The sequence below is a fragment of the Cnephaeus nilssonii genome (genome assembly GCF_951640355.1).
Source record: "Cnephaeus nilssonii genome assembly, chromosome: 10".
NCBI classification, from domain to species: Eukaryota; Metazoa; Chordata; class Mammalia; order Chiroptera; family Vespertilionidae; genus Cnephaeus; species Cnephaeus nilssonii.
The window spans coordinates 47,611,422-47,683,254 of NC_137081.1; the positions used below are offsets into that span (position 1 = coordinate 47,611,422).

At 42.9% G+C, this 71,833-nt stretch overlaps 2 protein-coding genes across 2 annotated transcripts in view; one reads left to right on the forward strand and one right to left on the reverse strand.

Annotated features, from left to right (window-relative positions):
• The window catches only part of LRP2 (LDL receptor related protein 2), a 201,182-nt gene extending 188,516 nt beyond the window's left edge, over positions 1 to 12,666 (forward strand). The window contains exons 71-79 of the mRNA XM_079781761.1: positions 250 to 369; positions 2,363 to 2,453; positions 3,299 to 3,366; positions 3,551 to 3,668; positions 4,149 to 4,278; positions 5,581 to 5,682; positions 7,958 to 8,065; positions 10,848 to 10,919; positions 11,103 to 12,666. Coding sequence (XP_079637887.1) covers positions 250 to 369; positions 2,363 to 2,453; positions 3,299 to 3,366; positions 3,551 to 3,668; positions 4,149 to 4,278; positions 5,581 to 5,682; positions 7,958 to 8,065; positions 10,848 to 10,919; positions 11,103 to 11,264 — 971 coding nt within the window. The 3' untranslated portion in view covers positions 11,265 to 12,666. The remainder of the gene's footprint in view (positions 1 to 249; positions 370 to 2,362; positions 2,454 to 3,298; positions 3,367 to 3,550; positions 3,669 to 4,148; positions 4,279 to 5,580; positions 5,683 to 7,957; positions 8,066 to 10,847; positions 10,920 to 11,102) is intronic.
• A 16,920-nt stretch (positions 12,667 to 29,586) lies between these two features.
• On the reverse strand, positions 29,587 to 51,986 carry DHRS9 (dehydrogenase/reductase 9). Its single transcript, XM_079783147.1, has 5 exons — positions 51,872 to 51,986; positions 40,339 to 40,714; positions 38,930 to 39,188; positions 35,195 to 35,358; positions 29,587 to 31,702 (listed from the first exon to the last, which is right to left on the reverse strand). Exons 2-5 carry the CDS (start codon positions 40,655 to 40,657, stop codon positions 31,479 to 31,481), a joined length of 966 nt encoding a protein of 321 aa, XP_079639273.1. The 5' UTR covers positions 40,658 to 40,714; positions 51,872 to 51,986; the 3' UTR covers positions 29,587 to 31,478.
• Between the last annotated feature and the right edge of the window lie 19,847 nt (positions 51,987 to 71,833).

Here is a 71,833-nt window from a genome sequence, read left to right on the forward strand (position 1 = left end):
AAGAGATCGTGATGCCCATAGAAAATGTGAGTGGTGCAGAAGTAGGGTGGAGGGCACAGGGAGGGACTGTGCCATTTTGGTGGGTGGCATGGGATGGCAGTGTAAATGAGGGTGATAACCAGGTGGCACATGGCCTAGAGGTGCTGGGATGTCAACTGTCAGGGACACAACTCAGTCGATGGGTATATCCTTGGTTGGGTTAATCATTTCCGCCTCAGAACCTAACCGTGGTTCTCATCTGCTTTTCAGTGCCCAACCGCTGTAAGAATGTCTGCAGCCATCTCTGCCTCCTGAGACCCGCGGGATATAGCTGTGCCTGTCCCCAAGGCTCCACCTTTTTGGAGGGGAGCATGACTGAGTGTGATGCAGGTAGGGGCATTGCCTGGACAGCCTCAGGGGCCTGGGAGAGCCGTTCTGCCTTCTTTAGGAGATTCCCTATTCATGCTTCACCTCCTTCAGGAGCCTGAAGAATCCTGTGTACGAGGTCCATTGCAGAATGGAGAGGTGATGGCTAGGAAGAGGGACGAGAGATGGAGGAACTGTGTTCTGATGATTTCTGAGAATTATTTGCTAAGAACTTCAGAGATAGATTCAGTGCCCATAAATCTATAGTTGTGTTGCTTTGCAAAGACATTTTGAAAATGGAATTTTCCATACGGCCTTCTTTCCCTTCGCACCCTATCCTGGATGACTACACCCCTGAATCCATTCAGCCTTACCTGAGTAGAAGTGTGGGGGCTGAGGGCTTATAGAAGGGAAGGCTGTTTTCCTCACTTGCTCATTTCAAAGTTTTGACAATTGCAAAGGACGACATTATAAAATATATCTGTGCTGTTGGGAGATAGAGGCCAGAGCAAGAAATGCTATGGATAATCTATGCATGGCAAGATGTTTTTTCAATGATTCCTAAGTTAAGGAGCTAATAACCGATGGGGAATAACTAGTGTCCAAACTTGAAAAGTTCTTTTTTAAAAAAAAAATCATACTGCTTTTGTTCACTAGTGGCCCATTTGATGGCTCACATCCCCCAGTTTTAGACAACGGGGGGTGAAGAGGATTAAGGCACTGCCTTGTGACTCTTCCCAACCAGGCTGAAACGTTGGCAGGTTTATAGAATGAACTCGGGGTAAAGAAATTGCTTCCCTCTGCCTCCCTTCCCCTGTCCCAGTGCTAGTGGGGAAATATTGGCAAGACTATACTATTTTGCAAGATTTTGAACAAAATGACAATTTAAAGCTTTTGAGACTTGTTCTTTGCTGTAGATGGGTGTGCTGACATTTATTACAACCTCACATTGAAGGAGCGATGTCTAGGTTGTCACTTCATCTACTACTTTGCTCATTTACATGTATTGCCAAGTGGATTATATTAAGATTCTCATTTAAAAGAACTTGAACCAAAGGTAGCACATTAATGATGGTAGTCATTTGTATGTGGTCTTGGTTTGGTATATTAATCAATTTATTTGATAAATATTTACTGAGTGCCTACTATGTGCTAAGCACTGTTCTAAGGGTTGGGGATAGTGAACAAAACAGACACATTCCCTGCTCTTGTTAAGTTTATATTCTAACAGGACAATAAACATATGATGTCAGGTGGTGAAAGGAGAAAACTAAAGCAGGGTAAGAGGGGTAAGGTTGGGGTGAGAGTGGGATAGAGTTTTCCAGAAGGCCTCTCTGATAAAGGGTCCTTTGAGTAGAGACTCAAATTGAGGAACTGTGCCAGAAGGGTATTTGAGTAAACACACAGTACTTCTAAGTATTACACATGGACACACCAATGACCCATCAGGCACATCCAGGGAGTACTTAGGACCTGAGCTGGAGCAGGGACCCAGAGCAAGGGCAGTTTTGGAAGACTTAAAAAATGAGGTCTCTAACCAGCTGTCTGTCAAGCATCTCCATGTCTGCATCTATGTGTCTGTTTATTGGTTGATGGCTCGCTGATACTTTGGAGCCTTTAGTTGAAGTTTGGAGGTGTAATTGAACTCTTGATCTTAATGGATTTCACAGAGGAAAATTATGAATACTTCAAATGAAAAGGGAATTCCTAAGATATTTTTTTTTTTTACCATAGTTCCTTTGAACTATTAATGTATGTTCTGGGGTCTAATTGTTTTTGAGGGAAATTATATAAATGGCCTCCTTTTCCCACCAAATGTATGTTACTCTCCAAGACCTTATTACTGATAAGGACATTCATCTGACTGAAAGAGAAGGGAAGGTTTTGATAGGGAGAGTAATTAGATGCCCTGACCCAACCACCCCAGCCCCACCCTGGGCTGGAAGCAGGGTTGCCTGCTGTGGGTGCTTTGCTGAGTATGGCTGACTAACACATGCATGGCTTTCCCTTTCTGCAGCCGTGGACAATCCTATCACCATGCCCCCCCCATGCAGGTGTATGCACGGAGGAAATTGCTATTTTGATGAGAATGACCTCCCCAAATGCAAGTAAGTCTGAATGTTGAGGTCTGAGCTGTAGGATTTGCTTTTGGGGTAATTCAAGACCTTAAAGTAACCAGAAAAACAAGGATAGGAACCTTGCCAGTTCACTAATTATCCCATCTTAACCAGCTTGCCCTCCCTTGGGGAATCCACAGAGAACTAAAGCAGTGCTTCTCAAACTGTATGGCACCTAAGGACCACCTGGGATCTGGATCAAATGCCCCATCTACCTTATTCAAGAGATTCCACATTTCTAACAAGCTCCCAGGAGGTGCCACAGAATTGTGGGCCGCCACCCTTGCAGGGAGAGAGGAGTTAGAGAAATGACAACTACCACATTCTCCTACTCATCTGCTCTTGTTAATTACAACTGGATAATGGGAGAGGGGCTGTTCAGCAGAGCTGCTTCAAGACCAGGCATACATGAGGAGCAGAGACTGAGCTCAAGACTTGGGAAGGAGAGAATTGTTGAGAAAGCTCTAACACAGAACAAGATAAATAGAGGTCTTTAAGAGTAATGAAATCACATCAAAGGGAAGAACACAATAATGGTTTCCATTTTTACTCCTTAAGGAAAAGTCGGATGGGTTAGAGAAGACACCAATAGGTTTATTTGATGAGGTTGACCTTGTAGATGCCACAGCTATTGCATTGAAAGTAAATTTCCAAAGTTAGATTACTGTTCATCCTGCTCTTCATCTCTTGGCAGAATAAATGGAAGTCATGTGGGATATATTGTTCAACATAAATTTACTCAGTCAAACTTCTCTCTACCTCAAAATGTGCTTATAAAATTGCAATAGACGCCTAAGAAGGCAACATCTTGTGAACAATTCTTCTTTTCCTTTCAGGTGTCCCAGTGGCTACATGGGAAATTACTGTGAAATAGGGCTTTCGAAAGGCATTTCTCCAGGAACAAGTAAGTTTGAAGAATATGAGCTCTCTGGAAATACTTCACAGTGCCTAAATTGAATGCTATTTCTATTCTGTGTGACCCAGTCTTTGAAGAATAGATGGTGCTAGTCCTCAGCTTCTACAGCTAAGACTGGCTCTTCTCCTTCCCATGTTAATGTGTTCGCTTCTTCTCCCCTCCTCGATGGCAGCAATGGCCGTGCTATTGACAGTCATCCTGATCATCATCATTGGAGCTCTGGCAGCATTAGGATTTTTCCACTACAGGAAAACTGGCTCCCTTCTGCCCTCCCTGCCCAAGCTGCCAAGGTCAGTTTCATTATGTGGAACATTGATTTTTAGAAGCCTGTGTGATGGGACCACGTGAACACAACGAACTTAGTTGTGTGTTGTTTTTTTTAAAGTTAAAAAAGCACAATGCATAGCTCACCTGTTCTGCAGAAACAAAAAGGAGGGAACTTAAAGCAGTCACTTCAAATCACAACTTCTTAATCAAGTGCTTCAAAGAAACCTGAATGCAAATCACATTTTCTAGTCCAAGGGGTTGTGCCTGCTGGTGGGCATTCGGGTTAGGCTGAGAGAAGTCGGCTGTGTGACTGGGGGAGGCTGGCCCTCTATTAGATCTCAAGCTTTGACACTTCCAGGGCGCTAAGGGGATGCACTAGAGTGGGAACTCTGAACCGTCTTCCTTTTAGTAAGACTGAGCAATATGGAGGAAAGGGTACTATTGCAAAAGGTTTGTTAGAAAAACAACAACAATAACACTGTTTCGATGACTTCTTTTCTCAGCTTAAGCAGTCTTGTCAAATCCTCTGAAACTGGGAATGGGGTGACCTTCAGATCAGGGGCCGATGTTAATATGGATATTGGAGTGTCTGGTTTTGGGCCTGAGTCTGCTATTGACAGAGCAATGGTGATGGTGAGTGTGGTTTCAAAATGACTGTGTCAAGGTTCTCATTTTTACTGTTTTACAAAAGAAGCACTTTTTTTTATATAAAGAATAAAATTAAGCTAGAAAACAAAACAAAATTGTATGTCTCTCAGAAGAAACTCTTCACTATACATACAAGCTAGGAAACATTAGGTTTGTTGCAGAAATGTGCCGAAAAATGGTAATAAAGTTGAAACTTTTTTTGCTCTGTGCCACACTGTTGAATTGGAATCCTAAGTAGTCTTAATTAAGTTTAATTAGAATCTCAAACAGATTTTTGGGAGAGGAGGGGAAATAGAGCATTATATTCTCTTCTTATTTGATGACCTTTGTATTTTTAAAGGAAGGAGTAAGGAACTATATGTTCCCTGGTGTTGTTTATTTTCCCACCAATGTATAGTGATGGAATAAACAGTGATTTTAGAGTCAGCGGTTGGTTGCAATAATAACTCTGCTGCCTTCTAAATATGTATTAATAGGCATGGAGCTTGACCTCTCTGTACAATGGGTACAATAATACCTGCCTCCATCTGTATAAAATGCCTCCTCTGAGGCCCAAATGGATATTTCATGAGTGGGCTAGTACAGGTTAATCAGTATAGGGAAAGCAATTTCAGCATTCTGCCTTTTCTCCAAGCTTTCATTTTTGCCCCTGCCTAAAAGCACAAAATTATCTCTTCTTTCTTCTTTCCCCTTCCCTCTTCTCTACTTTGCTCTTTTTCCACCACCCACCCTTTTCTCTGTTGTTCAAACCCAATCCCCAAGTGTTAAGGTGCCTAGACATAGGAAGAGTGTTTCCATTTTCTTGAGCTGACTGGTTAGTGCATTATGTTACTTTACATCAGCAATTTTCATCCCGTGTGCCGCAAGAATTTTTAAAACATGCCATACTTGACAGTTTAGTCAGGGGCATTGACCTTGTTGCCCTTAGTTGGTCAAATAAAAAAAAATGACAACAGCCAACCCAACAATAGCCATTTGATGTGAATGAATCAAAATTATTTCTATTTTTTTTGTCAGTTCAGCAAAAATATCTATTTTTCGGTGTGCTGCAGAATTTTAGTAATTCGTTCATGCGTGCCATGAGATGAAAAAAGTTGAAAATCGCTGCTTTACATAGTGGTTTGCTGGGAGCAGGCCTTGTATCTCTGCTGGGGTTTATTTATTTACGTATTTTCGCCATTTGGGGTAAATTTGACATAGCACCTAGCATGCCTCTAGGCATGAGGAGAACACCTTCCTGTATGTGTGAATCAGGTCAGTATGGCATAACCTTTTTTCCTTTACCAGAGTGATCACTTCACCATGGAGATGGGGAAGCAGCCCATAGTCTTTGAAAACCCAATGTATGCAACCCGGGACAGTGCTGCCAAAGAGGCTCCGCAGGCCCAGGTGAGCCCTCACACGGACCTTCCTTTCAGGTGCTACGACTACTGGGCCTTGTTCTTTTGAGTAATGAATGCCCCGTAGGGGTCTCACCTTCCCTCAGATGGAAGGAAGCATGTGGTCCAACCCTCAGCTTCTCTATCTGAGGTAACAAGACTGACCCAAGGACACGAGACCTGAATACAACCAGAATCCTGTTTTGTTGTACAGTTGTTGATATTTGGCAACCATTCTGGGGGTGCTGACCAAGAACCTTTCCATTTTGAAAAAAAAAAATGTTTTTATTGATTTTTAGAGAGAGGCAGGGAGAGGGAGAGAGAGAGAGAAACATGGACGAGAGAGAAACATCCATTGGCTGCCTCCTACACACTGGGGATTGAGCTCAAAACCCAGGCATGTGCCTGACCCAGAATCGAACCGGCAACCTCTTGGTGCATGGGACAACGCCCAACCAACTGAGCCACACCGGCCTTCCAAGAACCTTTTTATTCTTTTTTTTTTTTAACCTTTTTATTCTGAGCGGTCAAAGCAAGAGGATTCACTCTGAATCCGTTCAGAGGCTTGGTAAACACAGTGCCTGAGTCACGAGGCTCCCTATAAATATTAGAGAAATGAAAGAGTGAATGACTGACAGGTCATCATGCAGAGATTTGGGCTGTACTCGCTGGGTTCTTACTGGTTTCACAAAGGTGTGATTTGAGGCGACCTCCCTATGCTTGCCTTTCTCCTACTTTTCTGAAAAGTAAAAACATCTCCAAAGCTGAGAGGCGGATACTGACATTTCTTTGGTGAAGCCCCACGGCTCACTGACCTCGCAGAGGAGCAGGGCGATGAGAGACAGGGGATGCATGAAGGGAAAACCTTTTCATTAGGTCAATAGCCCCAACACTACTGCCAGTGCCTGTCCACGGCTGGCCTGTGCTGCTTCTTTCAAAACCACCGTGGCCTCAGGGAAATACGGTTTTAGTATTAACACCTAAACTTCTTCTGTAATCATAATGGTACATTTTAACACAAGATAGAAATGTTTATTTTATGAATAGCTTTCTTAAGATCAGAAATATTTGAATCTTGAAACATTTCACCTATTCCTCTGGTAGCCAGCTAGCAAAACTTTGGTTCCATGATAATATCAATATAATATTTAATTTAGCTGAAACCGGTTTGGCTCAGTGGATAGAGCGTCGGCCTGCGGACTCAAGGGTCCCAGGTTCGATTCTGGTTAAGGGCATGTACCTTGGTTGCGGGCACATGCCCAGTAGGGGGTGTGCAGGAGGCAGCTGATGGATGTTTCTCTCTCATCAATGTTTCTAACTCTCTATCCCTCTCTCTTCCTCTCTGTAAAAACTCAATAAAATATATTTTTAAAAATATATATATATATAATATTTAATTTGGCATTTTCACTTGAAATAAAATGAGGTCATGTTTACAAACACATACCCAAGTTCGAGAAGAAATGAAGGGGTGAATGTAAAAATATAGGAAAAGGAGGGAATTTCTATCCTGTAATTTATTGATTATATATATCCATGGTAATTTGGGCTTAAGAGGGAATGTCTAGAGGAGTATTAATTCCATTTTACCTAATTTAAAAAATGCAACCCCTGGTAGTTACAGAATAGTCACAGAGATGTAAATTACAGCACATGGAATATAGTCAATAGTATCATAATAACTATGTGTGGGGCCAGGTGGGTACTTGAAACATCAGGAGGACCACTCTATAAAGGACATGATTTTTTAAACCACTATGCCATACATCTGAAACTAATACAGAATAATATTGAATGTAAACTGTAATCAAAAAATTAAAAAAAATTTAACCCCTGTTAAGCAGTTTGCTGAAATTATTAATTTTATCCTAAATATCCAAAGATTCTTAGTTTACTAGTGAGTTTGGTAATAATTCATGCTGTTCTCCCAGGATTTTGGCTGCCAGTGTATAACCAGAGTATCTTTTACCCAAAAATATGGTCCACAGTGGGAAGAAGGGGGCATGGAGAAAATAATAGAAATTGCTGATACTAAGTGAGAGTGTGACCAGTGGTGGATGTATTTGCCTCCCAGGATTAAGGCATGAGATAGATGACTTCATGGCTGGTGCTCCTGACTTTGGGGAGATGGGAGGGGTATTTATTCCTGGGCTCCAAGGTCAGCCTCATGTAATAAAATTGGTGCCTGACCATGTCTGTGGGCAAAACAGAACCAACGACTTAGTAAGAAACTTTACAGCAAAATTTCTTTCAAAACTCGATAATGGCCTCTAATGTTTACACAGGAGACTGCATCTGAAAATGTGGAGAACAAGAACTATGGAAGTCCCATAAATCCTTCTGAGATGGCTCCAGACACAAAGCCACCTTCCCCAAGTGCTGAAGGAACTCAGGTAATGGCTAACCTCTGAAAAGACGTGGGGTTTGGAGAGGACTTTGGAATTGCTGGCTTTATTTATCCTGGGTGAACTAGGGAGACCCCGATAGGCTCATAGAGCCCAAAATGTGTAGGCAGTTAATAAAGATAATTTTTGAGAAATTATAAGTTGAACATTTTCCCACCAAATAAATCTGCATTCTAACATTGAGATGGGAATGATGTTCTTTGTGACATGGGAGATCACGCAGGAGAGAAGGGCAACAGACTTCTGGGTCCAGCATCTTCACACCAGAGGCGTTTATTTGAGAGAATGATTGAATATGAATAAAGAGCTCCCTGGGTCAAGGATACGTACATAGAGAAGACCCTTTCCTTTCCTGTGTAATACAGTTTTTCTAAGTGTATTCCCCTAATAATGTATGTTGTTCTTAGTTCTATTACTGTCACCTATGTTCGCCACTAGATGGCACTAACTTATACCCTCTTCATCTATCTGTCCACTGTCCAACCATTATTGCCCTCATTGTGCCAGACATAGTATTTAATACCAGAGATTAAAAGAAAACAAACAAACCTCTACATAGAGCTTCCTTAACCATTCCTATAGTCCCTTGAAATTTTTAGATTATTTGGTCTACAGAGAGAAATTCAATAAATTAATTTATGCAAAACTTTTTTAAAATATATTTTTTTATTGATTTCAGAGAGGAAGGGAGAGAAATAGATAGAAACATCCATGATGAGAGAGAATCATTGATCGGTGGCCTCCTGCACACCCCCTACTGGGGATCGAGCCCACAACCCTGGCATGTGCTCTTGAATAGAATCAAACCTGGGACCTTCAGTCCACAGGCTGACACTGTATCCACTGAACCAAACTAGCCAGGGCTTTATGTAAAATTCGGTGTCACTAGTTTTTGTGGACACATAAGAAGGTATCTGAGCTCTAGAGTCCTTAATGTTTCCCCTCGAGGGCACTGTTGGCATATTGGTTGGGATGATTCTTTGTGGTATGAAACTATTTTATGCATTTCGGGGCATTTTAGAATTCTTAGCTCCTGTCCACTAAGTATCATCGTGTGTCCCACAATGCACTGTGATCCCAGGCTGAAAACAATAGGACCCGGATGTCTCAGTTCTAAGGTTCTATGTCCTCTTCTGTGAAGTAATACAAAGAAACACAAGTCTCAGGGTAGTTAGAAATCTTATCACTTTATATAATCCTTATTTCTCAGTACGTCAAACATTTGTTCTGCTTGCTCAGGTCAAAATAAAAATAGTAGAGGCACTTGGTTAGTACCATCCTAGGCTGACATTAATGTACCAAAGAGGCTCACAAATTTATCTTTCATCAATAAATCTGCTCAAGGGACTCAAAGAACATGAACTCCAATAACTAAGTTCTGTCATTTTCTAAAAGTCGAGTTGACCTGCATTGGATTTCCCAAGGAGATAAAAATGAAAATCACCACCATTTCTTTGGTTAGTAATTACTTAATTCTAGCTAGTCATTCTATACTGAAGCAATGACTTTTAAGAGTTTGGGCCTTTCCCATTTAAGTGTAAGTTTCCAGGGGGCGGACTCTGACACGAATGCTTTTACCCTTCGTGGTGGCCACGTCTAAAAGAGACCCACACTTAAATATGGGTTAAAGGGAATGGTCTCTTCTACTTCTCTTATAGTCATGCGCTCCCCCCTCTGCAAATCGGTCCCCTATTTTCACAGCAAGAGGCACCCCATAAAACATGAGATACCTTAGCTACCTGAGAGACTGTCCCCTGTCTACCCTTCCCTGTCTGCTTTCATCTGGCAGCCAGACCTATGCCAGCACTGCCACCACCAGTAACTTTTCAGCAAGGCAGGGACCATCCATCATAGCCTAGGACAGTGGTCGGCAAACTCATCAGTCAACAGAGCCAAATATCAACAGGACAACGATTGAAATTTCTTTCGAGAGCCAATTTTTTAAAACTTAAACTTCTTCTAATGCTACTTCTTCAAAATAGATTCACCCAGGCCGTAGTATTGTGTGGAAGAGCCACACTCAAGGGGCCAAAGAGCCGCATGTGGCTCGCGAGCCGCAGTTTGCTGACCACGGGCCTAGGATGATTTCTCTTTGGATTCTTTTGTTTATGGGCTCTGAGTCCTATAGTCATTGCCTACTCTTCTACCTACAATTTAGTTATATAATCTTGCTGTGACTCCATTTTCTCATCTGTAAAATAAAGATAATAAAGAGCACTTGGCTCACAGAATTATTGGGAAGATAAAACAGAAACTTGCAAAACTCTTGCAAGTCCCTGACACATAGCAAGTAAATGTTAGTTGTGTTTGTTATCCCTGTAATTACTATGATTACAGGTGGAAATGATGAGGGAAGAAGGGATATGCTTGAGTTGACCAGGGATCAAGATATTTTATGAAATGAGAGTTACAATCTGGCCTTTTCTTTAAAATATCAGCAGCCCCAGAAGAAACCTCTTCCCTATCTCTATCAAAGCTTCTAGATATTATAGGCACACATCCTATGAACTATAAAGTTCAAGCCAAGGAAGTGTTTTTTAAAATTATTCAATGAAAAGAGCCCAGAGAGTTTCAGTTTCTGTTCAGGGACCATTGGAAGAAGAATTGAACAATTCACCACATGGGCCAGGTCACATGGTCCTAGCTCCCAAATTGCTTATTGCTTCAGTGAGAAGAAACGTTAAAACCTACATGGGGGTGGGGTAGGAGGGTGGAGGGAACCCATAAAAAAAAATCACTGAAGGTTTTCTGATTCCTCTTTTCCATTTAGGCAACAAAGTGGAATATCTTCAAACGAAAACTGAAACAAACTACCAACTTTGAAAATCCAATCTACGCAGAGGTAATTTTTAACAATTTTTCTTAGCACAGACATTCCTTAGCAATAATCACTTGCTTGGCTAAATTGGACATACAATCGGAATATTCTGAGCAAACTGGCAAAGGTCCGTCTTCTTTACACAAAACTGTTTCCGGTCAGGTTGGGGGGCGTAAATGGCTAATTTGTGTTTCCTTGTGGTCTCAGATGGAGAATGACAAAAAGGAAAGTGCTGCTGGGACCCCACCTCCGTCCCCTTCTCCCCCTGCGAAAGTGCATGCGAAAGGAACCCCAGCTCCTGCCTACACTGCTACAGAAGACACTTTTAAAGACACAGCAACCCTTGTTAAAGAAGACTCCGATATGTAGCTGTGCTACAGTTATTTAGGGAATAATTAGAAACACACTTTTGCACATATATTTTTTACAAACAGATAAAAAAATGTTAACATTCAGTACTTTATGAAAAAATATATTTTCCCCTGTTCACCTGTAGTTGGAAATGTCTGTGGAAACTATGCCTTGTGTGTCTTATTTTTTTTACTTTAATGCCATCTCATATTTTTACAAATAATTATCACAATGTACTATATGTATATCTTTGCACTGAAGCTCTATCTAAAGGTAATGCTATAAATATATTGTACATTTGTAAATTTGGGAGAGATGATCACAACATGAAATTTGCTAAGGAAACTACCTGCTGAATTGGTGGGCGGTCATCACAGAAAATGATCCAATGAGGAGAGGATTGGACTTGCGGTCCATAGCCATGTCTAAGAGGCTCCCCTTGTACTCCCTGTAGAATTGCCCAGGAAGGGAATCCAGGCCCCACCATTAGGTCTATCTTTACACATCAGCACCTAATGTTCCATATCACAGGTAACCTGGTTAATAGGTGCATTGGCAGAGGGAACTGTGTGTTGCACAGACCTCTGGATTTGACTGTAGACACCTCAGATAATGCAAGAGGTGGAAAACGATTCCATTTCACCCTTCTGTGCATTTGCATTGTCTAACCAGAACACTCTGTTTCACATTATCTCACTAGTCACCCAGGCAACATTTTTATTTGTCACGTCTGTGAAAAAAGTCCCATTCATTAAGCACAAGTTAGTTTGCAGAGAGTATAGACTAATTGAATGACCTGTTTCACTTGATGGACCACAGGGTGACTCATGTCCTGGCCTAGCTTCTCAGGTGGTCACCTGCCTTAGACACTGGAGCTCAGTAGCTGAATTATTAAAACCAAATCTGTGACTTCATAAAGTAAGGTGCGAAACAACTACTGGCTAAGCAAAGCCTCAGCTGGGTTTTTGTTTCTGTGTGTGAAAATGTCATTATAATGACTATTTATTTCCTAAGTTGAACATGAATAGAAAGGGAAACTGTTCTTATTGAGCCTTTTTTTAAGGTTCTTTGGCTAAACCATACATTTCTATCAGAATGCACTGTAGAGTCCAGCCCTGCCCTTGAGTAATGGGTCTAGACTCTACAACCAGAACAATGGCAGGAATATTCCATTGTCATAAGTAGCATCCCTGATTCTCTGTGCTAATATTGCACATTTTAAAAACAATGAATGAATGAATGGACGGATGGATGAATGAATGAAACATGTACTACTGATTATTTTATTCCTGAGCTCTCAGAATATTTGTTGCCCGAATTTTGAGTGCTCATTGTAATTACTTTGAAATGTATGTTGATTAGAAAAGCAAATGGAAATGATGCTGCTGAAAATTTTCTAATAAATGTGTATTTTATCAGACTTCTTCTGTGTAATTCTTCAGCCTGGGCCATGAATCTTGTGTTTTGCTGTGCAGAGAGCTTGGGAACCTGGAAAGGGTCTAGGCAGAAGCAGAGGAGAGGGACTGTGAGCATTCAGCCACAATGGGCCTGGCGGGGGAGGCCTCAGAAAGAAGAGTAAGCTAACCTGCCTCCCTCCCGGGAGCAAGCCCAAGCCCTTCCCGGCCCTTCCTGCTTCTCTCCCTCCTGGCCCCAGTCACGTTACCATTAGCTTCCTCACGCCCAAGCTCCAAGCGCCCTTCCGTTACCTCTAGAACTAGTTTCCTAAGCCTGTTTCTTCTAGGAATTACTTTTTCTACCTCTGTGATTTACCTAATAGTTCTCTTACCAAAAAAAAAAAAAAAAAAAAAAAATAAGCCAACCTAAAGGAGACTTCCTCTAGGTTCCCACCTGGACTCTCTGAGTGGGCAGCCCCTTTAATTGCCTTTCAAAGCAATTAAAGTTCCACCGCTCCTTTTCCTTCCTTATACTCTAGGCCGGGAAACCAGGTTCCCCATTGTGTATCTAACTGTTCCAGAGTACCCACTGCTGAGGGTCAGATGGTCACAGCTGGAGAGGGTTTGGTTCAGAACTGGGATTCCGCTTCAGTGGTGCATTTTGATGTCCTAACTCGGGGGTGAGGGCTGTATCAGGAACTGCATACCAAGAGTGAAAGGGAGCCAAGAGAACCCGTTCTTGAAAATGCTGGCAATCCCCAGCTTTCATATTTGTCTTGGACTTTAAGTTCAATAAGAAATTTATTCTGGAGAATTTATTTTCTGAGAGCGAGTTTCCTGCTTAAGTTCATTTCTGGGTTACTGCCCAGCAGCTTCCTAGTCCTAAAACCTTTCTTAACTCTTACCAAAACTTCCTGTTCAAAGGGAGCCTTCAGTGACTTGGAGGCTATTGAGGGCAGAGAAATGGATTCTGGCCCACGTGCATTACTATCTTGCCTTCAGTTAGCACGAATGCAAATTAATAAAAGCCCTTGGAGGAGAGGGCTTCGCTCACATGAGGGACCTCCTTGTGCTAGACTGGCTTTGGGGAACTCCATCCCAGGTTGGGTGCTGGCTTCTCCAGCTCTGAAGGGCCAAGCCAGCCCTGACTAGCTGTGCCACCAGCGTTAGCTTTTTCTTCGCATGAGTCGTTAGCATTTATATACATAACAAACCAATGCCTTGGCTTATTCTGTAGAGAAATAGATCTGCCAGGACAGGCTATTAGTGGTCTGCCTCCTGCTGTGTCTGATTATGCAAGACGCTGGTTCCTGGGAAACAAAAGAGGCAGACAAATGTGAGTTTTTTTGAGCTCTGCTTCAAAACGGAGGGTGGAAACAAACAGCTCAGTTAGCTAACCTATCCTGATTTTTATTTGTCATTTCCTGGGTCGTCTCTCCTTAATCAAGTGGATGCATGTGCTCTTTCTGCACTCTCACGGACCTTCCAAGCTCACCTCCATTCTAGTCTTGTCACACATTATTATCATCCTTCCAGAATCTCTCTCCTACCCGGTGTAAATATATTGGGGACAATGGCTAGCTTCCACTCCTGTATCCATAGCCCCTAATAGTGCACCTGCCACTTAATAAATGCCGAATAAACATTAGCTCGGCAAATAAATACAGTCACGCACCGATTAACAATGGGGATATGTTCTGAGAAACTCATTGTCAGGTGATTTCCTCATTGTATGAACGTCATATAATGCACTTACACAAACCTAGATGGTATAGCCTGTGGCTCCTATTCTACAAGTCTATTACTATACAAACATGAAGTTAAACACAAGAGAAAATGATGCAACAAGGAGGCACAGTGAAGATGGATGAGGTGGCTACTGTTTTATGGCAAACTTTTTAAATAAGTAGAGTATATTTAAAATGGTAAAAGGTAGTATAATAAATATATAAACCACTAACATAGTCATTTATTATTACCAACTATTAGGCACTGTCTATAATTGTATGTGTTATACTTTTATATGACTGGCAGCGCAGATTTGTTTACACCAGCATCAACACAAACACGTAGTAATGCATTGTGCTGTGATGGCTACGATGTCACCAAGCCATAGGAATTTTTCAGCTTTATTATAATCTTGTGGGACCGCGTCATTATGTGGCTCATGACTCTAAAAGAAGTACTTTACAACTAAGGCAAGAAAGAAATCCTCTCGATGAATCTGGAGCCTGCAGGGAAAGAGGGATGATGTCATGGGCACACATTTGTCCTGCCCACCTCACAGGGTGGCTCAGAGGAGTTAATGCGTGTGGTGCTGTGCTGGTCACCATAGGTACCACTGACACTTATAGCTTGACTTTTTTCTTCTAAGCTCCTGGGACTTATAAAGGCTTTTGATTGACTAAGATGGTCAAATGTTGTTTAAAAGACATCTGAAGAGTTAATGTCACACCATTCCAGAAAGATTCCTGAGAAGAAAGGAGACATTACTAAAAGTCCACCTGGATGTAGGTAGCGAAGCTCCATCTTCCGTGTCACTTAATCCCTAAAATTTACCAGTGATCCTGCCCAGACAGGGCTGCTGAGAGCCACTCACAAAGCCACTCTGGGTTCTGGCCTTTAGAGCCCAGGCTCTGGTAGCTGGTGTCCACCCAATAGTCAGCGCGTGCTGCTCTGGACACAGTACACAGTATAGGGAGCCCTCACTTAACGTCGTGGGAAAATTCCTGCAAACTGTGACTTTAAGCAAAACAGCTTATAATGAAACCAATTTTACCATAGGCTAACTGACAGATACAAGAGTTAAATTCCTATGGTATATTTCTGCTCACAAAAAACATGGCCAAGCACTAAATAAAGACCCAAACACTTCTAATATTAGACATTAAAATGTGTGCTATATATCTATACACTTAAGAAAGTCAAGGTCACAAGACATGGCAGTAGCAAGTGTCTAGGTAACTGTGAAACTGAATGAGATCATGCACAAGAATGTAAGCTCCATGAGGACAGTGACTTTTTTCATTTGTGCTATAGCCCTAGTGCTCATTGTTCTTGGTTCCCAAATCCTGCTGAATAAATTATATAGTACTAGAGGCCCAGTGCACGAAATTTGTGCACAGGGGGGCAGGGAGGGGTGTCTCTCAGCCTAGCCTGCACCCTCTGCAATCTGGGACCCCTCGAGGGATGTCCGACTGCCCGTTTAGGCCCGATCCTAATAGGATCGGGCCTAAACGGGCAGTCGGACATCCCTCTCACAATCCAGGACTGCTGGCTCCCAACTGCTCACCTGCCTGCCTTCCTGGTTGCCCCTAACCGCTTCTGCCTGCCAGCCTGATCACGTCCTAACCACTCCCCTTCCAGCCTGATTGATGTCTAACTGCTCCCCTGCCAGCCTGATTGCCCCTAACTGCCATCCCCTGCAGGCCTGGTCCCCACCAACTGCTCTCCCCTGCAGGCCTGGGTCCCTACCAACTGCCCTTCCCTGCAGGCCCGGTCGCCCCCAATTTCCCTCCTCTGATGGCCTGGTCACCCCTAATTGCCCTCCCCTGTAGACTTGATCATCCACAACTGCCTCCCTTGCAGGCCTGGTCCCTCCCAACTGCCCTCCCCTGCTGACCATCTTGTGGCGGCCATCTTGTGTCCACATGGGGGCAGGATCTTTGACCATATAGGGGCAGCCATCTTGTGTGTTGGAGTGATGGTCAATTTGCATATTACTTTTTTATTAGATAGGATAGAGGCCTGGTGCATGGGTGGGGGCCAGCTGATTTTCCCTGAAGGGTGTCCTGGATCAGGGTGGGGGTTCCCTTGGGGTGTGGGGCGACCTGGGCAAGGGTCCTGTGGTGGTTTTCAGACCAGTCATACCCCCTGGCGACCCAAGCGGAGGCCCTGGTATCTGGGATTTATTTATCTTCTACAATTGAAACTTTGTAGCCTTCAGCGGAGGCCAGGGAAGGCCAGGAAGTGTGGCTTCCTCCATTGCCGGGGAAACCCAAGCCTCCTGCTCACTCCATGGCTGCAGCCATTTTTGTTGGGATTTATTTATCTTCTATAATTGAAACTTTGTGGCCTTGAGCAGAGACCAGGGCTGGCCAGGGTGGGCAGAAAACTTGGCTTCCTCCATTGCTGGGAAAACCCAAGCCTCCTGCTCGCTCCATGGCCATTTTGGTTGGGTTAATTTGCATATTCACTCCTGATTGGTTGGTGGGCGTGGCTTGTGGGTATAGCGGAGTGATGGTTAATTTGCATGTTTCTCTTTTATAAGTGTAGATACCACTTAGCCCAGGGCCTGGAGCTCCGCCATTGTTGCTTCCCCACCTGGGAGGGCCAAAGCACAGTCAGCCTCATACTTGATCAAGAGTTGATTTTGCTGCCTTCCTTCTACAATTCAGAGAGCAGGCTCAGATTTATCTTGCTGGTGGGTGGGTCCTCTCTGTAGAGGGTTTGTGGGGTGGAGCAGCAGGTCTAATGTTGGTGCCTGCAGATTGCTCTGGAGTAGGCCAGGCTGGGTGGGGTGACTAACTGAGGGATTTCAAATAGCAGGAGTCCCAGAATGCTTGGGGGGAGGCCATTAGGTCCTAGGGGAGGGGTGCATAGAAGAGATGGCAGGAAGCCAAAGATACAACGTGCTTGGTTTGCTTTATGAACTTTCCCAGGACCAGCTCTGTACGCAAGAAAGGAGAAAGATGTTTTCCTTTTTTTTCTTCTTCTATATTCCTCTCCCTCTTGATTGTGTGACTTCTGTAGCCAAATCACAGAACAGAACTGACTACATTAGCTGTACAGCTGAGCCACACTTGGTTCAATGGGCTCCGCTAGCTGGACAGGGACCCAAACCTCCAGATGACACATTGTTTCCATGAGAAATTTACTTTCAGTTCCAAACATATGATTAATGGGATAGGTCTCAGAATGAAGCCCTTTCTGTACCCTGTCCTGGATTAGTCCAGACAAATCAGGACTTGTTTTGGGTGGTGGGCATTGGGAGTTTGTTTGCATAATAAAGACTTGGCAGGCCCCCAGGGAGAGTGGAGGCAGATCTGACAGTCAGCCCCATGGCAGGAAATTTGATAAATTGGAGGGTGTAAACATTCTAGAAAGTGTTCTTGTAGGAGAAGATCTCAACTTGAAGAGAGAATGAGGCTACACCAGCTTGTCCATAGGCTAGGTGGGTTCAGCAGCAAGGAACATCTTGAGAGTGGCCATGTAAGTGTTCATATTCTCTCCCAGCCAGGCTCCTAAGGGGCCCAGGGCACATGCCTGGGGAGAGACATTAAATGGCAGGCAAGGCCAAGGAAAGACGTGTAACACAACAGGTGTTCAAGAAACCCAGAGAAGGAAGTCCTTTTTTAGGGATCTCATCAAGGATTGATCATGCTAGTGGGTGGGGTCCTCTCACCTGGGAGAGCAGACACTGGGGCCATATCAGGGTTGGGGAGGGTGCGGGGGATGTTGGACAATGACCAGATCACTCTTCAGCAGTGGAGGACTAACCTGGTCACCACAGGGATGAGGGCTGCTGAGAGAGGAGATGTAGGTCCCTACAGTCTCCAGGTTGCCTGAAGGACCTAGAGCCTCACCCACCCCACTTGAGTGTAACCTTCTTGGCTCCTTTCAGAACTGGAGCTATTCTTATAGAGAGATTTCTGGGACACACAACTTGTAAAATGTGGGGATTTACCCATCTGAAATGTGGGGATTTCAGTGTAGGGTCTCCTCCCACTTTCCCTCTAATGAGGAAGAAACAGGACAACTATGAGGAGCAGGTCAGATGGGCAAACATGTTCATGGCCCAAACAGGTTACATAAAGCAGGACTGTGTCCTGCTGGTCCCCTGCCTCCCCTCCTTAGCTGCAGCAAACTGATTTGACCGAGTTTCACCCAAAGGGCAGCCAGATCGCTTCCCACCGCCTCCTTCCCCTCTTCCTGCCCTCAGTAAGAATGCTGGGAACTGTTGCCAAAGGAAAAAAGACATGGGGCACCGGGGGCTGACCCAGTGAGCAGAGTTCCCAATGTGCTGTGTGGACCTTGTGTTTCTCTAGAGCGTCGAAGTTCCTTTGACAGATTATAAAACATTAAATTATCTTTAAAAAGCATGCCAGCACATCCTAATTAATCCCAATGATGAAGGCTAGGGGTGGGGGGGGGGAGTGGGGGAGGGGAGAGGGATTGCATGGGGGAAGTTAATAGGTAAGTTTTAAGCCTAAAATTAGCAAGTGGTTTCGACCCCACCCACACCCTTGCACCCACCCCACCAAGGAGACTTGCCAGAAAAAAAGCCACTTGTGTCCAGAGCCCAGTGGAAGCTCTAAGGCCCTGAGGTGACTCAATTGATCGTCAGGGAGAGACAAAAGGACACGGGCCAAGGGCGCGTCCCCTCAATGGGGAGTTCACTGTGGCCTGGAGATCCTCTTACGCCCGTGCTGATCCTCTGTGCCCCGAGAAGGTCATGCGTGGTCCCTGGGCTCACTTTTCCCGTCGAAAACATGTGACTCCTAATACCTGTCCCGATCTCAATAAGGAGATAAAATCCAAGAAACATTAAAAGGTGTTGAAGGCTCAGGGAAGGCTTCTGGGAAGGGTGGTGCCTAAGAAGCAGCAGGTGCATATTGTTTGTGCTTCATACCGAAGTCAAGGTCAGATAGCAAAACTGGGGCTGGGAGCTGGAGAATGTTGTGGGAAGGGTGTGTGTGGGGTGGGGACAGGCCGCTAAGCTCCTGCCAACCAGCCTGGGGCCTGGGAGGGTTTCCATTTCATTCCTGTTGGTACGATGGTCACGTCCCATCTGACAGCAAGGCCACCTCGTCCCGGGTCTGCTCTAGCAGATAAAGTACCTACCGTCTTGGCCCCAATTCCCGCCCTACCTCTCATGACTATCCTTACGGCAAAAGTTTAAATCCCCCACTTACCAATATCAAGGCAAAGAAATGTTCCAAATGCCAATTCCTCTCAAAGGGTGCCAGGAATTTTGAATATGGGTGTAATTCGTCTTCTAAACAAGCCCTTTTGTTTCTTTGGCATTCAGCTGTTTGTATTGGGCTTGCTTTGACAGCTGATTCAGGCCTCATTTAAACGTGTCCCTTTCCCCACGGGCAGGGTGGGTCAGCCCTCGGTACCTGCTGTGTGCCCGCGCCTGTCCTCAGTGTGGTGGGGACAGGGGAGCCTTACCACTCGTTCTTGCCTTGGACAAGCAGTGGGTAACGATGCAAACTTCTTTTTCATCATTATGGTCAGCCAGCACATTCCCCAAACTCACTGTCGCATCTTGTTAGAGAGACGCGCCTGCCTCCGAGGCGCCTCCGTCCAAGCCCATCTCAGGGGAGGGGACAAACAAAGAGGGAGTATGGAAGCCAAAGTGATTATTGGGACCAGAGTGACAGGATGGAGCGGCTGTAAGGAAATGATACGCACAATTAGCGGCCTGGCAAGTTTACAGACATGACTCATTAAGCCTCCCCATGATTTCCCTGGATACGTTGATGGGGGCTTTGTAGCAAACTTTAGCTTTTATACATCTTAGTAGCAGTGAAAATGGAGCAAGGACGGCTGATTGACAGAACTGAGTGGCGTCCATTTATCCGCCCCGCAGCTTTTGTTAGAGGGGAGGTGGAAACGTCTTTAGCACTTAGTGGCCCCATCTCCTCAGTGAGACCCCAGCCGTCTTTCTCTCTCTTCTGAAAAGTGCTTTGGCTCCAGCACAAGAAGGTCAGTGGGAGAAACGAAGTGAAGGTCAGACCACTTTTTCTTTCTCCTCTATTTTTTGTTAGTCATGGTTAGTGGCTGAATTTTTAAAAAGATCCAAAGGCATGAAGTGGGAGACTTGAGTATTCTTATTTGCATATTCATGTCAAACCTGTGTTGCCAGCACTCGGGGGATTTCAAAGGGTGTTGCCAAGAGCCCAGCTTGGAAAGGCCTCAGCATGTGGGGGGCCCCTGGGGCCCCTGCAGGGGGCTTTGCTGGATGAGGACACCCTGCCACTCCCATTCTCTCTGCGGCTCTCGGGGCTCCTCTGGGTGGAATGCACAACAGCTTCTCCAAGTGGCTGGCTTCACCCATCCACGCTCCTTCCTCAGACGTGTAAGCACAGCGAGCGATGGCCACAGGAGATGGGCAAGACTTTGGAGATGGGGGTACTTTTCCTTTTGTGCCTCGGAGTATTTTTTATCTCCTTTTTAAAAAGTTACATTTATCATTGGCTGCTTGTGATCCGTATTATACTGGCTTATCCTTTTTAAAAAATATATTCTTTTATTGATTTCAGAGAGGAAGGGAGAGGGAGACAGAAACATCAATGATGAGAGAGAATCATGGACCGGCTGCCTCCTCCTGCACGCCCCACTGGGGATGGAGCCCGCAACCTGGGCATGTGCCCTTGGCCTGAACCAAACCCGGGACCCTTCAGTCTGCCCATGCTCTATTCCCTGAGCCAAACCGGCCAGGGCCTACTGGCTTACCCTTGAGACTAGCAGTAGCGGGGCTGGGAGGAGGATGGTTTTCTATGAGACAGAGGGATCTGTTCTTACATGGTGTTCTCATAGCACTGAACTAGGGGCATGTTGGATTCAGACGGTCTAATAGGAAGAATTCTCCACTAGGAAAAGCTATTGATCCAAGACACGAGTGTGTTGCAAAACATGGTAGATTTTGATCCATTAGAAGTGGTACTTCTTAGACGTAGAGGGATAGATTATGTTCCTTCCCAATAAGATAAACAGGAACTGCAGGACCCTTCTTGGGAATACCAGGAATTTTGTGAGCACCAGGCGCCCCCTGGTGTCCAAATGGCAGACTGGGTTTACATGCTTTAATTCTGACCAAATCAGCGCAGGGGAGGAGGGCTCATCTCAATTTCATCTGTGCCTGGGACCTGGGAGTAACAGAGGAAAGAGGGAGCCGGCTTCAGAATGTGGCTTATCCAGTCCCCTGGATACTTTCCTGCACCCAGACGCCTAGGAGGAAAAGCCAACAGTGCCCATGGTTCCTCATTCACTATCGCCACACGCAGACGGGGCCCATACTGTGGAGAGCGGTTGGATTTGGGAATTAAAGATACTAGCGCTCAACCTCTAGTTTAGCCACTAACAGTGTGACCTTGCACCAAGCACTTACTCTTTAGGATAGCGGCGGGAATAAGGTGGTTCCTGGTCTCTGTGTGGATGAGACGACGTGGGAAGTGCCTCTCAGTAAATCCTAGTCCTCTTTGTCTCTTCCCTGCCCCTTATCCCACATTTGAGACAGCTTCCTAGATCCAATTCCCTCCACACACAACGACATCGGCTGGCTTCGTGAATGTGCTATTTTTGTCTATAAAAATATTATAAAGATTTGTGAGGTTTTGTGGATTTTTTTTTTCCTGGTTTCATTGATTTTAAATAGTAAATCCCCCTCAAACTTGACCCTGAAATAGCTCACGTAACCATTTCCAGCCGAGATGTGGCCATTTGCTCTTTGACAATTATGAGGAACTGCTGAGCTTTCAAGCCTGCGCTATCTTCGGTCAAATGAGGTGATGCACTTGCTAATGGGCTGCCCTGGAGTTGCCAGCCGACTCTCCTATAGCGACAGCTCTCCCCTTGCTGCTATAGTGCCTCTGGCTTCACTAAAAGTCATGAGTAGATTTTCCTAGTAACTCACTCTGATGTAACATCAAAATATTTTCCTAACAGGTTTCAATTCAGGTTAGTTTTTACTTTTCTCTTATTTTTATTTGGGGCAGCTTTCTATCATAGAAGAGTTCAGATGGATTAGAAGGCTTTTCTACACTGGGCAGTGTTCTCAGAGGTTAGAGCACCAGGCACCAAAGGGTTGTGGGTTCGATTTCTGGTCAAGGGCACATACCTGGGTTGCAGGTTTGATCCCCGGCCCCAATCAGGGTGTGTGACTGTGTCTCTCTCACGTGTATATTTCTCTCTCTTTCTTTCCCTCCCTTCCATTCTTTTTAAAAATCAATGGGAAAAAAATATCCTTGGGTGAGAATTAACCAAAAAAAGAAGAAGAAGAAGAAGAAGAAGAAGAAGAAGAAGAAGAAGAAGAAGAAGAAAGAAAAGAGAAAGGACTCCTCTGCCCTTCAGTCTTACTAAGGAGGGTGGAAAGAGGAATCGGTGGTAAGCCTAGATGGTAGTTAAATGCGGAAATATTTTACTGATTCACTTCTTTTACTGTAGCCTTAACTACTTAAAAGAAAGGGGAGTGAATTAGAACACATGAATAGATCACTGGTGTGTGGGGGAAGGGGCAGCAGGGCACCCACTAGTGTCTGATGCACCAGCACTGAGTTCCAGGTCAGTCAGGTGTGTGTGTGTGTGTGTGTGTGTGTGTGTGTGTGTGTGTGTGTGTGTCGGTGTCTGTGAGTGTCTTTGGGCATGACACTCAACCTCTCCCAAGACCCTAGTTTTCTCTTCTGTAAAATGAGGCATCATAATAGTGCCTACCATACGGTTGCTGAGGAAATGGTATCTGATAATGCATTATCGCGCACATTCACATAAAAAGTGCTCAATAAATGTATGTCTACTATTATTCATTCACATTTTCTTCATTAACTTATCTTGGGTTCACAATGTACCTTTTGCAAGTTTCCTTGGCAATTTACAGAAGTAAAGGTGGCCTTACTTCACTTCCGGCTGCAATTGAAGAGCAGCTGCTACATTAACCACCTAGAGATAAGATGCAGAGGGAGGTCTTAAGCAATCTCGCCACAGGACATTCTGCCAGCCCTCCACTTGGCTCTGAAAACAGAAGGTGCTGAGGAAAGGCTTGTCTCCTAACTTAGAGCCAGATGCATGCTGACTGTTAGGAAACATGCCAGCACTTACACATGCAGTCATCTTCCCATGTTCTCTCCTGCTAGCACACTGCTTCTGGGAGCTGAGGGCTGTCCCAAATGGGGTGCCCCTGATTTGCCATAAGTCAGGTGCTCCAAGCAATGTTTCGTTTGTCATCCCCAGGCGCTGCTTTGTCACCTAAAGAAGAGCCAGAACCTCTCATTATGTTTCCCCTTTTATTTATTCCACAGTGTTTAAGCCCAAGTTCAACACCCAACCACAGTATTTCCTGCCACTGCATTTCATTGCACCTTACTAGAAAAGTACAAGAGGAAATACTGCTATGTCATTATCTTGATGAAAAGTGAAGATTTCAGCAAGTTTACGGTAGCACAAAGGCAATCAAGACCGGACCCAACGTCACCAAAGATTTTGTATGAGAACCAAGATGGTTGTGGTGGTTACCTTTGGTAATGATAGTCTTCACAGACTCTATATGGAAGACCACATGAATATACTTCACTGATAACAAATATACAACTTCTTTGTGTTTTTTTTTAAAGAGTAAGTTTGATATAGGGAATGCATTACAATGGTTCAGGTTTATGTGCACTGAGACTGATTTTTTAATTTTTATTTATTTTTTATTTTTATTGATTTTTTACAGAGAGGAAGGGAGAGGGATAGAGAGCTAGAAACATCGATGAGAGAGAAACATCGACCAGCTGCCTTCTGCACGCCCCCCACTGGGGATCAAGCCCACAACCTGGGCATGTGCCTTTGACTGGAATCAAACCTGGGCCCCTTCAGTCCGCAGGCTGATGCTTTATCCATTGAGCCAAACCAGCTAGGGCTCAGACTTGGTCCTTTGTAATGACAGCACCTCAGGTAAGACTCTCCACACAGTGGGTGCTGAGGAAATGGTGACCAGCAGAAGTTCTGTGTGGCTGTTCTGCTTTTTATCACTGAGTGCTCTCTTGGAGGTCTAATCCCTTCTTATCACACTAAACTTACAAAATTAAGGACAAAAATTTCTCTAGTCCTTGTCTTTGGCCAATCCATTTCAAATACCAGGCCAAGATAGGGCTGACCTACAGCTAAGTTCTGCCATGTACCTAAGCTAATTTAAAAAGGTGCCAACAAAATGAAAACAACAATAGCTAACATTTATTGAGCACTCAGCTTTGACATGAATTCATTAATTCTTATACTGTCTGAAGTAGGCACTCTTGTTACTCCCAGTCTACAGGTGAGAAAACTAAGGTTTACAGAAATTAAGTGACCTGCCAATGGTGAAGCCAATGCTAAGGGAAGAAATGAGGTTTGACTCCAGCAACTTGATCCAAGAGTCTTTGTTCTTAACCACTCGTGAATCAATTCTAGACAGATATATCACAATTTTTAAAAGGCAGTCATCTGGGAAAGATGCTTAGAAGCAAGAAGGTGGACTAGACAAGCTCCTAAGGATTGCTTTTACTCCATGATTCTGCCAAGCCAATGCCACATAAGCCTCCCCTTCCCTGTGCTGGCCTGTCAGGAGCCAAGAGTCAATCACAAATTAATTCTAACATTGTTTCAGTGAGCTAATGAAGCAGAATCTCACGGAAACTTGGTCCTCACCATAGGCTTACTTCCTCAGGCCTGAGGACAAAGCATTCTTCACATAGCTGCCCTTTATCTATAGTCAGCACCCTTTACGACCTTAGCCAAATTATCTAAGCCCATATGACCCGCTCAGCCCCCACCCCTCCTAGGCATCTCCCCTTCTAGAAACCACATATAAGGAACACTGTAAGAATAAAATTTGGAGGCTTGATCAGAAACCCATTTGACTTGCCTCCATTCTTCGCGTCCCTTGTCTGTCTCTCATTCTCTTAGGTGTGCCGCCTCGGTACCCCCGTTAGAAGACCCCGCTGGCCGGGGCATTGGCCCTGGGGCTACCTCTGAGCCCAGACTGAAGTTTTTCTCAAGTTCATCTTGATGTCAATTATCTCCCTCTTGAGCATTCATTCTCTCCTTTCTCCTTCCAAAGTCTACGACAAGCTTTCAAAGGCTTGAGGAAATAAAATGTCAGGCCTGTGTCTTCCTCAGGCTTTAGAGACTGGACATTCTACGTATACTAGGATGTGTCATATTTGAGGAGAGCCTCTTGCCCCAAACATAGAATCTTAGGTTTGTGAGAATCTTCAAATGTCACGCAAGTCAGCCACCCTGACCTCATAGTGCTTGAGTCCCTTCCCAGCATCCCCCTGGGAAGGAAAAGGGCTGTCCTTCTCGTGCTTGCCCACCAGCTGTGCTTGCCATTCCGTCAAGTTCTTACTGGCTAAGGAACTCCTCCTTAAATGGTGCTAAACTTGAACTCTATGTAACTTCCACCCATGACTCTGGTCAAGGACACCATTCTATGCCACCTGGGGTGAGTTGAATTCCTGTGAGGCCCCTTCAAGTGGGCTGCCCTGTCTCCCATCAGGCTCTTCTTCCAAGTAAACGACTGCAGAGTCTTTAGTTCTATTGCAGCTAACCTGATCTTCAGGTAACCTTGATCTTCTGGCCACCCTCTCTGGAATGTCTGTGGCTACATGAGAGCGAGCTTCCCAGCAGCAATGGCAAAAGTTTACCATGCTCTGAGCAGTTGCAAGTGCACATAACCATCACCAACCTTGCTCTATATGTTGCTAGTTTAAAATTTAAACCAAGATCAAAGCATCATTTGCTTTCTTTTTTTTCCTTGCAGGGACAGGGTCGGGGGTAGGCAGTTACATCATAGCATTGCATCACTCTGTTGACTCACTTAGAGTGACTATTGCATAAAATATCTCAGTCATTTCCACGATGTGGCTCTGAATCCCATGCTTGCTTTTTTTGGGAGCCACAGCAAAGCCCTGGGTTTCCCCCTCTATCATTCCATCTTGTTAATCCATGGTTAGAACTCACAGAAACATTTTAGATCCAGATTCTATCACCTCATGTATTCCCGTGGTGGGTTTACAAACCTGCCTTTGTGTCTTCATTTAAATCAATGACAAGTGCTCCTCTCAGGGACAGAACTCAGTCAGATTCCATTCCACTTTGGAGGTGAAGTGGCTGGTGGGAGTAGGGGTTCCCAAGGAAGACTTGAGTGCTTAGAGAGTTTCCTGACCAGACACTTTTATTTATTTCATTCAGAATGTACGTTGGAATTTGTAAAGTATGGAGATACCTGTTTACATTTCTGCTCATGAAGAAACGCCCTATTTGTTAAAAGGGTGTTAGCAGCAAGAGGTGGAAAGTGAGTAGGAGAATGAGAAGTGCCTATATACCCTGGTTATCATTTTTCTCAAGGATCCAAGAGCATGCAGAAGCTGGGGATCACTGGCCAGGAGGCTTGACTTATGCTTTCAACACTCAGAATTTCAGAGTTTTTCATTTAGGATGGCTCCACACCCTGAATGAAGTTTAAGAAAGCATTTTGGGTTTTAAAACCCACTAATTTTTCTTTCCTTCCCTTCCTTCCTCCCTTCTCCCCTCCCTCATCCTCATAAACTGTGCCTGAGTTTAAGTTGTCACAATTGATTTATAGATATTAAAAAGCTTTTCATTTTGAGAATATTTAGCTATTTCCTCCACCAATGAGACTGTAATCTCTCATGCTCTTGAGAATTATTGAGATTAATAGTATGGAAAAGATACCAAATTGATCACTTTTCTTACAAGTTCTCCTCATTAAATAAGGGCTGGGTTGCCCAAAGAAGTTATGGAATTTCTGGGGAGATTTTATTTTATTATTATTTTTTAAAATATATTTTATTGATTTTTTTTACAGAGAGGAAGAGAGAGGGATAGAGAGCTAGAAATATGGACGAGAGAGAAACATCGATCAGCTGCCTCCTGCACACCCCCTACTGGGGATGTGCCCGCAACCAAGGTACATACCTTTGACTGGAATTGAACCTGGGACCCTTGAGTCCGCAGGCCGATGCTTTATCCACTGAGCCAAACCGGTTTCGGCTCTGGGGAGATTTTAAATTGAAGAGATTTTCTTCAGCCTGGATGGCTTGGCCATGTCCTGTCCACAGACAGAGAAATGGATAAAATGATCCCTGAAGCTCTTTGTTCTGTGACCACTGGGTCCCAGACGGCTCACCATGGAGGGAGGCTCCGTCACAGTGTTTCTGGACTAGCAGGGCATGAGAAATCACTATGGCAACACCGAATAGTCTCTGAGGAACCATAGGTAAGGAGTCCCTGTAGAAGTACTCAAAGGCTTAAGGAAGCTACAGGATTTTAAGTGAACTGACACATTGATGGCACAACTAATGAGGTTGGCAAGCTTGATCTTAAGTGATAGATTGCCCCTTCGTCAGAAAGGTTGATATATGCTGATTTCTGAATTCATTCAACAAATATTTATTGGACACTGGTGTATGTGCCAAGTGTGTTAGGCAAGGGAATACAAAAATAAGCAAAGCATCATGGTTCCTGATTTCGTGGAACTTAACATCTGATAGGGGAGACTAATATAAACTAACCACACAAATAATTACAGACTTGGTAAGTGTAAATTATAGGACACAGTGGAATGTATAAGATGGGAACCTAGCTGGGATGAAAAGGTAGTGGTCAGAATTTGGAATTGTATGGGCTTCTCCAAGGAAGAAGATGAGATCTGTAGGAGGAGGAAACTAGACAAGCATGTAAAATTAGAACATTCCAGGGAGGATCATGGGCAAAGGCCTGAGGTGGCAAAATGAGGAGAGCAGCCTAAAATGAGGCTAGTGAGGCCCTAGCTGGTTTGTCTCAGTGGATAGAGCGTCAGCCTGTGGATTGGAGGGTCCTGGGTTCGATTCCGGCCAGGGGCACATGCCTGAGTTGCGGGCTCGGTCCCCAGTGGGGGGCGTGCAGGAGGTAGCCAATGATTCTCTCTCATCATTGATGTTTCTATCTCTCTCTCCTCTTCCTTCTTCTCTAAAATCAATAACATATATTTAAAAAAATAAAATGAGGCTAGTGAGGAGTGCTAGGGCAATGTAGTGCATAGTATGCATTTTCGTCGTTAGCCAAAGTGCAATGGGAACACATTGGAGGGTTTCAGAAAGTGGTGGTGAGGAGAAGAGTAGAATGATCAGATTTTAATTTTGAACAATTCTGACTGTGAGGGAAAATCATTGAAGGTACACAGGGATGAATATGCTACATTGAGATAAGAGATGACGGAAGCTTGAAGAGATGATTGCACTGAAGGTGATGAGAAGTAGAGGGACTTGAGATCTCCTTAGGGGACAAAATTAACAGTGTTGGTGCTGGACTGGGAAAGCATATTTGGGGCAAAGGAGCTAGAGACTGCAGATCTGTTTACATTGTGGGTGTCCAGATACAGGACACTGGTGGATTTTTAGATCAGATCAGAAGGAGAGTCCAGGAAATTATCCTGGTTCCTCCAAAATAAATGAGGAGGGATCCCCCAAGCTAGAGGTGGTAGAAGACAGCATCTCCGTTCATCCTGGTCACGGATTCCTGGAGAAGCTCCTCCAAGGCATCCTGAGTAGTGGCTTCCAGCCTTTGGATGGTAGTAAGCTCTGTGAAGGAAGGGACCATATCCACTGTGTTCCATACTGCAGGCCAGTGCTTAGCAGAATTCCCAGCACATGTGTCTCCAAAAATATTACAGAGAAAAATAATTTTCCCAAGAGCACAGAGAAGAACACTAGCAATGGCAAGATGGAGAGAAGTCTAGGAACGCACACCTCAGACTCCTGTGCAGCGACTTTCTGATGTCCCTTCCACCTCTCTCTCTGGTCTTGTGCTTCTGTTGAGACTTATGCCGTTATACTCCAAACATCCACCTTTTCATTTAGTTTTAAAAGCTTTGAAAGTTGTGGGTGAAAATATTTGGTTTTATTTTGCGGTGCTATCATATTGGGAAGCTTTCATTTAAGTAGAACTTTTCTTTGGTTAGATGAAACTGGGAGTTACCAATTGTAACTACGGGGAGAAATGAGCAAAGAAAGCAGGTCCAGGCAAAACAAAGGATATAACACTATTAGGTAGGCCCCCAAACAGGACTAGACTGGTTGAAATTCAGCAAAGGAGGATCTCTCAGATTCTAAAAGTCTTGGCAGCCCTGGAGCCCTGGAAGGTCAGAGAGCAGCAGGCCAGACATTTTTTTTAAAAATATATTTTATTGTTATTTTACAGAGAGAAAGAGAGAGGGATAGAGAGTTAGAAACATCGATCAGCTGCCTCTTGCACACCCCCTACTGGGGATGTGCCCGCAGCCAAGGTACATGCCCTTGACCGGAATCGAACCTGGGACCCTTGAGTCCGCAGGCCGACGCTCTATCCACTGAGCCAAACCTGTTTCGGCCAGACATTTTTAAAGCAGTAAAATGAAACCAAGGTCTGGGAATTCAAGGTGAGAAGAAGGAGCCACAGCAAACAACATTGATGAACTTCTGTTCCAAGGACAAATTGAGTGAGGGTCGCCTAACCCATAGGTGGTTAATGTAATCAGAAGTTTTCAGAGATAAACAGATGAACTGTCTTTAGGGCCAGGGTCAAGCAGGGGATGACTTCACAGGTAGGTAGTGACAATAGGTTAGCTAACTTTGCCTGAGAATTCTTCTACCTGATCTTGCTGTGTTTTTCTTCATTTTCATGCAAAAATGATGAGTGTATCTTCCTTCAAAATCATGACATATGTATCCAGGTGGGCTGATACCATTGGTAATTTGATTTTTCAAAGTCATAGATATGTTGTACACTTGAAAGGAAGACATTGCCTCATAGGCGGATGTTTCCAGAAGGTAAATGATAATAGACAGAATTACTGATATATTTAAATGGACATGATTTTAAGCTGCAGATTTAAATATTCTCTTCATAATAAGTGGTGTGTGTGTGTGTGTGTGTGTGTGTGTGTGTGTGTGTTAGATAATTTCTCTGGCTCTTTCACTCTATATGATTCTGCAACAAATGTTGAATTCTGACATTTTATGCATTTCTATGTAAATGTTCAGCAAAACTTTGTGAGTGATATGGATATTAGAATCTGGGGAAGCATCCATTTAGAGAACCATTTTTTTTGGATGGTGTGTGGGTCTAGGGCCAATCCAATTTGGAACCATAAATATGAGCAAGGAGCAGAGCTGCTCACAGTATAGCTGTAAAAAGAGTCATTAATTTAGTTCTATATCTTCATGGGGCTTCAGAGACCATTCAAATGCAGATTTCCAACCACCTCAGATATAAATTACATCAGGTATCTTTAGTCTTGTTCTATTTACAATCACCAGAATAAACATACATATTCCCTACATTTTTGTTCTTTTGGAATGGTTGGTTACTCTGTTGTTACCACTTCTCTTCCAGACAGCTGTGTGTGCATCGGCGCTCACGGTGTCCTTGAATGGGCTGTTCATCCTCCCTAGTCCCCTCTAGGATAGGAAGCCTTGCCTTGGAATCTCCCTGCCTCCACTTTTATACCCATTTCTGTTTTTCAGTCCTCTATTCCTTTTCCTTCCCTCCTATTTCCAGTCCTCCCTAGTGTTGTTCACTGCCCTTTAGCTTATACCAGACACATAACACTTCCTAACCCTTCTTCTCCTGCCCCATCAAAGCTTACAGAACGGAGTTCCAGTCCTTCAGAGTCTTATTCTCAGTAAGATAACAGAACACATCTAACCCACTTATGAAAGTAGTCTCCTTATCTCCGAACATTTTGATAAGGGACATATATTAAACATTTAGGAATGGGAGTGGGGAGTATGGGTTAAGCTGTGGTAAATATCATTTTGGATGGGGAAACCTTTTAATTTCTCTTACATCAGACCAAACAGGCAAAGCCTAAATATTGAGGAGGTACCATTCCTGCCCTTCTTTGTGATATGCCATCCCTGCCCTTCTTTTCAAGGAAGGCTTGAGAAGGGACTCTGGGACATCACCAGGGATGGTGGGATCTCTTCATTTATCAAAAGAAGCATGATCTAAATGAGTCCAGGTTGGATTAGGTAAGGAATAAAATTAAAAAGGAGGTATGTCCTTGATATCAGCCAAACTCATAGCCCGCAGCAGACATTTGTGGTTAGCTGAGTCACACTGCCTTGGGATTAGCCAGCTCTACTTTCTGTTTCAACAATAAAAAGTCTTGCAACACTGTTGGCATGTGAGACAGAGGTATCCAGAAAGTCTTGGCATCTTTTCCAGCAGCATAACGGGTCTTAGGGAAGAGACTTGTGAGAGCATGGTCCATGCACTCCACCACCAGGGAGAGGTCCACGTTCACAAAGGATACAGAGCCCTTCAGTTTGTCCATACCTGTAAAAAGAGAAAAAGTGTATTTACTCTTTGGCGAAAGGGGAAAAGGAGTCTGTAAAGGTGAGGGTACAAAGGGGAAGATGCATTAGTGGGAATTTTGAATTTGCCATTATAATCGAGGCCCATTGTAATGGGTTTCTATTTATCAGAAAATAATGCAGCAATGCTTTCTCTAGACTGCTGGCTCTCAAAATTGAGTGGATAGCAGAATTTCCTAGAGGGCTTGCTAAGGCCCAGATTGGTGGGTCCCACCTTCAGCAGGTGTAAGGTGGGGCCCAAGAATTTGCATTTCTATCAAGTTTCCAGGTGATGCTGATGGCACTGGTCCAGAGACCAAACTTGGAGAGGCACTACTTTAAAGCAATGAGGGAAAAAAGCTTCATAAAGTATATGAGGCTCCTGAGCCCAGGGAGTGATGGGTTTGATTTTGGTTTTGTTTTGAGGGAGTACTTTGTTTACAGGAAATGTGGGAATGCATGTGCACTTAAGCATGTGTGTGCGTGCACGCATGTGTCATGTGCCTCCATAATCCAGTGAATAAAGAGAGAATCATCACTCCAAAGCCCTGACTCAGGAAGCTGAAGAGATCCTGCTCCTCAGGTAAGTGAAGTGTTTGAGTAATGAGCTAAGATACTTTTGAAGAGACTGGTGTGTCATCAAGGGATTGGTAATGACTTGGAACATTCCTCCTGTGCTCTTTTTGTTGTTGTTGTTGTTGTTGTTAATCCTCACCCAAGGATATTTTTCCATTGATTTGTAGAAAGAGTGGAAGGGATGGAGAGAAGGAGAGGGGAACATCGATGTGAGAGAGACACATAGATTGGTTGCCTCCCACATGCAACCTGGGCCAGGGATTGAGCCTTCAACTGACCAGAATCAAACCCAGGACCCTTTAGTCTGTGCGTTGATGCTTTATCCATTGAGCCAAACCAGAGAGGGCCTCCTGTGCTCTTAAAACATACCTGAGGTCCTGGCTGGTTTGGCTTAGTGGATGGAGCATCAGCAGAAGGACCGAAGGGTCCCAGGTTCAATTCCGGTCAAGGGCACATGCCCAGGTTGCGAGTTCAGTCGACAGCCAGGCCTGCAGGAGGCAGCCAATCAATGATTCTCTCTCATCATTGATGTTCCTCCCTCTCTCTTCCTTTCTGAAATGATAAAAATATTTTAAAAGAAAAAAAAATACCTGAATTGTGTCTTCTTAAAAGAAATCTATTATTTTAAATCTTCTTTTCAACTTCAGGCCCTAGGTAGCCACAAGTTGATCAAAGAGTCTAAGTGAGGTTACCTAATAAGCCTTAGTGGCTATTTTAAACTCCTATTACTCCAGCCTGGGAAACGAAGAAAGGTGAGCTTAAATTTGTGTTCTACTTCGGAACAGTGAGTCTGGCTGATCTCCAAATCCTGACTTGGAAAACTCTAAAAAGAGCAACCAGTGTAACATTGGGCCCAAAGCCACGTGGTACTTCTGAGACAGGACACTTGAACCAGGGGCTAGTGCAAACATAATTTTGAGATGGAAGTTGGTGATATACTCATAGGCATTTATAAAGTATCAATGTTAGTATCAAGTAGAGAGAACGCTTTTAAAAGAGTGTTTTGTTTCTGAATCTACTTAGAACCTTCAGACTTGGTGAGTGAGGAATAGTATTTAATGGCAGTGGGTTTAAATCTATAGTGACATGTTAGCACTGGGAGGTTTGTCAGACCAGAAGTTATAGTTGATATTTAGGGTGTCCCCCAAAGATGTGTGTGTGTGTGTGTGTATTAACAGCTGATAATTCACTTAATTTTCACTCCTTTTCAGTTTTAACTGATTTGAAATAATGGGTGAAGCCAGACTAAACTTTGAACAAAGAAAATTTATCCTAAAGTGCTGCTAGACATTTTTCTTTATGGGGATACATAAAAGATAAAGTTTATGGTACAAAACTGTCGAAGAATCAAAGCAACAGTCGAAGAATCAAGGGCACATAAATACTGAACAAAATGATTCTTGATGTTTGCCACTCCATTGCTTCGAGTTATCAGTGATGCCTGGATCAGAATGGTCATGAGTATGAAAACAGGCATTGACAAAAAAAATTATTCATTTCTGCAGATTATTTAAAAGTTTGAAAATGAACTGTATGCTAATAAACACTGACTTTATAATAATTAAAAGTGCATATTCATTTTTGGGGACACCCTGTATATGTGTATATGTTTGCATCTCTGTGTGCGTGTGTGTGTATGTGTGTATGTATAGTGGGTGGGGTGGTTGAGGGAGTCAGTCATTCTAAAAACATCCCTAGGTGGATCTGCCTTGGTCTTTGCTCCACCTTGTGAACTACTGGCCTTGAACCTTACCACAGTTGGCTGTCTTACCAAGCCCATTGATGAAGAGGCCAGATTACAGCTTGGAGGAATAGAGTGACATAAAGTTAGGTGGGGCAGGGCCAGGAAGTTGGAGGTGGAGGTGCAATCCTGATACAGGAACTTCGACTAGCTCCTTAATGCCTGTTGACATTATAGTGTGGTGCAAAGTCAGGCTACCTGTGTTCAAATCTAGTACTTCCACTTACAACTCGGCAACTTTGGGCAACTTACTTCTCTGTTTCTATAAAATAAGGTGGTATCTATTTCATACGGATTATTTGGGCATTTTATCTATTTACTTTTTATTTAAGTATTTTAAATGAAAGATCATGTAAAGCTCTTATAGTGGGGACAAGTACACAGTAAATGTTCACTATATGTTAGTCATCATATCTAATCTTTATTATTATTCCTCAATCCCTGACTCAATCTCTGGACTTATTTACTTCTTCTATCTCCACTCCCCATGCATTCCTGTTCCAGAAAGTTTTTTACCCAAATAATTCCTTCCTGTACTTTAGGCTTTATTCAAACCTGACCTGTCCCATAAAGGTTTCTTAGCCAGCATTTTTAAATCTTGGTCTGAATTCCTTGGGCAATTAGAGACCACACCATCTAGCACCCTTCTGGACTATAGGGTTATGTCTAAGATGAAAAGAATTGATTTTCTTCGTGCTGTACAGTCTCATTGTTTTATAGTCTCTTCTGGTTACTTTTTGTTTTTAACTGGATTATAAGCTAGTTAAGGGTCAGAGTCAAAGTCTTTATGTTTTGGAATCTCCATACATCCTGGAACAATGTTGAGTGATTGAATGGTAGCGGAGTTTTGTGTAGAGGTGAAGATCAGGAGTTGTTTTGCCTTGGGTAGGCCATTTCACCTTCCCAAGACTCTGCTTACTATTCCTATAGTGCTTTTGTGGGTTTTTTGAGGGGCAAATGATACACATAATTTATAAAATGCTCAGTATAGAACTTGGCACTTAGTAAATGCTCAGAGGAGCAAGAGATGACACTGGAATTAGTAGGAATACCTGATCCATATTTAAGATCCCTATTACTATGAGAACCTCATTTTTTAATATATGTTTGAATCTCCTGCATACTGCCTAGGACCCTGGGTCCATCCTCAAAACTCACATTTTTCAATGTAACCTTCTCCGTATTGGTGTTTGATATCTGGAGACAGGTCCTTCCAAATGGCAAATTTCTTCTCAGCAGTCTTTACTGGATCTGATAATCCTGTTTTGAATAATCCGGGTTCGATGCAAGAGACGTGCACACCAAAAGCTTTCATGTCCCGCCTGTGTAAAAAAAAACCACACCAAACCATTGATGATGTTTAGTGGAGGTTCATTTGGAAAATGTTTGTGACATTTTCTTGTGAAACTTTTCATGGGATCACAGAATCGGGTGCATTGGAAAGGTGCATCTTGTTCTACCCTCTCAGTTTGCAGATCTGAAGGTCAGGGTGGTGAAGTGAGGGCTGGTTTAGTGACAGAACAGGACAGGGACCTGGGTAGACCCACCCCCAGCCCAGTGTTCCCCCTGAGCCTCCTCTCATTGAATTGACAAGCATTTGGGCTGAGAACAGGTTTCTTTTCAGTACGTAGGGTACTTTATGGTGAAATTGACTGATGACTGGTCTGGCTGGACAAGTTTACCTCCATTCTAGGAACGTGAGGAGACTGCAGCATGAATGAGGATATGCTGAGGAACACAGTATGACTTGACTAACCTGTTCCTTAGGCCACTCAGCAAGCTCTTTCATCATCTCACTGCAGAAAACCTAAACCTATGCATTTACCAGGCAGCAGAGTTTTGGCGAAATCATGGTCCCCGTTTCTTTAAAGCAACCCAGTGTATAGCAAACCATTATGTGAATAATTATTTCCTATATTTAATTTATATTTCTATCAGGAGTATATAAGGAAGTAATTATTCATTTTACAAAAGACTCTATCAACCTTAAGACTTACTAAGAACTTTACCAATAACCTCAAAATGCGATTTAATTGATCTTACATTTTGCTTTCTAGCAACACACCTATTGTTTAGTTTGAAGTATCCTTTACAAAAATGCAAATTAGCTTGATTTTAAATTGTTTGAAGGGTATGTTGCTTGCATTGAAATAAAAAAGATATTTTTCAACCTGATTGTATTTTTCTCGCCTATCTTCCAATCTCTTTTGGGTTTGGAAAGGGACAGTGCTAAAGGGGTATATGGAAAAACTTTCCTCCCCATCCACTCATAAAAATAACATCCTTGAGGGACAAATGGCTTTAAGTCATCCAATGAACCTTACCAGGTGAGTAAAACCAGTAGGAAACCAGTATGTTGCTGAGCAAATACAGCTTTAAAGAGCCCCAACCCTTCCCCAATAGGACAGCTGCCCCCAAGCCCTCCTGGCGCTGCCACTGGCCTGTGGCCTGCATGCACAACACCATTTCCAATAAAGTTCCATCTGAAACATATAAACACTCTCTACTGATTAGTTTCAGGCATAGCACAGCCGCGTTGCAATCCCACAAACCCTTCAGTTGAAATATCTTTTTAAAATTAAGTATGTCTCTAAGTGTACTAACATTTTATTATGACACTGTTGCTGAGAGAGTGGAACCAAAGGGCAACCAAGCAGACTAATGGAGGTCCTCCATGGCCTTGCTACTCAAAGTGTCATCTCTCAACCACGGGTAGCACTTGGGTGCTTGTTATAAAGGCAGAAACCCAGGACCCGCCCCAGACCCACTGAATCAGAAACCTGCATTTTTGAAAAGATCGAGGCGATTCATATGCACATTGACATTGAAGAAGCATTGTTCTGACATTGTCTTGTGTGTTTATTTCCTGGAAGAATCAAACCTGGCAACCTGATCAAATGGCAAAATGGAGTTGCTCTCTCTATTAATCTCTGTAGAATAATCTAACTTTTTATTAGTAAGCTACATCTAGATCCATGGTGTAGATCATAACTCTAACATGTACCTGCAACTAGTTGAATAAATAAATGGTTGAACTGAAGAAAAGACTGTATGTAATTTCATCTTTTCTCTTTCCTATCATAGCACACTCAACTGGATACCTTCCACTTGCTCCACTAGTCCCCTCCACCCCTGTGTCTGCACTCCACGCTGGGAGGCCTGCCTGTATTAACTGTATTTTAGCTTCTGTTTGGTTCAGTCAATTGGGAGCACCAGAGGAAGATCAGAGGAAGCAATGGGAAGAGGTTGGACTAGTTACTACTCCTGTGATGTTGACACTGGTTAATTTTATCCCGCAACTGAAGGTGACCGCCTCTATGCATCCAGGTTTTGGAAACTGCCCTTCCTTCTCCCTTCAGTCTTGTGGGTAGAGATGTTCCGCTGTCATTAATTCCCTGGCTATTACACTACCCTTTGGGATTTCACTACATGACTCCCATGCTTGCCAATAGTCCTTGAAGTAAACTCTGCTCCATTTACCCAGTTTTAATGTGCCTCCATTTCCTACCAGAAACTTGATTGATACAACCTCTTGCAACTTAGGGGCTTTGAACTGAGAGTGACAGCTTCTGGTTCCAAGTAAGATAGATTACTTCCCCCGTCTCTCCCACTGAATGCAGCTACAAAACCTGGACAGAATGCATGGACAGCTATTTAAGAGCTCTAAAATGCAGGTGTTAGTAGGCAAGGGAGGGAAGAAGACCATGTTTTGAAGTGCCACTGAACCACTAGAAAAATACAATAACCCAAATAAAATATTTATTTGTTGGGCTCAATAGCAGAATGGAAATGAAGGAAAGTCAGTGCACTTAAAGATAGATCATTAGAAATATCTGAACAGCAGAGAGAAAAACAATGAAAAAAGTGAAAAGAACGTTAGGAATCTGTGGGACAACCCAAGTTCTAATGTTTGTGTTATAGAGACTTAGAAGGAGAAGAAAGACTGGATTACAAAACAAAAGTTTTAAAAAATTAATAGCTGAAAACTCCCAAAATCTGGCAAAATACATAAACCTACAGATTCAAGAAGCCCAGTAAATCTCAATCATTATAAACCCAAAGAAATCCATGCTTGGGGGCACTGAGGGCATTTATTTTTTAAATTGGTACTTTGTTTTGAGCTCAGGGTTTCTCTGATAACACATAACAAAATGATGTTATAAGCCAACCATGTCAAACTCGTGGCTCGTGGGCCTCATGTGGCCCACAATGAATATTTTTGTGGCCCAGCCAATATAATGGTATGTAAGAAATGTTTTAATAAAAATTTTGTAACTTAATTTTTACAATATCCTGTTATACATAATTATTAATAATGAACTACAATGTTCGCTAATGACTGATTTACTATAATCGTGTTGCATTCATTTCCCTTTTGCGCCTTATGCGCAGGCGCACCATTTCTCTACACTAATACTGGCAGCGAATATTTTAGCAGCCAATGGCCACGTCATTAGTCTTGGACTGACTTGTTTGGTGTGCGCAACAGGAAATATTTCACTTTCGGAGAACAAGAAAAATGGGTTTATTTGCATTACGCTTATTAATTTGTGCAGTTATTCAGTGTCTGGCAAGTTAATGTTCAAGAAAATATTAATTTTTATTAAAATGTTTTATTACTTTGTGTTAATGATTACTCATTTATTTCAGCCCTTTGTATTCAGCATGTCTCTATTGAAAAAAACCTACGTGTTTTTTTTTTTGTTTTTTTTTTTTTGCAGCCCACATAAACTTAAACCTTGTTTACTTGGCCCGTGTTAGCCTTTGAGTTTGACATGCTTGTGATAAGCTATCTATTGGGAATAATTTAAAGCACTAAATAGAATGTCTGGTACATAATAAACATTCAATAAATTTAGCCACTATTATTTCTTAATATAGCATTTGCTTTACCTTAAGCTGTCATTGAAGGCTTCTACTGCATATTTGGATGGTGTATAGCCTCCTCCACCAAATGCAAGACGACCCCCAATGCTGGAGACATTGATGACCCTCCCTCGAGCTTTTTTGACCAAGGGAAGCATATTTAAGGTCACGTCGATGAGTCCGAACAGGTTCACTTCTACGGGTTCCCTGTAGTCCTTCACTGTAAGCCAGTCGGTTGGAGCCAGCACGCCGAGAACACCAGCATTATTGATCAGACCCCAGAGCCCTAGAACAGAGAGGAAGGAAAGGAGATGTGGTAGAGGCATCCTTAATGGAAATATAGCCTCTGCTTTTCACAATGGTGTCATTTCCTCCCCTAGTCATACTCCTGCTTTGAAATACTCTACAGTTTTGGGAAGTGACAGCAGAAAGGGTGGGAGGCTGAACTGAAATAGTTGAACTTCTGTTACTGGAAGCCAGTATCACAGTTATTCTATTTTCTGGTTCTGAATGTCGAATGCTGATACTCAGTGGGACTTCTGCTTTTTAATCTCTGATATAGAGTAAATTGGTCTATTTTTCTACCTTTCTAGATGGCAAGGCCAGAGCATATTGATAAACTGTTTATATGGATGAAGAGCAACATCCATCTACCTCACATTTATTTTTGGTAAAAAAAATCCCATCATTCACTTGGCTTATTTATGTTGGGAAACATTTATTATGTGCAAAGGTGTTTGGAATTCAAGCTTTAAAAATTATGTGGAGTCTATCAAACCATTGGTTTTGAGGAATAGACTCTCAACTATATGATGAAGATGTGATAGAGAAAAACATTTGTGTGTTTTTTCCTTTGTGGACCCATTAAATATCTTCATCCATGAGAATATTTCAAACTTCATTCAAGCCAATAAAAGTCCTCTAGTTCAGAATGCTGCCATCTTAGCAGAATTAGGCCCAGTGGCTCACTACTCTACCATGACTATCAAAGACACCTATACTGAAATTCTGAGGCCATTTTCTACGTTGGCCTTTGAAAATGTATAAGCTCTGGAACCATTTTGCAGTGGGAAGCAGATTTCAGGTATCCAGATGACAATTTGGGGATTATTCCCACATTCTCCTGTAGATTTTAACCCCAAGTTCCTTTTCTGTATATGTGGCTAGAGTAGCATTTCCCTGGAGAAGGCCAGGAAAAGTTCAACGTCCATCTCAGTTCTAAATTCACCAGTGGATCTTAAGCCTGAGGATAACTTGAGCTGTGTTTCTCATGTACACCATTAAAGGCTATCCTAAGATTTCTCCAATCTTCTCCAGTGTATAGAGGGCATTTAAGAGACATTTTCTTGAAAGGCCACTTACTATCCAAGCACATATTACTAGCTTTAATTACTTCGCAACACCCCTTCCATTCTTCCCAGCCCGACGTCATTCACCTTTTTCCCCAACGTGGTCTTTCACCCACTGGGCAGTCCTCTTGACATTCTCTGGGTCGGTCACGTCCAGAAGCACAGTGTGAAGCCTCTCGGAGGTTCCCGCCTTTAACGCTGTTGATCCCGCTTCAGTCAGACAGGCAGCAATCACGCGAAATCCTTTTTTATCAAAAGTCCTGGCCGCCAAGTTTCCAAAGCCCGAGTCACACCCCGTAATGAAAATATACTTATCAGTGATGTCTGCAATCTTTGGTTGTCTTTTACTAGTATAGTTCCATAGAAAACCGCAAAGGACGAGGAGGGCTAACACCCATAAGAACATTGTTTTCCTGTACACACAAGATTACTTCTTTCTTGAACAATAAAATAAGATGTTGTCCTGAGTGTACAAAATTAGAAAGAAAATTCAAATTAGGACCATCAAAGCATCAGACCCAGGATTGATGAACTTGAGGTATTTTAATACATTTGAGTGGATAAATAGTTTTAAAAATAACTCATTTGGTTAGGAAGATGGCCATTTAGGTGCTAAACCACTTCTCTAAAGTAATGCAAAAATTAACCAAGTAATAGTAAGAAAAAGTAAGTGGGGGGGGGGGGGGGAGAGAGAAAGAGAGAGAGAGAGAGAGAGAGAGAGAGAGAGAGAGAGAGAGAGAGAACTCTGAGACAACTCAGTGCAGACAGTGTTGAAGTGCATGGCCACCAATGAGTTCACCGAGAGAGGGTGAGATGAATAGGAAGAGTTGAAAGAGAGATGATGGTCAAGGGCACAAAATCCCAAACCAGAATCAGTAATCCTCAGATTCTGATCTCTCTGGATTCCAGCTTCCTGGGAGAAAAAAGATCACATGTACAGAGGACAAAGCCGAGCCAATTCATACTTTAAAATTGTGAGGCTTTGACCATAGATGCAGGAGACTGACCAGGAAAACTAATTTTTGTCAGGACTGGAGACAACCTCGAGCCTAAAATAAATTAGGCAGAAAGAAGTCTGCATCTGCATTTCCCCTGAGCATAAATCACTTTAAAAATTTTTTTTAAAGAAAATTTTATTATTTCATGAACACTTACTGCAGCAATTCAGAATTCTCACAATTATTTTTAGGTTAAGAATAAATGTTAAAGAAACAGTACTATAAGAATTTTAGTCTTGACCATTTAAATGTATATGCCATTTTGAAAGGTCCACTAAATATTGTACAGGGTTTGGCTATCTATAATAATAAAAGTATAATAGGCTAATTAGACCTAACAGCCAAATGACCTTCCAGATGACCTTCCAGATGAAGCCGGGGCTGCGAGGGCCAAGCCCCTTGCATGAGTTTCATGCATCAGGCCTCTAGAAAAATAATAGTTGTGGATGAGTGAGGCATTGTATCATTGAAAATAAGTATAATAATAATTTGGAAGTGTAATATCAAAACTATCACAGGAAAATATTTCAGACAATCTTAGGATATAAAGTTCCATGTACAATACAGTGTTATTTACAAAGACAGCCAGCCCTATTACTTTTACTGTGGATAATGATGTCTGGGGAAGAGCAAGCCATCTGGTAGGAGGAAATAGATAAGAACTGTAGGGCTTTGCCTACTTGCTTCAGGTCTGTGCATCAAGGCAGTCCAGGCCTCCTACCTCACAGCCATAAGGCAGCCCAAAGGAAGATGATCAGGTCCCACCCCACATAGGAGCAGCCCATGGCCTGTATTGGCTTTCTCTGCTTATGGAAGGAATAGAGGCCACAGAGAACATCCATGTGAGAAAGACCTTATTCCTTCCCCCATGGAGCCTCAGAAAGTTCCCTCACTTTGCCGTAGGTCCACACACACCTTTACCCCGGACCTGGAAACACCCTTAGAATCAAGAGAGGCCTTAAGTACCTCCTAGAGGACAATGGATAGATAGGCCCTGAGTTCAAGTTCAGGCTTCATGGATGCTTCTGAATCATGGCTGCTCATAGACACTGTGTTCAAAAAGTACTGGCAAGGCCAAGGAATTTTATAAATTTTGTTTGGGCTTTTTAATATATATATTAAATATAATAATATTTAATATGATTATATATATATATTCTGGCTTTTCCTTTTTTTAAATTGCTCTTTTTTTCAACTTATAAAAGTGACTTGTGCTCATGGTAAAAAATATTTAGCAAATGCAGAAAAAAAAGAGAAAGTAATGATTATCACATTTGACTCTTAATATTTTGTGGGTTTTTTCCTAGTTTTTTTCCTTTGTATATAAATATTCTCCCCATAATAAAGATCTTAAACACACACAGAGAGATAAAATTAAACATACACACACTTGTGTGCACACATACAGGCTATTTTATTTCTACTGCTTTATAAGGAACATATCGTTTCAGATAAAAGATAACTCAATGTAATATATTTTCTAAACTTCTCAAGGAAATTTTAGGTTCTGCTTTCACTTTTTTCCCCTGACAAAAGATCTACAGCTAAAGAAAGAAAGGATAAAAAAAACTGTCAATTGATAAAAATTAGTCAGAGGTAAATATTAAAATTCTAGAGGCCCAGTGCATGAATTCATGCATGGGTGGGGTCGAGCCAGCCTGGCCAGGGGGAGGGGACATGGGCAGTTGGCCTGCTGGTCGAACTCCTGGTGGAGGGGACAATTTGCATATTATCCTTTTATTATATAGGATATACACTGAGTGGCCAGATTATTATGCGTTCAGAGATCATAATAATCTTGCCACTCAGTGTATATATAGACTAGAGGCCCGATGCACAAAATTCATGCAAGGGGCTTGGCCCTTGCAGCCACGGCTGCCGTGGCCCTCACAGCCTGGGTCCAGACAGTCGTCTGCATGGTCATTCTGCTGTTCGGTCTAATTAGCATATTATCTCTTTATTATATAGGATGGTAGGTTTGCTTCTAGCTGGTTTGGCTCAGTGGATAGAGCATTGGCCTGTGGATTGAAGGGTCCCAGGTTTGATTCCAGTCAAGGGGACGTACCTTGGTTGTAGTGTGTGCCGAAGGCAACCAATCAATGTGTCTCTCTCACAAGGATATTTCTCTCTGTCTCTCCCCTTCCCCTTCACTCTCTCTAAAAATCAATGGAAAAGTCTCCATGGGTAAGGATTAACAACTACAACAAAAAGGTAGGTTTGGGCAAACGAGTTGATTCTTGTGGTATGGCTGTGATTATTTCTAAAGCAGTCCAGTGTTTAGACTACACTGACTTAATAATTTGGTGTCATTTCCCCAAATCTTTCCTGTGTAGGAGTTAACTGATTTGTTGCAAATCACTGTCCACGTAGCAGGATTTCCACTTCTCAAATACATAAATACGTTAAAATGTATAATTTGGGGGTGGGGGTGTAACTAACTTTTATAAAATTACATATGTAGACATTTTAAAGAAATTTTATATTTATAAATTCAACTAGTGTAGTGTTTTGCTTAAGTCTGGCCTTGGTAAATAATTATCGAATAACTAAATACAGTATTGAATATTTCCTGAATGGAATCTGTAGGCTTCATTGCAATTCAAATCCCAAGGAAATTATTTGAAAAAGGCAAATGCTCACACAGGTTAATGTGTCCTGGAGCAGAGAGTGATACTCTTTGTGTTGTCCTGTTTTGCCAGAGAAAAGCATAGGGGAGAAACAATAAAACAATGGCTTACCTTTCTGAAGCCTCCTACTCTGCACATTTACGTTTAACTCTTGATCCTCTCAACAACCTTGTAAGTTAGACAGGGCACATTATTTGCCTCATTTTACAGAAGAACTAATATTCCAATTAATAAGTGTAAAAGGAATGATGGAATTAGAAAACTACCAATTTTTTCAGGCAAGAATATTCAATGGATGCTAAAACTAGTGGGTGAAACTCTGATGAGAAAAAAATAATTATAGAATTTCAAAGAATCTCCCCATAAGATGCATACTAACTTTAAAAAAAGAGTAATAGTAATTTCACAGTGGAGAAATCCAACAGACAACCACCTGAATCAACTTACCTGTAAAAGTGCAGTGTAGAAGGTTTCACAAAGGTAAGCCATTGTTTTACTGTTCCTCCCCTTATGCTTGCCCCTGGCAAAACATGACAACACAGAGTCTCCACTCTCTGCTCTAGGAGATATTAAACCCCATGGGCATTTGCCTTTTTCAAATAATTTCCATGGGATTTGAATTGCAATGAAGCCTACAGATTCCATTCAGGGAAAACAGTCAATATTGGGTTATTCAAAGATTATTTATCAAGGTCACACTTAAGCAAAACACTACACTAGTTGAATTTATAAATATAAAATTTCCTTAAAATCTCTACATATGAAATAAAAATTAATCCTACTGGTTATTGGACATACCAAGGTAATGTGCCTCCTGCTATGGCACACTCTTCAAAACCCTCAAAGTCATGAAGGCAAAGAAAGATAGGAATACAGCTGTATCAGTCTGAGTGTGATCATAAAATGAGAGTCACTATAACAATTATAGAAACAAAGAGTGTAATATGGGAATCAGGGATTACATGATTACAGTGGTTGTGGGGAGTGAAGGCCTGGGAGGATGAAGCTGAGAGATCAGGAAGTGATCTCTTTAGTGACATCTTTAGTGATGTCAGCCTGAAGCCCTGGAGCATGGAGAAGCTGCAGCTTGTAGGGAAGTTGAGAAACTGCTACCACCATGACCTTGATGCAAGAGCTCATAAAGCGGCCTGCAAAGCCACCGTGTCCTAACATGGCAACTTCTTAAGAGCATGGTTTCCACTTCACTTCCTTTATTCTGATCTCTAATAATGACCTTTGTATTATTATCTTTTTTAAAAAAGAAAGACTTAGAACTGTTCCAGATGCCACACTGGGAAGGACGCAGAGCACGTATATGCATAACCAGCAGCTAACCATGCACAGACATATCTTTCAGTTCTACTTAATGCATACCTGTACTCTTCAAAAACATCAAAGTCCTGAAGGAGAACAAAGACTGAGGACTGTTCTAGATAAATGAAGACTAAAGAGATGTGATAACCCAATACAACATGTGATCCTGGACCAGAAAATCTTTTTTTTTCTTTCACCAAAAAGAACATTATTAGGTCAACTAGTGAAATTTGAGTGAGATCTCTAGATCTGATAAATAATATTGCATTAATATTAGTTTTTCAATTTTGATGTTTTACTATGATTATTTTGAAAGTGTCCTGCTTTTTAGGAAATACACACTGAAATATCTGAAGATTAAATAGCACCGTATCTTCAACTTACACTCAAGCAATTTAGAAAATAATAAGAATATGTACACAAATAAACAAACATATAAAACACATATATATGTACATAAAGAAAGAATGAGAATAAAATGTGATTAAATGTTAATATTTAGAAAATCTAGGTAGAACTTTTCATAAGTTCTAAATTATTTCAAAATAAAAGGTTGAAAATTTGGCAAGGGAAAATAAAACATTTTTCTAAGAAAAGGCTTCATTGAATTGCTTTGTGTCTCATGCAAAAAATAGGTAAGAACTCTAGGACTTCAGTATCTAGTGACTTTGTGCACCAAGTTTTCTGCCTTCTACTTTCTGGTAAGTCCACCTCCACACCTTCTGGAGAAAAATAAAAACTCAAACCAAAGCAGTCAGCCTCTCCCCTCCCCTCCCCTCCGCTCCCTTCCCCTGCCTTCTTTTCTTTTCCCTCCCTTTCCCTTCTCATCCTTCCCATCTCCCTCTCAACCTATTCCTTACCTAACCAAACCCATTTTTATCTGGTAACAAGAAGACAGAGAGGAACTTTTTAGTTGTTAAAAAGGGGCTCATATTAAATTGTGTTGTCAGGCCCTGGTCAGGTAGCTCAGTTGGTTATAATGTTGTTTCAATATGCCAAGGTTGTGGGTTTAATCCCCAGTTAGGGTACACAAAAAAAGAAACCAATGAATACATAAATGAGTGGAAAACAAGTTGATCCCTCTCTCTCTCTCTCTCTCTCTCTCTCTCCCTTTCTTTCTTTCTCTCTCTCTCTCTCTCTCTCTCTCTCTCTCTCTCTCTCTCATCCATCAATCAATAAGAAAAAGGAAAAAGAAGTTGCGCTGTCTCTATGAGGTTCACCTCTGGGCAAAGGGTCATTTCTGATGCTAGTGTCCCAGCCTGCAGCCTGCATTCTGCATCCAAGGGACTGACTACCAACTTGACCTAGAGTTTTGCAAAGCCTGTCCTTAACTCAAATACTATTGTTCAAACATACTGGTTCTTTCTCAGTCCCTAAGGTTCACATTCCTCTAGGTCATTGGACCAAGTCAGCCAAAAACTAACTTTGACCTCTAATAGGATTTTAGCCACGATGCCACCTCTGAGCAGCAGCCCTCGGTCAGAGTCATTGGGAACATGACCTGTACACAGAAGCCAATTGGTGGCCCATTGGTTCATTGACCACCAAGAAGTAAATGAGTAACAGTGACTAACAGGGCCGCTTCAACCATACCCTGCTCCACATGGCTCCCTGATTCCAGCAATTCAGAGACTCAGGACACTAACCTGAGTTGCTTGGGTTGTTTGCTTATTTTTCTACCTTCCAATTTCTCTCACAGAAAACTGCTTAATAGAGGTACAAATCTCTTGGTTCAAGGGAATAAGCCCCTCGGTCTGTAACAGTTCTCTTAGCACCCAGTGGCTGTGAGCCTAGGTGCTGGGCAAGTTTGGGAATAAAGTAAGAGCAAGCAGATCTGCAGCCCTAGGCCGCAGCGCCTGAGGACAGGTGCAGTACTAAATGTGCATCCTCTGATGAACTGGCCATGGAGATTTTTTTTCTTAAGCCAAAATAAACACTAGCCACTTCACTAGTAAAAATCTGGGCAGCAAGGACTGGCACCATGCAGGCACATGCAACACACACACACACACACACACACACACACACACACACACACACACACACGTGCAGGTTAGCTCAGGCCTCAGAATCTGACCAGCAGAAGTTCAGTCCCAGTTGCTCTATCATCAGAAGGTCTTCGGGCAAATTATCATTTCTCAGACTCTACTTTCCTATCTATAAATAGAGATAATAGCTACCTTGGAGAGTGCCTGGTAAAATAAGATGACTAAATGCCTGCTACACAGGAAGGCCTTTATGGTGATGTCAGGATCAGTGGCTTTCACTGTGTGAAGGGTCTGCTCCATGCACTGCTCATATCTAGGCACAGGTTTCTCAACCTCAACACGTTGGATATTTTGGCCTAGAAATTACTTGTCTTGTATTTTGCAGGATGTTTACTAGTAGCAGCACCTTCAGCCTCTACCCATTCGATGCCAGTAGCCCCCTCTCCCTAGTTGTGACAACCAAAAATATCTTTAGACATTGCCATGTGCCCTGGGGGTCAAAATCACCCCAAGTTGAGAACCACTGGTCTAAAGCTTCCTCACCTTGGGGGTCCAGAACTTCACAGCATCCAGAACTACTTTTCTGCAAACTCAGTCATTAATTCCTTGGTAATGCCATATTGATGAGAGTTGTTTTTTTTTTTTAAATGGTCTTACAGAAAAGTTTTGATACTTATAAATGATACTCATATCCTGCTGCTGTAAGTATTAATTTCTAGGATTAAAATAAAAGCCTTTTTGCCATCAGAAGGATAGGAAGCAGTGAACAAAACCAAATTAGCACAGGACACTATTTATGAATTTAGAAATTACTAAATTAGTACTCGCTGCATTTGTGAAGCCTACATTCTGGCTGAAGCTTTTGAGTTTGGGCCACTATACACTCCTCTGAGGGTGCCCTGCAGATGGGTGGCCTGTTGACGCTACAGAGGTCAGAATATGCTCCTAGACAACCCATGGTCCTTGGGCTTTACAGGTGTCTGCATCAGATAGGAATGATAGAAATGGCTATAATTTATAGAAAGCTTACCATGTTCTAGGCCCTCTGCTACGATCTATAAATATTTATCTCATTTAAACCTTATAATAAAATTATCTCTGTTTTATAGATGGGGAAACAAATTCAGAAATGCAGGTTAATTGCCTTAAGATACAGTTGTAGTGCTGTTTCTGGAACTGATCTCTAGGCCATTCTACTCCACCATCACGCTTTCATCCTCTGCTCCGCTGCCCCCTGGATTCCCAACTCTGGAAGTCTGGCTGTGTGTACACTCTTCTACATGGCCAGTGCCTTTTGTGATACTTGCATTAACTAAATACATGCTGTGGAAGGAAAGAGAGGAAGAAAAGAAAGAAGTTTCCACTCTTTCTATCGCTGATTAATCCAATTAGTGATGATTGGATTAATCTTTGAGCCCTCCCAATGATCAGGGAATAATTCATAATAATAGTCACACTTCCAATTAGATAACTTCAAAATTTTTTGAAACGTGTTCAAGTAATATTTATGTCATTTAATTGTCAAACTAGCTCTGTGAGCCGAGTAGGGTACGTATCATAGGTAAGGTTATTTGCCAGAGAATGGCTAGAACGGAAGCTTCCTTCTCTGAACTAAACTGTAAAATGAGAAGGGAGAACTACAAAGAGATGGACACATTATTAGTCAACAGGAAGAATGAAGATACTTTATCAAAATTCTCTACCATGCCACAAAGATGCAAAAGGAACAGAGAAAGGAGAAGTAATTTTCTCTTTCATTGGCCAGGCAAAGTGCTTAAGGGTAACCACCTGACGGCAGCTACAGGAAAATATTGCAACTTGATTGCTGTCCGTGCTCACTTCTGCTTCTTCTAACTTTCTCTTTCTGGCTTTCTTTTCCTAGCAGAACATCTAAAATAAGATCTTTTGCTATTACTTCCTTTATTCATCTTCCTCTGCCCTTTAAAAATAAATGACACACACAAGAATGGAAAATAATGTCTCAATGGCATTATAAAGTATACTTTTTATACGGAACATTGAATTCTTTCTACACCACTTGATTTTATTTCCACATAGCTCCACAGAGGACTTTGTTTTAGAAAGCAGTACTAAAACTGTCAACACTGATAGGAATTTATAGCATCTTTATTTACCTTTAATTTATTGTAATCGGGCCTAACTTGAATCAACAATTAAGTTATTTACCTACATTTAATAGAGAGCATTTAGCAATAGCTTTCTAAAATACTCTCTTCTTGAGGTTTTCTTGCACAGGCTTTCTTAATACTGACAGCAGTCTAGACATGTCAGTCTCTTGAACATTTAAATATTGTAAACCTGGTTAACTTACACTGGAATTCATTTTTGGGTTGACCTTTTCATTGAAGTAAGAAATTCTGTGTTTTTTTTAAAAATCCAAGTAACCTTTCACAGATTTCTGATGTATTTTTTATTTAATAATAATAATAAAACACATTTGGGCCAAATGACACAACTAAATGACTAATGAATTATGTTTCTGTGGGGAAAAAATGTTCAAGTTAGGCACCAGAAGTCTAAATAGAAATTTAAGATGGAGCCAAGGGGTTCTACATGGAATATGCTTACATTAAGCAACAAATGCTCCTTTGAGGATCTATTAAAATAACAGGAACAATGATGATGATGCTACTTATGATGGCGTTGATCCCTCACTCAATGGGATGAAGAAGCTCCTGCACCCAGTCCATTTCCCTTGCATCCTGCTTCCTGCAGGAGAGAGGGGCTCGGGGTACCCTGAGTGCCCTTTGTGTAGGGGTTGGGGTGGGGGGACAGCGAGGCATGGAGAGGTAGTTCTTCCTCTGCAGACTCATTCAGTCTCGGCGCAGAGGTGTGCCAGCCGCTCTCAATGTAGAAGACTTGGTGGATTTATGCTTAATATTTTTAGTTCTAAGGATAAAAGTATCTCTGATTTTCTTTTGCCTCCTCTCAAAACTCTTATATTCACCATAACACCCATAATTATTAATTAATTATTCCCAGTCCCTCCTAGTCTTATTACTTTGTCAGTATGCCTCCTGACAGTACCGGCAGGTTAAGAATTATTGTCTTTCTAATAGCACATGATCTCACTCATCTAGGGGAAATAATGAACAACATAGACTAATGAACAAGAACAGACCCAGAAACAAGGAGGCATGGATCAGACTGTCGGACCTCAGAGGGAGGGTAGGGAAGGGTGGGGTAAAGGGGAGAGATCAACCAAAGGACTTGTGTGCAAGCATATGAGCCTAACCAGTGGTTAAGGACAACAGGGGGTGGGGGCATGCGTGGGGAGGGGTGTGGGATGGGAATGGGGGGATGAGGACAAATATGTGATACCTTAATCAATAAATAAATTAATTAAAAAAAAGACAAGGTTAAATAAAAAAAAAGAATTATTGTCAAAGCCATGGTTCCTTTACTTATGGTCACTAAATAAAAACTGCTAACTGGAAGAGATTATATATTGTAAATATTGTACTTGATAGTCAAAGAAAGCTTAGAATATAGAGAGAATGCTATAGATAGATGCAGAAAGTGTGTTCAAGTATTCAATATATTTTTTTCAATCATAGTTATCTTCAAGCAGAAGAAAAGATCTGAGTTTTTAAAGATGATATCTTAGGAAAGTGGAATTTGTTGTAAGAGTTTTAAGGCCAATTTCCGTTTTCCCCATTTGAAATGTATGTAATAATAATTTTTTCTTACATCTGAACATTGAGGTTTGTTCTAAAAATTGGGCACAGTTTTCAAATCTCAAAAATACAATGCAAAGATGATATAACATTTCGATTTCATTTTATGCAACAATTAGCCAAGGATATTTTTAGAGCACTTAATATATGCCAAAGGATATTAAGATAAACATAGTTCTTATCCTTGAGCAAATAGTATAGCAGGACATTTCAGAGCCATTTGTACAACCCCAAACTGATTTTTAATTTCAATGTGTTTTATTTAAACTCTTTCCCCAACTTCGAAAATCAGCCCATGGAGAGAAAGCATCACAGCACTGTTTGAATCAGAAAGCCTTAAACAAGGGCTGCCAGGATTAAATAGCAACAAAACCACTAACCCAACTTTCTCCTTTAAAAGAAGTCCAAGTGAAAACATCAACCACGGCATCCTATAAAAATGAAGAGTAAAATCTGAAGCAGGTTTATTGCTGTCAGCTGGAGATCCGGGAGTCCAGTGTGCACTGGGAGGAATCTCCCTGTCCTGCTGACCCAGCAGGCATTCGCACCAGTTTAGTGTGTGTGTGCACATTCGTCTACATGGACGTCTGATAACACTGGTGAAGCAGATAGATACACATCAGCCCTGCAGCCCTGTTGTTCCAGTAAGAAACTCAACTAAGATTCCTATTTTTTTGGGGAGCCCCTCCTCACTGCAGTTTCACAGATGGTACTGAATAGTCCCTGAGAAAATAACTAGACATAAATTTAATTGTAACTCTAGGGAACTAAAGAACATTCAAGGAGAGACTGCGGAGCTCAAGGCTAGGTCCTAGGTGACACTGAGATCACTTCTGTTGTGAGATGGACCTAGTACAACATGTTAATTCTTTTCTTTTTATAGCAACAGTTAACCACAACATGACAGACAACTTGATTAATTCTGTAATCAAAGACAGTTTGAAGATTGACATGAGCAACGAAGGAATAAATGACAAAGCTGAGCCATGTGTTACCTTTTTAAAGATGACCTGGGAGTGGACGCTGCTGTGGACTTGCTGGGCTGATTGCGATCTGCCGTCTGTGCTGGGGAAGGAAGCGTTGTGTCACTCTGGCCGGGCTGATCCTCTGGAAGTGCAGGTGCTCTGAGTACCTACATGTGTAAGGAAGCGTCAGGCACCCTCCTCACTCTGTGAGTCACCCTCGTTGTGACACTTGATGATGACTAAGTCTTTCTTCTATCGATGAAGTAAGCCAAGAAGCTGTGGGTCATGTGTTTCCAAAAGACAGTATCTTTAGCAAATTAACTTTAGCAACTTTCAGAAGGGACTTAAAAATGACCAATAACATTCCTTTAACTGTGAGGACAATTTCTTGGCCAAATTCAGCAGCTGAAATACTATATCATTAAAGCATTTTGTAAACTGCCTGGCACCAGGCTTGCATTGTGATTATTGTTCATGATCTCTAGGTTGTTTGTTGTCTGTCTTTCTTTCTTTCTTTCTTTCTTTCTTTCTTTCTTTCTTTCTTTCTTTCTTTCTTTCTTTCTTTCTTTCTTTCTTTCTTTCTTCCTTCCTTCCTTCCTTCCTTCCTTCCTTCCTTCCTTCCTTCCTTCCTTCCTTCCTTCCTTCCTTCCTTCCTTCCTTTCTTTCTTTCATTACTGTGCCTTTATTGATTTAGTACCCTTTCGGTCCTAGGAGAGTTGGTAGGGGAAATGAGTCTCTGATTATTATTTTTTACCACTTTTATTAAAACCATTGGTGATGCCGAAACCGGTTTGGCTCAGTGGATAGAGCGTCGGTCTGCGGACTGAAAGGTCCCAGGTTCGATTCCGGGCAAGGGCATGTACCTTGGTTGCGGGCACATCCCTGGTGGGGGGTGTGCAGGAGGCAGCTGGTCGATGTTTCTCTCTCATCGATGTTTCTAGCTCTCTGTCCCTCTCCTTTCCTCTCTGTAAAATATCAATAAAATATATATAAAACCATTGGTGAGCAAGGAGACCAAAACAATTTAAGGAAACGAGGCTTTGCATTTATTTTGAGTCTTACTTTATGAGTGTTTTAAAGTATGACAGGAAGATCTTACTGAAGTGGTCACGGGAACTGAGATCACTGAGAATAGGAAAGGATGCCCCTCCCTCCCCAGAGCTGATCTGTTTCAGAGTGCATTATAATTGACCAGGCATATCCTGAAAAGTATTGAGGCTACAGGAGATGAGGGGGGAAGACATGCTGCTAATATGCGCCACCCCTCCAGCCTTGCACCTTCTCCTTAGGCATGCAGGCTGATGGATGGGTATAAACTCTACTGAAACTGCTTAGTTTCAGTTTCCTAATATACCAGTTTATGGTTATACATCTCACATTCCCCAGGCTTCTTCTGTGTTCCTTCTTTTAAAAATGCAGTTTATTAAGATTTAGTTGGGGTGAGTGGATGAATAAACATATCTGTCTAGGTTAAGTCTAGACGTTGCTATTATCCTATAAGTTAAGTGGGGGATCTTTTTTTCCTTTTTTTCTCCACAAGAACAAAGCAAGACTGAAATTTCATTTCCTCAGGTAAAGATTAGGGTACCAAAAATGTGCCAAATATACTTTTCCCCTTTAACATCCCATAAGTCAAAGTAAGACTTAAAGAGAAAACCTTTTAGAGAAATAATACATTGACTTAAATCCGTATGAGGAAAGGTATAAATGATTAATATCGGACCCTTCTTGTGAGCAAGCTATTGTCACTGAGAGGTGGAGAGAGTTGCAGACACCTGGATGGCCATGAAGTAGAGAAGGACAAAGGATAAAGAAAAGGCTACATAAGTTTTGCTGATTCAATACTCTAGTCTAGTGTAGGTCTGTTTTAAAAACATCTCAATATGGTCGAAAAAGGGGCCACATGCTAAACATCCCAATATGGTCGAAAAAGGGGCCACCTGACAAACTCAGGATGGTGGGCCTTACAAATTCAGAGACTGAAGTAACCACATAGGATGATGGTCTGAACATAAAAATTCCTGACTAAAAGCAGGTCATGGTGTGTAGTCACGTCCTAGGTATGTTGCTTCCTTAACAAAGGTCAGTCTTTATCTTGAGTGAGCCTGTCTATTGTCCTTTTGCATCTAAGATAGGGGTGGGGAACTTCCGGCCTGCTGGCCCTATAAGGCCCGAGAAATCATTAATGTCTGGCCCTGCCAAGGTATTAGGGGTGAGTTTATTAAATGTTGGACCAAATACAGCAGGCTAATTTTTAAATGGATAATTTTGTATGGCCTTCAAATGATGTCATAACTATCCAAATGGCCCTTGGCAGAAAAAAGGTCCCCCACCCCTGATCTAAGATAATATACCTTTGAAATATCAGAGTAATCTCCTTTTCTAGACCACTCAGGGCACAGCCTCCCTCCCCTAGCACCAGATCCCAGGAATCCTCGTTGTTATCTTGTTCCCAGAATAACAACTCTACTAGTATATGCTGTGAATGCTAATTATTAATATTACCCTGTAGCCACCAAGGTAAAAGAAACCTGTGTCATGCTAGCCAGACGGTTTGTCCCAGTGGATAGAGTGTTCCCTCCCCACACCTTAGACTGAAGGGTTTTGAGTTCAATTCTGGTCAAGGGCATGTACCTCGGTTGCAAGCACAATCCCTGCTTCAGTCAGGTGGGTGCAGTAGGCAACCAATCGATGTGTCTTTCTCACATCAATGTTTCTCTCTCTGTCTCCCCCTCCCTTCCACTTTCTCTAAAAATCAATGGAAAAAGAAAGTTGGGTAAGGATTAACTACAACAAACAAGAACTGTATGTCTCTCCATCTTATTTTTTATCCAATCCCAGAGATATCCCCTGATTTGGTCTCTCCTGCCCCACTAATCTACCACTAATGGCTTTCATGCAACCCTTTTTACCTCTCTTCCTTTGACTCTAACATATAAAATAAACTGCAAAACTGCCATTCTCTCAATCTGTTGAGATTTTGCCTCCTGGCATTTGTTGTCAGTTTGGCTCAAAAACACTCATAAAAATTATGTACAGGTTTAGAAATTTCTTACATCAATACCAAATAGACTAAAAAAATATGATGTATTGACTGATTTGTATATTGAGAACTAGAATTCTTCCTATGTCTGGACCCCTCAATCCAGTGGACACATTTTTAAGAGTTCAGTTGCAGTAGCCCTGGCACCAGGGTTGGAACATTTGCTCCCCTTGTCAAATGATCTCATTTAGGTGTTCAGTTAATGGATCATTTGCCAGCAGCACTTTATCCGGACTGTAACTATATCTGCCTTCAAATTCACCTCTTAAGTGCTAAATTTTCTTTCATTCCATTCTGTAATAAGGCAACCTATGAAAGTGCTATTTTGTTCAGAACTCACCCTTCATTAGCCTTCTGGTCATCCAAGGTGATGTAAAAAATCCAAAACTGAATTGCCATAGTATTTTTTTCCTAATTCCTTTTTAAAACAGAAGATTGCACAGTGGATTTCATTTAAATGCAAATGTTGACAATTGGATGGTAACTATAGAGGGGTTAGGCTAGATACTGCAAAACACTAAACACATGACTCTCCTTTTCCTTCTGAATTCATAGGTCCCCATGTTTCCCTCCAAAGGTGCCTTCTCCACCCTTTTCAGACACCACAATACAAAGAGAATATCCAGATTCATGGCTGTCTCAGGTGACATGCATTAGGCCTCTCAGATGACATACATTTGGTAACTGCACAGGGCTGAACATGGAGCAGGCCAAGATAATCCTGAAATGGGAGTCGAATGGAGAAAAGCACTTCCAGCAGGAGTGTGGCTGGTGTTACTCTTGTAAGGGTGGTGGGGGCCAAGGCTGTTGTGGAGTGTGCATGTTGACCACCCCCTTCCTGGCATAATAATAGAATCCTCTCTCCAAGGTCACCCTCAGTGGAGTGCATTTCTCTGAATAACTATGAATTGGTACTAGGACTATATATTTTTTATTAAAATTTTTGTTGTATTTTAAAAATGTTTAAATTACCGTTTACATTCAATATTATTTTGTGTTAGTTTCAGTTGTACAGCATAAAGGTTAGCCACTCATATACTTTACAAATATTTTCAACACCCAACAGGCACCACACGTAGTTATTACAATATTAATGACTATATTTCCTATGCTGTACTTTATATCCTCATGACTATTTTGTAACTTCCAATCTGTACTTCTCAATCCCTTCACCTTTTTCATCCACTTCCCCAAACCCTCTCCCCTTGGCAATCATCACTCTGTTCTCTGTATCTGAGTCTGTTTCTGTTTAGTTTGTTTGTTTATACTGTTCTTTAGATTCCACCTATAAGCGAAATCATGTGGTATTTGACTTTATATTTTTAAAAGTGCATTTTGTAATTTCTATCTCCTCCCTTTATCAACAGAACAGCTCTTTTATTTCCACTATAGAGGTCTCCCTTGCTACACCAACAATACCTTTGACAATGGAGCAGAGCAGGTGAATTGCAAATGATGCCCATGAATGCATAGCGAGGCTTGGTCAAAACTAGGAGCTTTGTTACTCATTTGGCATTTCCTGACTGTAAAATGAAGCTGGGCTAATCTTTTGTTCCTCTACACTGTAAGATCGTTAGAAATACTATTAGGGACTGAGTCATGGGAACTTTTGGTAGATTCTTTGAAGAAAGATTTTTCTTATTTGCAGAACACACAACCTTTTTAGCTTACTCAAACAAGAGATCTTAGTTTAAAAGGTAGGGTGAGGAGTATTATATTGGAGAGCATTGTCCTGAAAAGGAGCGAGAGAGATGGGTGAGAAGGAAGGTAAAGGACCAGAAACACTAGGAATGCCTGGAAACAGGGAGACTTGCAAGAAATAAGATGGGAGACTTAAAAAGAAAAATGTGACTCTCACAGAGGAGAGTGTTAGGATCCCTGAAGAAGGAACACACGAGGCCCAAAGGGGTAAAGAATTATAAATTTATTAGGTCATCTGGAGACCAGATGGGCTGAGTCCCCAAATGGCACCAGCACCCAGGGATGGGGAGTCAGAGGTGTTAAAGGACTCTAGACGGGCTTTTTCAGTGGGCAACTCTCTGGGTGGGTCCTGCTCACTCCTGGGAGGGTCCCGAAGGCAAGGATAATGGTCTTAGCAAGTGGACTGTGGTCTAAGCGAAAGGGAATGTCGGTTGTGAAGTGGTCTAAAGGTCAGTTCCCAGGAGAAGGGGTATCGATTCAATCATTTGATCAGACCTATTTGATCAGGGGGGAGGTGGGTGCTCCTTTTGGTGTGACTGTTGTGGGTGGAAAACAGGCTCTTCCACAGGATCTGAAGAAAAGCTTTTCAAGGATCCATGCACAGGAGATTGCAGTCTCATGGAAAGATTTATTCGGGATGTCTGCCCCTGCACTTCCAATGTTCTATTTGTCTCCGTTCTGCCATGGAAAAAGTCTAATCTCATCTTCAGCAAGGCCAAGACAAAGGCCAGTGCCCAGAGTTTCTGCTTCATATTCCTTTGGAGTCCGGTCAGTCTTCTGTGGGTCCCAGGTGGCCACTAGACTGGCATGGTCCTGTGCTCTGGGGGTAAGAGTGTGCACGATCAAAAGGGCCAGTACAGGTCATTGAGTGAGAGAGAAAGAGAGGGAGAGGGAGAGGGAGAGGGAGAGGGAGAGGGAGAGGGAGAGGGAGAGGGAGAGGGAGAGGGAGAGGGAGAGGGAGAGGGAGAGGGAGAGGGAGAGGGAGAGGGAAAGGGAGAGAAAGAGATGAGAGGAGAGGAGGAGAGGGGGAGAGGGGAAGAGGGGGAGTAGAGGAGAGGGGGAGAGGGAGAGGGAGAGAGAGAGCTCTTTGTCTCCTGGGATTATAACCCGGAGCTTTTTCAAAATAGCCAATCAAATTCCCAAACTTTCGCAGGCTTGCATTGGGGTCCACCCCCTAGCCAAAGATCTTTTCCCAGGTTTGACTGACAGTCCTCTATGGTTAAGTACAATTTTGACTTTACTGTGCATGTGCTTATCTCCCCGGGAGGGGAGGGGAGGGGTGTTATTCCTTGGTGAGCAATGCTCTGATCCCCTGGAGAGCGTGTGAAGCTGTAACTTCCTGGTGAAGCAAACAGGCTCAGTGTCCCCAGCTGACCAGGCTCAACAATCTCTGGCTTCACTTGTTCTCTTCCTTTTAATCACTAGCTAAGAATGGTAACTTGACCATCACATGTACAGCATTAAAAAAAAAAAAAAAAAAAAAAGTTGCCCTAACCGGTTTAGCTCAGTGGATAAAGCATCAGACTGCAGACCAAAGGGTCCTGGGGTTCGATTCCGGTCAAGGGCACGCACCTGGGTTGCAGGCTCATCCCTGGCTCAGGCCCTGGTTGGAGCACAACCATGCAATGTGTTTCTCTCACATTAATGTTTTTCTGTCTTTCCCTCTCTCTTCCACTCTCTCTCTTAAAAAAAAAAAAAAATCAATGGAAAGATATCCTCAAGTGAGGATTTAAAAAAAATAATAATAAAATAAAAATCAGAAATTAAAAAAAAAGTTCCCTGGCCTAAGAATGATTTTCTTGCTAAATTTCCTGTTTTCTTCTAATCCAAAACATCTTTTTTCCTAGAATTCTAGCTTAGTTAATAAAGAATCTAATGAAACTAAGAGCAGATGCTACATCCGATTGTTTAATGTGCAAGTACTATCCTGTAGGAAAGAACACACTGGATCCATAAGATGGAGAGCATTAGAGATAACTCAGCAGTCTGAGATAACTGTCTTCAGACCACGTTGGTGGGTATTCTGAACTGTTTGTTCTGTGCCAGGTCTGTGTTAGGCTCATGAGATACAAAGATGAATAAATAGGGACTTTTCTATTGAGAAACAAATAAATAAATAAATAAATAAATAACACAGTCTCAAGGGGCAGAAAAATAGTCACAATGAGAGTCACAAGTTGGGAGCCAGCAAGAAGTGGGAGTCATTCAAGGAGAACCTCATGGAGCTTTTCCCTCTCCTTGAATGACTCCCACTTCTTGCTGGCTCCCAACTTGTGACTCTCATTGTGACTATTTTTCTGCCCCTTGAGACTGTGTTATTTGTTTATTTATTTATATCTTTATTGTTCTGATTATTACAGTGTGGTCTGTGTTAGATTATGTGGGGAAGGGTGATCTCATCTTTATCTGTAAATCTCCACAGCCTTTTTTTTTGAAAGCTATCTGGAAACATCTATTAAAAAAATAACATATTACTTTTGTACCCAGCAATCCCACTCCTGGAAAGCCAACCTATTAAAACAAAAGCCAGTACATCTGTATATATGAACTGGACGTGCCAACAAGAACGGGAACAGAGTTATTGTCACGGGAAGTGTTGTAGGCAGTGGAATGGCACCAGGTGTTAGACTGGTGGGGTTGGACCAGAACTGGGTTCAGCAACCTCAGTACTTGAGTTCTGGCTAAGAAAGAATTCAGAGCCAAGACGGAACCTATAAGATAACATTCATTTGTAAAATCACTGAGGTAGAAGAGGTAATTTGTAGAAGAAATGGGCTTAGGAAACAAGGTGTAGAGGTAAAGGAAGGGCCCGTGGAGCTGGGGAGTGAGGAAGGTCATGGTAGGTGCCTGGGAAAGGGAAGAGAAAGGCTGGGGCATGCTCCTGGGAGGGAGAGCGCCCTGGATCCTGGGTTTTAAGGGATTTCAGGGTAGAGATTTTAGGGGCGGTCCCACAGGAAGATCTTAATGGAATATTCAGTAGCATTCCAGGTGTGTCCTTTCAGGGTCTAGGGCTCTACTGATTGATTGGTTGGTGCTAGGGCAGCGGGTCATTATCCACTGCAGCTGGTTCTGAGGTCAGCCTCAGTGTCATTTGTCTAGTTTTGCTGCTTTTCTGAGCCTGGAGCTGAAATACAACTGAGGCCTAGATGTTTTATCTCTAGAGAGGAAGGGTTGGGGGGCGGGAGGGGGGGGTCTAAACTGAATTACCAAGGATATGCTAGGGGAGAAAAGGTCACCATGGGTATGAGGTCCCACCTTACAATTGTTCTTTGTTAAGCACCCAGGACTTTCCACCCTGGTGACCTCTGTACCTGGCCCATTGTCCTTGCTCTGCTCATGCCTGTCTAACTTCCTACCACAAGGGTACATACCTAGGTTGTGGATTTGATCCCTGGTTGGGACATGTATGGGAGGCAACTGATTGATGTTTCTCTCTCACACTGATATTTCTCTTTCTCTCCCTCCCTTTCTCTCTCTTTAAAAAAAAAATCATCAGGTGAGGCTTAAAAAAAAAGAGCCTTTATTGTTTAGGTTAATTACTGAAAGATTAATGTATGAAATAATATGATGGCTGGAAATTGTTTTAAAATCTACAGGTGTGGCAGGAGAGGATGCAGGTGTGGATGAGCCAGGATTAGCCATGGATGTATGGCGGGGCTAGTGAAGGGTACATGGGAGATCAGAATACTAATCTACTTTTTTGTATGTTTAAATATTCTATTATAAAAAGTTTAAAACATGATATAACTACACTTTTTTATTTATATGTAAGATGGGTATTTGTTTGAAAGCAAACTGCCTGTACACTAAGCTGAGTGCCAAACATCACATTCTAGAAATCGCCATGTTGTTAACGAAACTTACCAAAAGTAAAAGGGGTATTGTTATAATACCCTGCTGAAATTGGTCGGCTGGAGCACAGATAACGTCTCATAGTGAAGTAGATCTGTCCTAAAGCAGGTTAACTTCCCAGCTATCAGTGGCCCTCCAGTGCAGTGCCAAACATTTGTTAAATGTCCCAAATGAACGTTGCGCCTTATATTTACTATGTACCAGGAGCTGGCAGCTTTGTAAAAGGGTTACCATCAACTTATTGCAAACATTTTCTGATATTAATAAATATTCTTTTGGTAAGTGATTTTTTAAAAGTTTTATTATATTCCACCATATGGGTTTTCTTGTCTAACCTCTTATAAAAGAGCATTTAGACTGCTTCTAGTTTTTCATTATCATGAAAAATGCTTTGAAGAACATGTTTAAATGAATGTCTTTGCATACCTCTGATTGTTTACTTAGAATACATTCCTAAAGTTTATACTATTTAAGCATCTTTCTATGAAGTTTGTGGTAGATTGTTTCAGTAACGGACAAGCCCCCTCCCTAACCATTCCCTTGTGTGTAGTCCCTTCCCATATTGAATCTGGGTTTGGCCACATGGCTTGTTTCAGGAAATGGGGCATTGGCAGAAGTGATGCAAGGACAGGCTAAAAAACCTGCCTTTTGTAATGCTGCCACCATAGAAAGTCTGGGCTAGGTTGCTGGAGTCGTGTGGCACAGCCATTTGCCAGCACCAAACCACCAAACGTGAGTGTAGGAGAGCAGACTTTGCCACCAAAAATATGTCTCTTAGGCATAGGATTATTGTAGGCTGGTTTTTTTTGAGAAACAGTGGACATAAGAGAAGCTCTGAACATTAAGTAGAAATTTAAATAGAAGTAGGTGGATATCCAATTGTTCCAGCATCCTTCGTTGAAAAGACCATAGTTTTGCCCTGGCCAGTTTGGCTCAGTGGATAGAACATCAGCCTGCAGACTGAAGGGTCCCAGGTTCGATTCCAGTCAAGGGCATGTACCTTGGTTGTGGGCACATCCTCCAGTAGGGGGCATGCAGGAGGCAGCTGATCAATGTTTCTAACTCTCTAACCCTCTCCTTTCCTCTCTGTAAAAAAATCAATAAAATATATTGGAAAAAGAAATAAAAGACCATAGTTTTTCTCCATTAAAAACTCTGAAAATCAGGTTTTCATCTTTCTAGAATCTCTTGTGTGATTTTTTTCTTTTTTGCTGTGGGTTGTGGTTGGTTGTTGAATGACTTTTCTAATCTATTTTAGTGAAGAATGTATTTGGTTGATCCCTACAATCTCTATTTCTTCTGCTTAGTGGTCAGCTAGTTGTTTGATATTTTCTTAAATGGCATAGAAAATTTAGCTTTAATTAGCTGTAAGAATCTCAGCAGTGGTTAGAGAAACCAGCTCAACCTTAAGGTCATGCAAAATGTGGCTAATCCAGGCTTTAAGTCACAGCAACATGTCTCACACCAGAGCCTTCTCAGTGGTTAACCATGGCTCCGGGGTGGAAAGTTTGTCACCCAGAGGGCTGACTGAGTTAACTATAGATATTTTATAAGAAAGAGGGCCAACAAGTAGAGATGTGGAGGGGGAAAATGTTTCCTGTTTTAATAGATATGAATTGGCCGAAACCGGTTTGGCTCAGTGGATGGAGTGTCAGCCTGCAGACTGAAGGGTCCCAGGTTCGATTCCGGTCAAGGGCATGTACCTTGGTTGTGGGCACGTCCCCAGTGGGGGGTGTGCAGGAGGCAGCTGATCAATGTTTCTAACTATCTCTCTCCCTTCCTCTCTGTAAAAAAGTCAATAAGATATATTTTAAAAAAAATAGATATGAATTGGCAGTGACACACCAGGAGTCAGGGTGAGGGAGGGAAGTCAGTAATCACTTGGGTGGGGGAATCACTCAGAGAAGCCACAAGAAGTCATTGCAATCAAGATTTGAGACGAATCATTGAAGAGTCATTTAGACTGTTTCTTCCTCTTTTTTTTTTCTTACTTTCTTGCGTTATTTTCTGAATTCCTTATGATCAAATCTTCAGAATGTCTAAAATTGTGTGTGTATGCGTGTGTCTATCGATATGTGTTTTCCTATACCCCCTCAAAAAGTAATGATGCAATTTAGTTTCCGGAGCTATCTAGGAATGATAAGGATATCAGATAGCATATATCTAGTTGCACAGGAAAGAATATCCTGGTAAAGGTGCCTTAAGTAATAAAAGCAATTATTTCACATTATATGAAATCTGGAAGCATTTCATTTCAGGGTCGGGTCAGTGGCTCAGTCATATCATCAAAGCTGAGGCTCTTTCCACCTCTCCACCCTGCTATCCTCAGCGTGTGGCTCTTCATTTTTCAGTATGTCACCTCTTAGTCACTAGAAATAAGTCCGTAAATTCTGAGTTGTAGGCAAATACTATAACTTAGAATATGATACATGATGTGTTTGCTTTTGCTTGACACACACACACACACACACACATACACGCGCGCGCGCACTCTCACACACACACACACACATACCACATTCATTAGTACTAAAAATAAAGACATAGCCCTGGCTGGATGGCTCAGTACACCAAAAAGGTTGTGGGTTCGATCGCAGTCCAGGCACATATGGGAGGCAACCAATTGATGTTTCTCTCTCTCTCTCTTTCTCTCTCTCAACATATCCTCAGGTGAGGATTAAAAAAATAAAAATAAAGGCATATATAACAGCCCAGAAGAAAATAAACACCAGAACTATCATTAGTTTATATGCCCATAATAACATGTGAGCATCTGAAATGAATTCCTGAGAATGCAGGCAACCACACTTCTATACCCAATAAGGAGATAAGGATGTGGGAAATCAGCCAAGGTTGGATGGGCTGTGTTCTAAAGATAAGGATGAGTAATTGCATCCTGGGAGAGATAAGTGTGGGCTCCCACAGAAGGTCTGGTGAAACTCTTGGGCTGAACTGGGAAAGAGTCCTCAGTGTAATGGCAGCCCACATCTTTATCAGACCAGGCTGCCAAACTCAGTTCATTCATTCATTCATTCATTTTATCCTACCTAAGTTTGAGGTTTGATGCTGATGACCAGGATCCCCTAGTTAATCACTATTAATTATTATTATTTAAAATTGTGACATTCCCAAGTGAGAAGCAATGAATTAGTGAATCAGGTCTAAGTAGCTGACTACTTTAGAGCAGATTTTCACAAGTTATGTGTCCTGATGTATTAAGGAGTCACCTAGAATTAGCAAGAGTAGAAGTGGGGAGCTCTGAACAGCCAGTTGCAACATAGCAATAAAAGTAATGTGGCTCCCTTCATCTTTTCCCCTCAAAGTTAAAAATTTTAGTTTACCAACATCCATCTGGATTGAAAAGCTTATATAGATAACTGGATTTTGGATTTATGGGGCTTTGGGATTGTTGTCCAAAGACATGATTGACGAATTTGGTGAAACTGATTTACTGTTACAAAGGTAGGTTGTATTAGGAATGAATTGCCTTGCTTTAGGCTAGGGAGTAATAGATACTACTCACACCTTAAAAATATAACTACTTAGCATAGATCACCATTACCTAGGCTTGACTATTAATATCCCAACAAAGGAATGGTTTCCAAGACTGATGCGTCACCTTAAGAAGCTGAGGCATGAAATCTCAATCCACCCAAAGGTTCAGGCAGGCTTGCCGCTTTCCAGTGAGAAATGAGTTCATTTGACAGTTCAGATGTCTACTCAACACCATAGGCACAACCACTTATTAATAAATTTTCTTCTGTTTTTCTTCTTTTTTATTTAGTTCACCTATTCCTCTCCCTTCTCCAATTACTGATATTCCCTTATAAATTTTTCTTTTAGTATTTGACATGATGTGTGCAATGATGAGCCTTTAGGAACAGATAAGAACTACACTGAAAATATGAGAAAATATTTGCTTAAGAGTGAAGTCTAGTCTGTGCCAGTTTCCTTCACTAGAGAGGTAAACAAAAACAGAAATGCTGACCATGTGTTGAGTGCCGAAGTAGATAAGATCAATGTATACATCTCATTTAGATAATTGTAAATTACAACTTGATAAGAGTGTGATTAAATGGTCTTATTTCTATAGAGGGAACATAAACATCCTAGCTAATAAAAGAGTAATATGCAAATTAACCATCATTCCACTATACCCACCAGCCACACCCACCAGCCAATCAGGAGCTAGTATGCAAATTAACCCAACCAAGATGGCTGCGGCCATGAAGAGAGCAGGAGGGAGGCTTTGGTTTCCCCGGCGATGGAGGAAGCCAAGCTTTCTGCACACCCTGGCCGGCCCAGGCCTCCGCTTAAGGCTACAAAGTTTCAGTTATAGAAGATAAATAAATCCCAACAAAAATGGGGGCAGCCACGGAGCTGGAGAGAGCAGGAGGCTAGGGTTGCCCCCGGCGATGGAGGAAGCCAAGCTTCTGCAGCCCTGGCCTGCTTTGGCCTCCATTTAAGGCTACAAAGTTTCAATTATATAAGATAAATAAATCCCAACAGAAATGGCTGCCTCCATGGAGCTAGCAGGAGGCTTGGCTCTGCTCTAGGCTACAAAGTTTCAATTGTAGAAGATAAATAAATCCCAGATACCAGGGCCTCCACTTGGGTTGCCGGGGGGCATGGCCAGCCTGCAAACCACCACAGGCCCCTCGCCCAGGCTGCCCCACGCCCCAAGGGAACCCGCACCCTGATCCCGGACACCCTTCAGGGCAAACCAGCTGGCCCCCACCCGTGCACCAGGCCTCTATCCTATCTAATAAAAGAGTAATATGCAGATTGACCATCACCCCAACACACAAGATGGCTGCCCCCATGTGGTCAAAGATTCTGCCCCCATGTGGACACAAGATGGCCACCACAAGATAACCAGCAGGGGAGGGCAGTTGGGAGGGACCAGGCCTGCAAGGGAGGGCAGTTGTGGGTGATCAGGCCAAGCAGGGGAGGGCAGTTAGGAGGGACCAGGCCTGCAAGGGAGGGCAGTTGTGGGTGATCAGGCCAGCAGGGGAGGGCAGTTGGGAGGGACCAGGACTGCAAGGGAGGGCAGTTGGGGGTGATCAAGCCTGCAGGGGAGGGCAGTTAGGGGTGACCAGGCCGGCAGAGGAGGGAAGTTGGGTTAAACAGGCTGGCAGGGAAGCAGTTAGACATCAATCAGGCTGGCAGGGGAGTGGTTAGGGGGTGATCAGGCTGGCAGGCAGAAGCAGTTAGGGGCAATCAGGAAGGCAGGCAGGCGAGCAGTTGGGAGCCAGCAGTCCTGGATTGTGAGAGGGATGTCCGACTGCCCGTTTAGGCCCGATCCCAGTTGGATCGGGCCTAAACGGGCAGATGGACATCCCTCGAGGGGTCCGACTGGGATCAGGCCTAAACAGGCAGACGGACATCCCTCGAGGGGTCCCAGATTGGAGAGGGTGCAGGCTGGGCTGAGGGACACCACCCCCCTCCCCCGTGCATGAATTTCGTGCACCGGGCCTCTAGTTTAAAATATATATTGAAGTTACTCAACTCACTACTTTCAACTTTTTTCCCTATAAGAAACCATGCTTTGAAGACCATGATAAAATTTTGTATGTGTCAAATGTTTTACTCTAAATAGCCCAAAAAGTGGTGCTTGGAGGAGTTCCAGGAGCCAAGGCCATGACATAGGGTGGGGACAGATTGTACACTGAGCAAAGGGGATCTTATGCTCTTTTCACTGCTCCATTCTACCTCCCTCTGAATTGAGCTAAACTACAAAAATTGTATCCTTCTACACATTTTGCTTTAAAAACACAAAACTACCCAAGGAAGCTTTAATTTAGACATGTTTTTCGGCCACAAAACACAGCCAATTATATTCTGTCAATCTGGCTTTTTACAACTTACATTGATTTCCACGGTGGTGATGATCAAGCTAAAGAGTCTGTCATTGGTGTACATTTGCAAGACTTCCCCTGAACTGGAGTTCCAGTCATAGACTGACTGGGACTCATTCTACTGGCATTGAAAACCCTTCTTTGTCTGTCTTCACTTATGTTTTACTGATTTGTTTATTGCTTACTCTTTGCCCCACTAGAATGTAAATTACAGAGGGCAGGGATTCTCATCTGTTTTGATCTTTCCTGCATCCCAGAGGTTAGAACAGTTTTGGCACATAGTAAGCACTCAAAAAGTAGTTGTTTTAATGGGAGGACAGCAGGAAATGTAACCTTACCCATTTTCAGACCATAAATAGTAAAGAAAACTTGCCCACTGCTGAAACAGATTAGAAATGATTAACTCGATACCCCAAGGCCTGTCAGGGGCCAGACTGAAAGAGAAAAGGAAGACACCATTAACCCTCCAAAGGGCTCAGGATAGGTTGCTGCTTTGTCCTTACTTTTCTCATCTACAAGATGAGGTAGTCGGAGAAGAAAAACATGTCCTTGAATAACATCATTTCACCCAATGTCATCCTATCTATAAAACAGTAGTATGCAAATCATCACTCTGCTACACTCACAAGCCACGCCCACCAGCCAATCAGAAAGGGAATATGCAAATACACCTAACCAAGATGGCTGCAGCCTCGGAGAGCAGTTGTTGGAACTGGGATATTGGAGCCGAAGATCAGAGGGGAAGATCGGAGCCAGCGGGGGTCCCCCACAGGTGATCAGAGCCAGCTGGGGTCCCCTGCAGGCGATCGGAGCCAGCTGGGGGTCCCTGCCCAGGGCCCGAGCCTCAGCCAGAGGCTTGCGGCATTGGCTGGGTGTGGAGCTGGGCCACTGGAACCAGCTGGGGTCCCCTGCGGTGATTGGAGCCAGCTGGGGGTCCCTGACCAGGGCCCAAGCCTCAAACAGAAGCTTGAGGCCTTTGCCTTGGATGGAGCGGGGGATAGAGCCATCCGGGGGTCCCTGCCCAGGGGCCGAGCCTCAAACAGAGGCTTGCGGCATTGGATGGGGGCGGAGCGGGGAGATCAGAGCCAGCTGGGGGTCCTGCCCAGAGCCCAAGCCTTGGCCAGAGGCTTGCAGCCTTGGCCGTTGGGGCGGAGCCTGGTGATCGGAGCCTGGCGATCAGAGCCAGCTGGGGTCCCCTGAGGGCGATCGGAGCCAGCTGGGGGTCCCTGCCCAGAGCCCAAGCCTCTGCCAGAGGCTTTAGGCCTTGGCTGGGGGTGGAGCCCACGAACGGAGCCAGCTGGGGGTCCCTGCAGGTGATTGGAGCCAGCTGGGGGTCCCTGCCCAGGGCCCAAGCCTCAGCCAGAGGCTTTAGGCCTTGGCTTGGGGTGGAGCCCTCCAGCGGAGCCAGCTGGGGTCCCTTGCAGGTGATCCGAGCCAGCTGGGGGTCCCTGCCCAGAGCCCAAGCCTCTGCCAGAGGCTTGCGGCCTTGGCCGCTGGGGTGGAGCCTGGCAATCAGAGCAAGCTGGGGTCCCCTGTGGGCGATCAGAGCCAGCTGGGGGGTCCCTGCCCAGAGCCCAAGCCTAGAGGCTTGCAGCCTTGGCCGTGGGTGGAGCCGGGCGATAGAGCCAGCTGTGGGTGTCTGTGGGCAATTGGAACCAGCTGGGGGTCCCTGCCCAGGGCCCGAGCCTCAAACAGAGGCTTGCGGCCTTGGCTGGGGGTAGAGCAGGGCGATCAGAGCCAGCTGGGGGTCCCTGCCCAGGGCTGGAGGCTTTAGGCCTTGGCAGGGGTGGAGCCGGAGATCACAGGAGATAGGTGTGAACTACAGAGGAAATACCTTTTCTGACCACTCATTGGCTAAGCTCCCTGTATGCCACTGGTAATATTCTTAGTAACTTGGGTATAAGAATCCAAAAAAGTGATCTAGGGCTTTTCCACCACACTCCTGGAGAAAAAAATGAAGGTCCGCTGCTGGAGGGCTAAGAAATGTCATGTCCTGCCCTACACGGTTTGGCTCAGTGGATAATGTCTAGGTTTGCCAACTGCAGAGTCCAGGTTAGATTCTGATCAAGGGCATGTACCTAAGTTGCAGGCTCCTCCCTGGCTGGGGCCCAGGTCAGGGCTCAGGAAGGAGGCAAGCAATCTAAGTATTCCTCTCACTTTGATGTTTCTCTCTGTCTTTCCCTTTCTCTTTCACATTCTCTAAAAGTCAATGGAAACATATACTCAGGTGAGGATAAAAAAAAAAAAGAAATGTCATCCTATCTAATAAAAGAGTACTATGCAGATTGATCATCACTGCAACACACAATATAGCTGCCCCCATGTGGTCAAAGATCCTGCCCCCATGTGGACACAAGATGGCCACCACAAGATGGCCAGCAGGAGAGGGCAGTTGGGAGGCACCCGGCCTGCAAGGGAGGGCAGTTGAGAAGGACCAGGCCTGCAAGGGAGGGCAGTTGGAGGTGATCAACCCTGCAGGAGAGGGCAGTTAGGGGTAACCAGGCCGGCAGAGGAGGGAAGTTGGGGGAAAACAGGCTGGCAGCAGAGTGGTTAGGGGGTGATCAGGCTGGCAGGCAGAAGCGGTTAGGGGCAATCAGGAAGGCAGGCAGGCAAGCAGTTGGGAGCCAGCAGTCCTGGATTGTGAGAGGGATGTCCGACTGCCCTCAAGGCAGTCGGACATCCCTTGAGGGGTCCCAGATTGGAGAGGGTACAGGCTGGGCTGAGGGACAACCCCCCTCTGTGCACGAATTTCGTGCACCGGGCCTCTAGTTTCATTATAAAGTTGATGAGGAGGAAAAAAATTGATTCCCAGACAGGGCCTCTGTGTGGAATTTGCACGTTCTCCCATATCTGCATTTTCTCTGGGGACTCTGGTTGCCTCCCACACCTCAAAGATGAGTATGTGAGGTGAATGGGTGTGTCTCCACTGTCCCAGACTGAGTGAGTGTATGTGTATGTATGTGTGTGTAGGGGGTGGGATGCGCGCGCGCGCGCGTGTGTGTGTGTGTGTGTGTGTGTGTGTGTGTGTGGTCCTGTTCAAGGGGGCTCCTTCCTGATGGCCTGGGCTGCTGGGAGAGGCTCTGGCCACCCTGACACTGAACTGGGAATAAGTGGGTTGGAAAATAATGTTTTCATTCATCTTCCTTAAATGTATGTGGAGCTCACATTTATTTCAATGTTTAGGTGATGTTTTTATGACCAGAAATATGCCCTAGGAACTTCACTTTTGTTTGTATCAATTAGTCTATGGTAAAATTGGTTTCATTATACATTGGTTCACTTAAAGTCGCAGTTTTCAAGAACCTATTGACGATGTTAAGTGAGGACTTACTGTATCTGCAATGTTCCCAGCTCTAAAACTCTATGCTTCATCTTCCCCTAGGTCTACATGCCACACAAAGGAAGTCTTAGGGTGCTAGGACCAGCAAGATGCTCCACTCTGGTTCTGAGGTGACACTTTTCTCCTTAGCATTTTCACCTTTTAACAGTTGTCAATAACTGCCATAACAAAGATAACAAAATTCTATTGAGAATTTTCTCCCAATCAAATTTACAATCCTGCAGCTGTGCTTCCTTTTTGGTTTTATAAAGCAAAGTTCTTTTTTCTGGGTCTTAATTGGTGTCAAATAGGATATTATTACATTTATGTCACCTCACAAGTCATTCCATTCCAGGACTGCTCAAACTAGGTCAGATAGGGAACATAAAGAAATCTTCCTTTGCTTTGCTGACCTTGATATCTTGAGCTTTTAAAATATAAATATAAAGAATTTGGGGCTAAATAATGAACTATCATATATTTACATTCTAGTAGAGACAAACAGTAGTGGGATGCTAAATTTTCTTTTCTTTTCTTTTCTTTCTTTCTTTCTTTCTTTCTTTCTTTCTTTCTTTCTTTCTTTCTTTCTTTCTTTCTTTCTTTCTTTCTTTCTTTCTGTCTTTCTTTCTTTCTGTCTTTCTTTCTGTCTTTTTTCTTTCTTTTTCAGAGAGGAAGGGAAGGGGAGAGAGAAATAGAAATTTCAATGAGAGAGAATCATTGGTCAACTGCCTCCCACCACATCCCTCACTGGGGATCAAGGCCAGAACCTGGGCATGTGCCCTGACAGGGAATCAAACCATGACCTTCTGGTTCATAGGTTGATGCTCAACCACCGAGCCACACCAGCTGGGCTGGATGCTAAATTTTAAATAAAACTTTTAAATTGAGAAAATGTATACTTATTGTTTAAATTGATCTGATTTTCTGCAAACTGAGAAGCAATGGCCCACTGACTGCATTTCAGAGCACAAGTGGAGGAATGTTAGCATAGGGTGGTCAGGAGCATAGGCTCTGGACCTATTAGTTAGATGCCCTTGGGTGGATTATTTAACCGCTCTGTGCTTCAGGTTCCTCAATAATAGCATCTAACTTCTAGGATTATTGAGAAGCCTAAATAAGGTAGTACAAATAAAACTTCAACTGAGCCAGGCACCCAACATGGGCTTGACCACTGTTGGCTGTTATTCATCATGGAAGGCCATAATAAGACGTGCTTAGGCAAGGGTTAGCTCAGGCAGGGAGAAAGATAAAAAAAATAAGAGCATTTTGAGAAAATGTAAGGATTAACAACAACAAAAAAAAAAAACCAAGAGGAACAGATATGGGCAACACAAGACTATTGGATAAGCTATCTCTGTTTATTTGACGTACATTTCTGTTAATTTGAACCTTTTAAAAAATCATTGATCTACTCACACAGGACTGCATCTGTAGATGAAGTAGGGCTTGAGGTTATTGACTATTCAGGCCAGGTGCAAGGGTCATTGGAGCAAAAGCTGTTTCAGGTGTTCTTTTAGGTTATCTGTCTCCTGGAAAATCTGGGGACCTGCAACCTAGGGATTTTCCAAGAATAATCTTTCTAAACTGAGGGGGGAAGTTTAAAGATTTTGTTCTTGTTTTGTTTTGCCTTATTATGTTTTTAAATAACTTTTTAAAAAGAAGGATCTATGAAAAGAAGCGTTAGGTATAGCCAGAATCACAGTACTTTCCCCTGAGACCCCCTTGCCTGCAAGTCGCCTCTCTTTCCCAGACAAATCAGCACTTTCCACAGCCCGTTGACCCCTCAGAGCATTTCCCCAGCACACTCTGTGTTTGGGGTTATTACTCTGAGCGTGTTCAACCTTTTCTCAGATGTCACTGAACTGTGCTTAGGCTGGCCTTCAGGGCATTGACCCTTAAGCAAATAGACAATGTTCCCGAAAAAGTTTGAATTCTGTCGAATGCTTTATAATGAACACCGAAGTTGGAAAAACCCTTTGACTCTCCACAGTGGAGTTCATTGTTTCTTCTGGCTTCCTCAAGTTCACTTTCACAGGTAAGCGAATTATAATTTCTACAGCATTTGAGGCCTATGTTCTGCAAGTTCATTTCCTCTAAAGCTCACTGTGTGGGGCATTGTGTTTTTTATTTACTAAAGGGTGGCCTCTTGTCATGCGATAAATAATATGACTTGCAGAATAATGAATTATTTCATAATATTATATACAATACAGATGACT

Excerpts from the sequence above, each read along its gene's own strand:
- DHRS9 (XM_079783147.1), bottom strand. The coding sequence starts at position 40,657 with ATGTTCTTATGGGTGTTAGCCCTCCTCGTCCTTTGCGGTTTTCTATGG. Across the intron at positions 39,189-40,338 it reads AGACCACGTTGGGGAAAAAG|GGCTCTGGGGTCTGATCAAT; the intron begins GTGAATGACGTC and ends TCTCTGTTCTAG. Across the intron at positions 31,703-35,194 it reads AGAAGGTTACATTGAAAAAT|GTATGGACAAACTGAAGGGC; the intron begins GTGAGTTTTGAG and ends CTCTTTTTACAG.